The sequence below is a fragment of the Peromyscus maniculatus genome, chromosome 4, assembly GCF_049852395.1.
Source record: "Peromyscus maniculatus bairdii isolate BWxNUB_F1_BW_parent chromosome 4, HU_Pman_BW_mat_3.1, whole genome shotgun sequence".
Lineage (NCBI taxonomy): Eukaryota > Metazoa > Chordata > Mammalia > Rodentia > Cricetidae > Peromyscus > Peromyscus maniculatus.
In genome coordinates, this window is record NC_134855.1 from 7,710,129 (window position 1) to 7,779,459 (window position 69,331).

Below are 69,331 nucleotides of genomic sequence, written 5' to 3' on the forward strand. Positions count from 1 at the left end.
CAAAACACTTATACATATAAAACAAGTAAATCTACAAAAAAATTAAGCTCGGAGTGAATACATGGTGCTGGTTTTAAAGCCCGGTCTTAAGATAGTTTGCTATACAACAAATCCCACTAAAGCATCAGCTTCCAGGAACCCTGTGAAGTAGTCTACCAGTAACTTGCTAACTTGCACATCAGCCTTGGTTAGAGAAGGTATTTCGATGAGTAAGTGGAGGCACAGAGAAATCTTTACTAGGCAATTTAGTAGGCATGCTCAATCAATCAACCCAAATCTTTTTTGTTGTTGTTTGAGAAAGGGTTTCTCTCACTGGCTGGGTGGTGGTGGTGGTGGTGGTGGTGGTGGTGGTGGTGGTGGTGCACGCCTTTAATCCCAGCACTTGGGAGGCAGAGGCAGGCTGATCTCTGTGAGTTCGAGGTCAGAGTGAGTTCCAGGAAAGGTGCAAAGCTACACAGAGAAATCCTGTCTCAGAAAAAAAATTAAAAAGAAAAAAAGAAAGAAAGGGGTCCTCTGTGTAGCCCTGGCTGTCCTGGAACTTGCTCTGTAGACCAGGCTGTCCTCAAACTCAGAGATCTACCTGTTCTGGGATCATAGGTGTGTTCACCACCACTCAGCCAAAGTCTTTTCTTTTATTTTAAAGATAGGGTTTCATGTATCCCAAGATGACCTTGAACTCATTATCTAAGGATAGTGTTGAGCTTCTGGTCTGCTAGAATTCACCTCTCAAGTGCCTCAGTATCCATTACCATGTCCAGTTATTATGCAGCTGGGAATCAAGTTCAGGGCTTCGGGCTTTCTAAGCAAGCACTCTACCACTGAATGACATCCTAGCTTTTCAACCAAAGCCAGAGCCTTCCCACATGTCTGCCAGGACCTCTCAGCCAGATCTGGGGTGGGGTGGGGGACACTTAAAGACTCTGGATCCAGGAGGGGCCAAAGAATTGTTCTGTTTATTTGAGGTTGGGCCTTGCTGTATAGCCCAGGCTGGTCTAGAACTTGTGAGCTTCCTGTCTCTGCCGGCCGAGTGCCAGGAAAACAGGCTCAGGAGATGCTTGGAAAAGCTTTAGGCAGGGAATTGGCATTTTCTACCTCTCCTTACACGTTCTATTTGGTGCTTGAATGCTTGGTTGGTTGCTCAGCAGGCTCCAGTGTGGAGAGCACCAAGCACCTGGCCACCCTTCCCTTCCAAGGCCCCAGGGAGCAGAGCCTCTGGGTGCAGAGCTCCTTCCTAGGCTGACCTCAGTCCCTCTGTCCCGGCCTGCTTCAAGTCCTTCGTCTGCTCTGCAGCCCAGGACCCCACTATTCTTTCGTTCCAGGCCATAGCTCCTCTCTCCCGACTCGAATCACATAAATTCTCATTGTGATGCCAAGACCACACCCACCACTTCCCACTTCGGTTATGCCACCAAACGGTGGTATAGGAGGTTGTCATGGTGAAGTTAGAAGGCTGTATTTATATTGAGCATATGCTGTGTCTGAGGTCACGATAAGTGTTTTACACACATGATCTCGAGAAAGGAGTTCACAGGTGTGCTCGGGGAGACTTCACATAGTAAGTCTCAACACATGGTGGCTGTCATTTCCATTCCAGCAAGTCCTGAAGCCATACCTAAAGCCAGTCTTGTCGGCCTGGGTCCTTCCTACATACAAAGCTTTTTCTTTGAGAGTTCTCTTGTTTATTTGGTTGTTTTGGTTTGGTTTGGTTTTTCCAGACAGGATTTCTCTGTGTAGTTTTGGTTCCTGTCCTGGATCTTGCTCTGTAGACCAGGCTGGCCTTGAACTCACAGAGATCCGCCTGCCTCTGCTTCCCGAGTGCTGGGATTGAAGGCATGCGCCACCACTGCCTGGCACAGTATGCATTCTTAAGCACTGGGCCATCTCTCTAGCCATTGTACTTGAGTATTTTTATTTTATTTTATTTTAGGCAGTCTTGCTATGTAACCTATTCTAGCCTTAAACTCAAGATCATCCCACCTCACGGCCTCTCATGTCCTGATGAGGACCGCTACAACTGAGTCAGAGGACGCGTTTTGAGCTTTTTGAGGGGGTCTGGCTATGCAGACCTGATGCCTTTAATGTGCCATCCTTCTATCTGAGGATCCCAAGGGTTAAGATGACAATTGTGTGTTACTTCACCTGTTAGTGACTCGGAAAATCCTGTTATATAACATTCCAGCCAGGTGAGGTGATATACATCTGTAATTCAGAGGCAGGAGGACCACCATAAATTTAAGACCAGCCTAATCTATATGACCCTGTCTCAAAAACAAACAAGTCATGCCTTTGATCCCAGCACTCTGGAAACAGAGGTAGGTGGATTTCTGTGAGTCAGAGGGCAGCCTGGTCTACATGGCAAGTTCCAAACCAGCCAGAGCTACATAATAATACCTTGTCTCAAGAAATCAAACAAGCTGGGTGGTAGTGGTGCACACAGCTTTTATCTCAGCACTTGGGAGGCAGAGGCAGGTGGATCTCTGAGAGTTTGAGGCCAGTCTGGTCTATAAAGCGAGTTCCAGAACAGGCTCCAAAGCTACACAGAGAAACCCTTCATAGAATTCCTAGCCACTCCCCCAGCTACATGACCGCACATGCACTGTCCAGTAGCCAGGCAAGATGCTTAGTCCTTTTAGGACCTTACATCCCATGTAATCTGTAATCTGTGCACAGCGTGATCACGTAATCTATGTGGCATAGCTCTGTAAACCCACCTACGCCTTAAAGAGCCCACCCTCTCTGTTCTGTTCTCTCTTCCCCCGACCATCTTTCTCTCTGCTCTCTGCACGTGCTCCTTCCCCAGGCCTGGTTCTCTTGTCTCCCACCACCCCTCTTCCTCCTAATAAAGCTCTGATACTGATACTGGGTTTTGTCGTGGCTGTGACCTTTCCACTCAGTAACCAGCACCGGTAACCAGTGCTGGTAACCAGCGCCGCTTATCATTCTTATACTGGGTGTCCTGGAACTTGACAGGACAACACCTACTTCCTTCCACTGCTGAAAGGACTGAGTGACCATAGCTTATAAAGTGAGACTGTCAGCTGTATTCATCTTTAAATAGTGACAAGTAGGAACAGGAGCCTACCCTGGGAAGCCCAGATCCTCTTAAAGACCAGTCTTATTCCACCTCACCTGTTGGGAAGAGACTCCCAAGAGGCAGCCCACTCTGGAGCAGGATCTGGAATCCAGAGTGCAGGTCTGGGAGCCCAAGTTCTCAGCTATCAGGAAATCACGAGGATCACTCTGAAAGCAGGGTATGTTTCTGCCACACCACACAGCCCGAGCACTTTCTCTCCTGGAGTCTATTCTAGGTTCTGGGTAAGACCTGGATAATTTCCCCCACATCAGAAGCCACACACTAATCCAGGTATATACTTCAGGCTTTGTGGTTCAGCTGTTTCTGGTTACAGCTACTCAACTCTGGTATCACAGTATAATTCAGCTAGTTTCTTAAATGAACGTATTTAATGCCTCTGTTCCAGTAAAATTTTATTTACAAAAATAGGTGGCAGGCCAGGCGTGGTGGTTCACACTTTTAATCCCAGCTCTCAAGAGGGAGGGGTGGGTAGGTCTCTGTGAGTTCCAAGGCAGCCTAGTCTGCATAGTCAGTTCCAGGCTGTTAATCCCACTGGGTGAGAATAAGACCACTACCACAATTTTTAAGCTAAATTTGAAGCAAGCTTTATTGAATACTGGTCAGGACAATGGACACTGGCCAGGTCCATACCCAGGATTCCCTGAGTATGGCATCAAATTACATTAGACAGGGACTTATAAAGGCACAACCCTCAAGGCTATGTACTTCCTTCCCACCTTTGTCCAATCAGGGGCAAGCATACATCCTGATGTACTTACTTCCTGCCTATGTACTTCCCACCTATATGTGATCCTGTGCAGTTGGGGCAACCAAGCTTGTTTACAGAAGCAAAAAATGTGTAGCTTATTATCTTACATGAACAACAGTCCCCAGCATTCCAGGAAGTTTTGTGTCCTTGGGCAAGTGTTTGTTTTGTTTTAAATATATATCTCTCTCTTCCTCCCTCTGTGTCTCTCTTTTTTTTAATTATTTATTTTATTTTGTGTGCATTGGTGTTTTGCCTGCATGTATGTGTGAAGGTGTCAGATCTTGGAGTTACAGACAGTTGTTAGCTGCCATGTGGGTGCTGGGAATTGGACCCAGGTCATCTGGAAGAACAGTCAGTGTTCTCAACCACTGAGCCATCTCTCCAGCCCCTCTTTCTTGTTTTTTTGAGATTGGGTTTCTTTATGTATCCTTGGCTGTCCTAGAACTAGCTCTGTAGACCAGGCTGGCCTTGAATTCACAGAGATCCACCTGCCTGGAATCTAATAGCCATCAGATCAATGGCCCCCAGATGGTAATTTATGTATCTAGTTAAGGTATCAGTGAATCAAGGGCCAATAGTAATTAGCAGAAACAGCAGGGTCAAAGAAACAGCGATGGCTGACGTCAGAGTTACTGTCTAGGAGGAATCCAAAAATGAGAATGGGGACCAGTTTTTTATTTCATCTCAGGTCCCCTTTTTTTGCAATATTTTTGTTTTGAGTGTAGCTAGATTATCTCTAATGATTCCCAAATGGTTTGTATAGAAACAACAATTTTCTCTTAAAGCCACACAATAACCTCCTTGTTCTACATAGAGCAGGTTGAGTGCCCTATCATATTGTAGAACTACTTCAGCTAAAGAATCTGCCTGTTGATGAATCTTGGTCTACTTGGTTTTAACAGATACCTTTCCTGGTATGCCAACAGGTACTGTGCCCGGGAGTCTCCTTTTGACCTACTCTTCCAGCCCTGTGTTGAGAATAAGGTGACATCGTCTCCTCTGTAACTACTTCCTGCTGAAATTAGGATGCTGTTGTCAGGGCCCAGGAAGGCTGGAATGTTAGCCAAAGGCCAGGTGGGGATTCAGGCAATGGGGCATTCATCAGAAGCATCTGGTTCACTGACCCAGCTGAAGAGAATGGGAGCAATCATATCTGCTGGATCAGTTTACATCAGCTTTTCAACAAGTCCAGGGCTCACAGCTGTTTGGAGCAGTTTGTAGTCAGTAGTCAGCAACTGATTCCTTGATGGTGTCTGTCAGCCTAGTAGAAATCTGCTAGGACATACATATACATACATCTAGGACAAAAGTTAAAGTTTAGGAACTTAAAGAAATATTACATTTGGAATTTCCAGGCCCATGGTTCTGGTAGTTGGGGGAGGGGAGGAGTCCTAAGACCAGAGGAGAGAGAGAGAGAGAGAGAGAGAGAGAGAGAGAGAGAGAGAGAGAGAGAGAGAGAGAGAGATCCCACCCTCAGGAATAGGCAGGTGGGGAAACTTTACTGGTCCTCTGGCATCTTGTTTCTTAGGCAGCTGGTTAAAGTCTCCCTCGACTCTGCCCCTCTTCATCCGAATCCTCAGTGTGATTGTTCTGCCTAACCTTATCCTGCCTTGCCATAGGCCAGACAGCTTTATTATCAACCAATGGGAATAATACATATTCACAGCATACAGGAGGATCATCCCACAGCATAGTTCTGAACACATTAAAGAATTTGATCATTTATAAGGTGACTGACAATGGATTTGTATATCTTAATAATCTTTAACAGTTTACTATTAAGTTTGTAGCTTTTATAAGATTAGAATTTGCATTTTTGTTCCTGTTTAGTCTTAAAAAAAAATAACAATTTTTGAATTGAAGCTTGTTCAGTATCAAAATAAAACTTTATTTATTTATTTTGGTTTTTCGAGACAGGGTTTCTCTGTGTAGCATTGAAGCCTGTCCTGGAACTCACTCTGTAGCCCAGGCTAGCCTCAAACTCACAGAGATCCGCCTGCCTCTGCCTCCCGAATGTTGGTATTAAAGGTGTGCACCACCATTGCCCGGCCAAAATAAAACTTTAAATCATATATACAGTCCAGGGGAGACTAGAAACTTTATTTTCCTAGTCCTTTCATAGTATACCATTACAAAAATTAATCACAGTTTCTTTAATGACTCAGTTTATCAAAATAGCTAAAGTTTAACAAAGTTAGAGAAGGAGGTTAGAAATGCTGCTTAAGTCAGTCTCTGTTAGCCTGAACAGAGCTTAGGTAAGGAGGGACTTTCTATAAGCCTTTGCCAGACTGCTGAGGTCATTGTCTTGAAGCATCATAAGATAGGAATATTCCAGTTTCTGGTGTTCATAGCTATGGCCCCAACTTTTCAGTCTTTTATTTATTTATTTTTATTATTTTTTGTTTGTTTATTTTTTGAGACAGAGTTTCTCTATGCAGCTCTGGTTGTCCTGGAACTCACTCTGTAGACCTGGCTGGCCTGGAACTCACAGATATCCCCCTGCCTCTGCCTCCTAAATGCTGGGATTAAAGGCATGCACCACAACCTCCCATCCAATTTAATTAAAAAAACAAACAAACAAAAAAAACCCCAAAAAAACTCCAAGATTTCCTTTTAAAGAAATTCGAAAATTTCTAAACTGTGGGTTCCTGCAATATCAAAAATAAAGTGCCCTTTTTAAAATGCCCTTTTTCACTTCAAGAGGGAAGCAGCAGTACCCAGCCATAGTCTGGACAAGGCAAAACCAAAGTCTGACCGTGCAAACAGCTCAAAACAGCTCAATGATCAACATCTGGGATTTGCTCAGGATCCTCTGAGCTTCCACCCAGGGTGGGGGTGTGTGTGTGTGGGAGCCCGTTTTCAGGTTCCTCGTGGCTTTACTCAGCAGATCTGCATAGAGAGGATGATTAGGCCCAGGGGAGTGAGTGCAGGTGTCTGAGATGGTCTGCACTTGGCTGTGCTGGGGGAGGAGGTCTTTTGCTCCACCCCTTGGCATCTCTATAAATATCCTGGGGCAGAGACAGTCGGGGTTGGTTGGAATAGGTTCCAGGCCCTTTCCAGGCCATCTTTTATTTTCTATCTGTTCATCTCCACAATCTAAATCCTTCTATTTAATATTTCCTGCTGCTCGCACTCAAGAAAACTCGGGGGGACTGTGGGGTTGGTGGATAAACGCCCTGCACACAACCCACAAGCCTACATATTTCGCACCTTTATCCAATCAGGGGCAAGCGTACATCCTGATATACTTCCTGTCTTCATGTCTCTCCCACCTATGTGTGGTGTGAGCGAACACATTCTGTACTGTTGGGGCAACCAAACTTGTTTATAGAAGCAGAAAACATGTGGTTTGTTATCCTAATGAACAACAGTCCCCAGCATTCCAGGAAGTCATCTGTCCTTAAGCAAGTGGGGCGTACAGGTTAGAGACATTTCTGTTTTATAGATCTCTTAAGCACAGTAATTTAAACTTAAAACATAACTTTAGCCATCACAAGGCCAGCCAGGGAGACATAGTGAGACTGTCTCAAAAACACAAAAACAAAACAAAACAAACAAAAAATAGGTGGTGGACCAGATTTAGCCTGGAGGCCATAGTTTATTTCTGTGTGTGATCAATAAAGACACAGAGAAGTGTGTATAAAAAAGTGATATTTCTTTAATTTAAAGTTGTGACCCGGAAAGAACAAGTTAGCTTCAGTAACCTAGGCTTCCTTTTTATACACAAACGGAACAGATACAACATTGGCTCAGATTTCCAACCCCAGAGTAGAACCAAACTGGGTCACACATCTTTTGGAAGCTCCCGCAGGAACCCTGCTGGAGCCAAGAGGCTCCACTTGGGGGAAGGGGCCCCACCTCACTCCCCTCTCCCTAGCTGGCACTACACATGCCTCCTTGGAGAACGGGACAGCCGGTAGCCACCTCCTGTCTCCAGGGGGCCTCCCTTGGACCACAGAATGGCGCTAAGCATCTGTGTACGCATATGCCTGGAAGGGCAGCTTGGCTAAGATCTGGAACTTTGCTGTAGCCACTGGTCACGAGAGGCCCAGTTATGGTGCAAAATGGCAAACGCGATGGTGATGTGAGGAGACTGAGAGTGGTACCCACAAACCCCGCCTGGCCGAGGCTTTTGTAAGTGCCTCAGAGAAGGTGGAAATCAGACACGTCCTTCAGCCTTCTGAGGCTGTGCCCCATTGGAGCACAGAAGGGCACACTTTGCTTCACTCGTCCCGCCTCTTACATTCAAGGACAGTCCTTGCTTTGGATTCACTTAGCCGGTGGGGGTGGGGCATCTGCAGCACACCAGGCACTGAGTAAGGAGCACGAGAGGGAGGACTAGGTGGGACGCTGAGCAGGGCTCTAATGTGCCCTGTGTTTCAGATGTGTGGTCCAGCAGAGAGGAAAGAAGGGGGGCCGCAGAGCCTGCAGCCCTCCCAGAAAGGGTTCAGCTGTAGAATAAATATGACTGGCTAGAAAACAGAGTAAAAGTTAGAGGTTGACCTCGAGTGCACTGCAGCAGGAAACAGGACTCCACAGTGTTTACCTCCTAACCCTGACAGCACCTGAAGCCCACTGTGTCACAGTCGGGGGTGGGGCAAGCTACGGAACAGCCGCCCGGGGGGTCATGGAAGACTAGAGATGGCCAACCCAGTCCCACCACACAGCACTCCTGAGCCAAGCTGGCTGCATGCATCTCAGGGCATTTCCAAGAGCTGGGCTGTGCCTGGATGGGTGTGGCACACAGCAGGAAGGCGAGTCCCCTGAGAACGGAGGCACAGTGCGAGGAGGATGAAAGGGCTAGGCCCTCCCAGTGGCGCCGGGAGACATTCTCACGTGGGTGTTATTGCATTTCTGGACAGCACCACTGGCAGGATGGCACTAACAAAGGTGGCACACCTGAGGTGGGGCAGCCCATGGAAGATCCAGTGAGAACCAGTCTGTCTTTACAGTTGTCCTAGACTGAGTCGGGGGATGTCTCAAGCCTTAGATCACGACAACATTTGTCCCATCACCAGACACACTCCCAGCTAGATCTTCCAGATTTCAACAAGGCAGTTCCGGAGGTTGAACTAAAGAGACTGGGCCCCAGGAGCCCAGTGATTTCCTTTTCCCAGTCAGTCTCCTTCATTACTCTCAGACTAATAAGCCCCAAATATCTGTCCGAGAGGGAGCTATCCACATGGCCCCCTCAAAGCCACTCACAGAAACCACTTACAATTCCACAGAAGTTTCCCTCAATCACCGCAGAGCACTGGTTTGACCCCTGACCTCACTGGATGATGCTGTCCGGCTGCCCATTCTGGGCCACCTGTCCAGGGTCAGGGGCCGGGGCTGGGGTGGGTGTGTTACTCTGCAGGTAGCGTCGGAAATCTTTAATCATGGGCCGGAGGACCTGGATGAGGACACTCAGGGCTGCCTGGGTGCCCTCCATGGCCTGGGCCTGCCGCTCCTGGGCACAGGCCTGCACCTCCTGGGAACGCCGGATCATCTGTAGCAGGTCATTCTGCTGCTCCAGGTGCTGGGCGATTTCCTTTATGTGGAGGTTGGTGACCCGCTGCTCCTGGATCAGCTTGGCCGAATTGAGGGCAATGCGGCTCTTAAGTGCCTGCGGTTTGACGGACGTGTCTGTGTGCTGGGCCAGCATCTCCACAGGCGCCTCGGTGGGCAGGGGCTCCTCCTGAGGAGCCTCGGCTGTGCAGTACTCCACCACGCCCTCCTCCAGTGTGTGATAGGTGGTCTCGGTGGGGACTGCCGAGAAGAAAGAACAAAGGCGGAAGAACGTCATCTTTCGGAAGGAACGGAGCTGGCCCTGCAACACTGGTAGGGGCAATTAAACCCTGTGCAGCAGGGAGGCAAAGGGGAATTCAGGCCTCCCTGGCTGTAGAGACAGAAAAACAGTCTCTGAGAGGTTCAGCTCTTTGTTCCTCAAGGCTGGGATGGAACCCAGGACTATTATATGCTAAGCATGTGCTCTATCATCGAGATACTTCTCCAACCAGGTTTCAGGATTTTGCTCTATTGGTAGCCAGTGAGAAGCCCCCAGATCTGACAAATGCAGAGATGCCAACAATAATGCCAGCAAAATCTTAGAATACTCATGTACCACTCTGTACTCATTAGCTCAAGAAATCCTCCAAATGACAAGAGATGGACGCGTCTTCAATTTCAGAAATGATGAAATAGAACCACTTCTTTGGGCTGCTTTGAGCTAAGTCTATCCCTTCTGTGTGGCCAGTTAAAGAAGGAAGGGCCACTGCAGCTCACATGTCCAGAAAATGCTTCCTTGTCTCTTTAATCACTTTGGTTCTTAAGATAACTAAACATCCAACCAGGTGGTGGTGGCACACACCTTTAATCCCAGCACTCAGAAGGCAGAGGCAGGTGAATTTCTTAGTTAGAAGTCAGCCTAGTCTACAGAGTGCATTCCAGGACAGTCAGGGCTACACGGAGAAACCCTGACTCAAAAAACAAAACAAAACTAACATCTCCCCGCCCCCCCCAAAAAAAACCCCAAAACCAAACAAAAACAAAACCATAAACATTCTAGAAGATGCTGCTCCAGAACAGTACCTGACTTGGACCAGCATTTTTCTTCCTCTTCCCACCTCATACGGACTAGAGAAAGACGCAGGGGAGAGCATACACCCACACACCCACACATCATTGAGAATCTGGTGGATACAGTTCAAAGCTATCATGACTGAGCAGAGTTCACAGTTGTGGGCACACATCCTTATCTCGAACACAAAACCTAACCAAAGTCAGCCCTGTTATCACTCATTGACTAGAACCTTAGAAGGGACGTTAGGTATTTGGGCCTTTATGTATGTGGGAGGTGTCAATCTTGTTTCTCTTTTTAAAGACTGTGTCTATTTGTTCATAATATGTAGGTACACACATGTGTACACACATGTGTATTTGTGCACATATGGAGAGTGATCAGAAGACAACCTCAGGTGTCATTCCTCAGGTGCTGCCCACATCCTTTCTTTTTTCTTTCCTGAGACGGAGTCCCTTCACTGGTCTGGACCTCTCCAAATAGGCTGGCTGGCTATTGGGCCCTAGGGATCCATCTCTTGAATGCTAGGATTATGAGTGTGTATCTCCATCTCCTATTTCCCCTACCTTGGAATGCCATCAACTGTATGTTCCCCTCACACCACGAAATCCCTCTCCTCTTGTGAGTCCTTGGGTTTTCTCATGGTAAAGATATTCATACACACACACATTATACCTCATCTGTCCTAGTAGAATATAATTGGCTTATATATTTAATTTTCACAGTGGTAAGCAAGTACTCTACCATTGAGGTATCTCCCCAGCCTTCAGGGAATGTTAAATACTTTGGTATTTCTTGTGCCCAGCATAAATTTCTTGATGGATAGACGAACAGATAAGAATCATGAAGATCCTGAGAAGTGCCTGGTGAATGTTTGTGTATTGAAAATACAGAATATTTTTGTGCAGAATGGATGTCTCACTTGGGCAATATTATTCCTAGTTAGATATTCAACAAGTATATCCTGGCTGCCTACTGATACAGCAGCTCCTAAGTCCTGTGGGGCTACAGACAGTCTCTGTCTTCAAGACTACATAGGTCAGGTCAGCAAGCGGAAGTCATGGGTAACCAGCTATCCACATGCTGAGGAAGTCCCCAAAAGAACAAGATCACCTCTGTCTGGAGAGTTCTTGGAAGGCCTCATGGTCTTTCAAGATCACCATCTGACTTTTGACCCTTGGCAGCCAATGTGCCCCAGGCTGCCCCAGCACTAGCTGGCCCTTCCCATTACTGCAGCTGAACTGAGCAGGAGAGGTCACTCACTCTGTGTCAGGGTGACCGTGGCTGCAGCTGCCGTGGCTGTGGGTCCGAGGGCCACGGGATGGATCTCAGTGGTACTGGGCAGGCTGATGATGGTGGCCTCACCCAGCAAGTTACAGATGCGCTGTTGCATAGGGGTCAGCAGTACAGGAGCTATGGCCGTGGCACTGCCACCGCCTGGCCCAGGTCCACCAGCCCCATCCTCTTCCTTGGGCCCTGGGGCCTCGCCACCTTCGACAGCAGCTCGGACTTGGGCAACCTTGCGACGGACCTCGGTCTTGAGGTCAGACCACTTCTTCTTGACTTCGGGCAGCTCCCTTCGGCAGGTGGCCACAGCGTTGACTCTTCTCAGGATGCCATGCCAGGCTGCACTCTTGGCAGCCAGAGGGACCCCAGCATTGAAGTGGTTCACCAGCAGGTGCTTCTTCAGCTCTAGCTCTTCCACGATGATCTCCACCTCCCGCTCTGAAAAGTTCATCTTCCTCTTCTTGGCTGGGACAGCCATGGCCTCCCCTTTTCTCTTTTTAAAGAAATTATAATGTCCTTAACAACCCCAATTACCCTTCTCTTCTTTTTCAGCCTCGCCTCTCCCCGCCCCCCCAAAAAAAGGGGGACAGGCAAGGCTTGCTCTAGGCCAAGCACCAGGCCTTAAGTAATCCCCCTCGCTACGCAAAGTGCGTAGGGCCCAGCCCTGACCGGCCCGACCGCCGCCAGCCAGCTGCGTAATGGCTTCCTGAATCTGCCTCTTCCGCTGGGGTGTGCGGAGGTCCGCCCACTTCCCTTCTTCCCGCCCCGCGACCATGCCTGGGAAGCCCCGCCCTCCAGGTCGGCGTGGCTCAAATGCCTCGCCGATCACTGGCTCTCCAGGCCTGCCATTTCTCCCAAGGACACACCTATTTGCTAGAACTGGCTTGGTCATTGGTCTAAAGGCATGTCTGTCGCTTCAGGGCGTCCGCCCACATGGCCTTTATTCACTTCCATTGGGAAGTCAGTCTGTCGTTCAATTGTTTGTATTGCGACTATTACGTTGTTAAATTCAGCTATTTTATTGGCAGTTTAGGAGACTACTAGAAACCAGCCTCCTGATTTTGATTCATGTTTTCGGTCTTGAGTCGTCCACCCATTAACTTTTTATTTTATTCAGTGGTGCTAAGTGTCTTCTACCTTCAGTCCACAGTTGCTCTCATACAAATCTCATTTCCACGGATAGGTACGATCTCTCTCCATACACGACCGCTCCCCCCAGCCTCATCATCCCGCAGTCTAGACAGGGCTTCTGAATGGGAACTGGGCACGGGACCTTCTGCTTGCGTATCACCCCGCTTCGGCTAATCCCCGCCTCTCTCAGTTTGAATCGACTCAGAGCCAGCGTGGTGGCCACGCCCCCTCATTGATCCCGGAGCCGCCGTCCCGGCCTGCGATTGGCCGGCGGTGGGCCAGGGGGCGCGGCCAGAGCCGCGGCGCGCGGCGGGGCGGGGTTCCCGGAAGCGGCCCCTCCCTCCAGCCTGCCGGCTTCTCGGAGCCCGCGCTCGCCGTCTGAGGAAAGCCGGCGTGCTTCCGCGCTCCGGTTTCTGCCTGCCGCCCTCAGCCCCGCGTCCGGCGCCCCCGCCTCGCCCCCGATGGTGAGCAGTGTGTTGTGCCGCTGCGTGGCCTCCCCGCCGCCGGACGCCGCCGCCGCCACCTCGTCGCCCGCCTCGTCGCCGGCTTCTGTAGGGGATCCGTGCGGCGGCGCCGTCTGCGGCGGCCCGGACCACCGGCTGCGCCTGTGGAGCCTCTTCCAGACCCTCGACGTCAACCGCGACGGCGGCCTCTGTGTCAACGACCTGGCGGTGGGGCTGCGGCGCCTGGGACTGCACCGCACGGAGGGCGAGCTCCGGGTACGATTGCGTGCGCCGTCCGCGCGGGCTGGGAGGATCCGGGAGGGCCTGGAGAGCGCCCCGCGCCGCGGGGGACGGGCCGGGGCCCCAGGGCCTCTCGGGCAGTCCTCTGGAGCTTGTCAGGCTTGGGGGGGCGCGGCTGGAGCTAAGCGGGACCCCTGGTGTTGGGAGGTAGTGTCCCTTGACTGACAGATGGGAAGGACACTCTCACCGTGTTGAGCGTAGGGCTCCTCAAGTGGGTGCCAGGCCGCGAGAAAAGCTCGTCGTGGATGCAAGTGGGCACCCTTGGCTCTCTTTATGAGCAGAAAGCCCCTTCTTGCTCCCACTTCCTTAGCGCACAAGGACAAATCTCAAGACTGCCTTCTGGACCTCAAGGCCAAGTTGGTGCCAACCCTGCCCCCACACCCAGGTTCCTATCCATCCATTCTCATCGTCACCCCACCCTCTTCTCCCCCTCTCGTTTCCATGCCACCGGGGCCCCTCATCTGGTTGCTCGCAGAAACATGTGGGTGTTGTGGGGAAGGAAAAATGGGAACTGGGGTTCTAGGCAGATCTGCGTGGATGTGGGTGGTGAGGACAGAACTGTTCTTTCTTATGACTTAGCCCCCCCCCCCACTGCTGTTCCAGAACCCTGGGTCAGGATCCCTTTGCGGAGCTGGAGTGTGGATACGTTAAAGAATCTGAAGGAAGATTCTGTTTTGTTTTGTTTTGGAGAAAGGGTTTCTCTGCGTAGCGCTGGCTGTCCAGGAAGTAGCTCTGTAGACCAGGCTGGCCTCGAACTGACAGAAGCGTGTCTGCCTCTGCCTCCTGACTGCTGGGATTAAAGGCGTGGGCCACCGCCTCTGGGCTGGAACATTTTTCAAAAAGTGAAAGTGTACTTCTAAGGGTAAAGTTGGCTGAGGTGGGGTGGGCCAAATCGGGGAGACAGGGGCGGAGAAATGGCCATCTGTCTGTGCGTCTGCACGGAAGAGAAGTGCTGTCTGTCCTTCCTGCACACAAGAGGCCCTTGAGCAGTGGCTTTTTCTTCCCTTTGTTTCGTGACTGGTTTTTCAGTTTGGCTTTAGCTGTGAGTGCCCTTAGCCGTCATTATGGTGGCCTAGCCCGGCATACAATCTGTGTGGTTCTACTGAGCAGTTTGCCTAGTAACTTGTTTCTTCCCAAGATCCTGTTTGGTTCCTTTATATGTACAGTCACTAAGAATTTCATAGCCAAGTACGAAAACCTGGTAAGGTGGCAGTGAATCATGACAGCTTGTTGCTTGGGTGGCCACACATAAGGTGTCATATCCAAGGTAATCTTGGATGAATATCCAAGATATTTAACCTACTTAGGATCAGCGTAGGAAGCCCAAGGACGGCACTGTGTAATGTAGAATCCTTGGGTTAAGCCCAAGAGATTTAAAGATAAGATTTCTCTATGTAACCAGGTTGGCCTTGAACTCACAATACTCCTAGCATTAAAAACAAAACCAAGAAACTTATTTTAAGAAGTTAGTTTTAGGGGCTGGAGAGATGTCTTGCCAGTTAAGAGCACTGACTGCTCTTGCAGAGGTCCTGAGTTCAATTCCCAGCACCCACATGGTGGCTCATGACCATCTGTAACTGGATCTGATGTCCTCTTCTGTCGTGCAAATAGAGCACTCACATGCATAAGTAAATCTTAAAAAAGGAAACCAATTTTTAAAAAGGTTAGTTTTATACAGAATAGTGTTCTGAGCTGGCTGTTTCCCCACATACATCTAATGGATCATCTTTCTTTTTTTGTTTTTTTGTTTTTTTGGATTTTTGAGTCAGGGTCTTGCTATGTAGCCCTGGCTGTCCTGGAATTCACTATGTAGACCAGGCTGGCCTTGAACTCAGAGATACGACTGCCTCTGCCTCCCAAGTGCTAGGATTAAAGGTCATCTTTTGAAGATAGGATAGCTAAACTCAGAGAATCTGAAGCCCACATGGCCTTTATTCACATCCATTGGGAAATCAGTCTATCGTTCAATTGTTGGTATTGTGAATATTACGTTGTTAAATTTAGCTATCTTATTGGTAGTTTAGGAGACTACTAGAAACCAGCCTCCTGATTTTGATACGCGTTTTCGGTCTTGAGTTGGTCTTGAGAGAATCTGAGTTTGGCTGGAGGGGTTAGTGCAGCCTGGGCTCCCAGTGATCCTTCTTGCTCTTCCGACCCTATGCAGTTGTCTGTGGTAGTAGGCACACTGAGGACAGCTGGCTGTGGGATGGGGGCCATGTTTACGCCAAGCTTTGTGACTCTACAGGAATCACAGTGTTCTGGAATTCATGGCACATCTGATATTGGTCCTAATCCATTTTTTTGGCATTGATTTTGGAGTAAAGGCAAATAAGGAGAAAGTGACGATTCTCCAGTGCTAAGAGAAAGCTTCTTTGTTTGAGACATTTTCTTGCTCTGGTAGCTCAGGCTCAGAACTCAGTATAGAGCCCAGGCCAGCCTCAAATCTCAAATGTACAGCCATCTTCCTACTCAGTGTCCCTGTCTGTCTGCCCTGCCCCTCTGTCTTGGATTGTGGTTATGAGCCACCACTCAGGTAAAAGAGAACCTTTTGGTTAACCTAAAGAGCTTAACTCTCTGTGGTTACTTTGACTCCACACTATTTGACTCTTTGACTGACCTAAGTTGTGTGACTTGAAACTTTTTTTAAGCAGATTGAACATAGATTATTATTATTATTATTATTTTTATTTTTATTTTTTTTGGTTTTTCGAGACAGGGTTTCTCTGTATGGCTTTGCACCTTTCCTGGAAGTCACTTTGTAGACCAGGCTGGCCTTGAACTCACAGAGATCCACCTGGCTCTGTCTCCTGAGTGCTGGGATTAAAGGCATGCGCCACCACCGCCCGGTGAACATAGATTATTAAGAAGTCAGAGTGGGATATCCTAAAAATTTTTTGTTTGTTTGAGACAGGGTTCTCTGTGTAGCCATGGCTGTCCTGGAACCCAACTCCGGGTTGGCTTCAAACCTGCCTCTGCCTCCGGAGTGCTGGAATTAAAAGTGTGTGACACTACCACCTGGTTCTAAAAGGATTTAAAATATATATATATTTTAATATATATATATTAAAATATATATATAAATTTGAGGTATTGATTTAATATTAACTCCGAGCTCTTATAGTTTTTAAAAAAATTTTAAGTTAGCATACCAAGTAATGTGTGTCATTGGGGCATCTTCATATGCACTTCATTAATACTTCCTTTTATTCCTCTCCCTACCTCTCTTCTGGTTTTGAACAACTTAAATTGTTGTATGGCTTGAGAAAGATTAGAATTGATTCACTTTATTAGTTTATTGCCTTTGGGGAAGCATTTTAGCATTGGAAAGAAAAAGATGTTCCTTCTGTAAATAACTAGGCCGTAGCAAGACACCCCACCTCATGCACACCCCACCACTTCCTGTTGAGTTCATTACTGTTAGCTGCCTAAAGAAAAAGCCAGCGCTGTTGTTTTTACAGAATTGGTAAGAGCCAAAGAACTTGGGGGCCCTCTGGGTAGAAATGGGTGCCTGCTGTGGGATAAGCCTTGACAAACAGTGCAGTTGGAAGCTGCTTCCCGTGGCCCCTGGGAAACTAGTCTGAGGTGGAGGTTTTCACAGGAATCAGAGGTGAGCTGTTATCAGCAGATGCAGTGAACTGGGGTCATGTGACTCCACAAAGCTTCCTAGCTTATAACAGCTTGAAGTGAAGTTTTCTTTTAAAAATAAACCAGCAAGTTTTGCCTTCTGCCTTTGTTCCAGAAAAGACTGAGACAGAAAAATTACTTAAAATGGAAATGGGCAGAGAAATTCATGGCAGTCAGCCAGGGAAATTTTCTTTGTAAGGGGCATGTGAGGAAGAAGCCTGTCTTGGGACAAAAGGAAGGGAAGGTTTATTAAAGAGAATAAAAGATGATGTCACCGGTAGTGACTTTGGGAGATGACACTCAGCCTGAGCTAATTATAGCATTGACTATTTCAGGCATTTTCATGTGACCAAACAAAATTTATGTCTTAAAACAAGTTTAAAACAGGTTAGGTGGCTGTGTGGCAGTGGCACATGCCTTTAATCCCAGCACTCAGGAGGCAGAGCCAGGCAGATCTCTGAGTTCAAGGCCAGCCTGGTCTACAGAGTGAGATCCAGGACAGGCACCAAAACTACACAGAGAAACTCTGTCTCAAAAAAACCAAAACCAAAACCAAAACACCAAACAAAACATACATTAGGACTTGGCAGCCAAGTAGAGGAAGAAAGCAGTTTGTTTTACCTGTAAACAGTTGTGCTTCTCTCTAGATAACATTTGTGGGCTCTCACAGGCAAGGATTTCATTCAGGAGAACATTCCAGATGCCATGTTGTTTGCTGATCTAAAGACTTGTATGTACAGCTTGAGTCCTACAGAACAAACATGATAGTAACATGATTTTACATCATTTTACAAGGGAACAAAAGCCATCCAGAATGATGATGCCTTTAGTGGTAGCATGGTTTCAGGTTAGAGTGGCTGGGCAGGAAGATCACTTGAGTTTAAGAGTTTAATGCCAGCTTGCCACATACTGCAAGGCATGCTCCTCTCATCTTTAATGAAGTGAGATCCAAACCTGGCCTTTGGGGAGAAAATGAGAAAGGGGAGGTCAAACCCACAGTCTTATGTAACCTAAACAAGTGACGTACCACTGAGCCACATCCCCAGCCCAAGATACCCATTCAGAACCAACCAGGTGCTTCCAAAGTGCAGCTTTCAAGGTTATCCCAAGCATCCCCTGTCAAAGAGCAAGAGCCCACCCTGCCCTGTCTCTTTCCCTGACCTGAGTAGTATGCATAGGAGGCAATCTCTGGTGACTTAAATCATCAAATGAAAGGTTGTTACTGTTGATCTGGTATTGTTTAACCAGACAGCATCCCTAAACTTCCTACCTTCTTCAGGTTGGCCCAAACTGGACAGATTTAGATAAGATAGTCTTGCCTATAGAAGAAAGGGCTTATTTTTTTGAGACAGGATCTCACTTACTCCAGGCTAGGCTTGAACTTGCTACGTTTCTGAGACTAACTTTAGAACTTCTAATCCTTGAGTGCTGGGATCACAGGTACGTGCCACCATGCCTGGTACAGGGCTTTGTACACGTTAGGCAAGCACTCTGCCAATTGAGATACTCCTAGTCTCCTCCCACCCCCTTTGGGTGGAGACAGGGTTTTTTGTAGCCCTTACTGGCTTGGAGCTTGTTTCTATTCTTCCGACTCAACCTCAGAGTGCTAGGGTTACAGGTGTGAGCTTTAAGCCCAGCTAAGGAAGAGCCTTTGTCTTGGGAAGGGCACAGGCATCCTTGGGAATAATGTAATGGCCTATTTGGAAAAGATTAGACTGAGTGTATTTATCAAATCGATTGTGCTACATTGTTGCCAAATTGGTTATTGGCTCAAATTCATGATGATGGGGCCAATTTGAAAAGTGGGTATATATTTGAAACTGGACATAGTGGCACTCAGGAGGCTAATGGAAAAGAGTTGAGAGTTCAAGGCTAGCCTGAGGTACATAGTGAATCCTTGCCTCCAAAGTAATACCCCTAAAAGCTGATACACAGAAACATGTACCAAAGTAATGTGGAGGAATACTCCCTAGTCTGTCTGAAAAGTGGAGCTTCACAGATGCATTCCTTTGTTCAGAGAATCACTAATTGCTGAGCTCTCCCAGAAACCACATGGGAATGGAGCAAACAGAGCCTCTTCTGGACTTCATTTATAGTCCAGCTAAATACAGTTGTGGGGTAAAACCAGTGGACAAAACTGTATTGGTATAAAGCTGATCTGTTACACTAAGTGCATAGAATTTACCCATTTCCTTTTAGAATTGGGTTTCCTTTTCTTTTTCCTTTTCTTTTTTCTTCATTTCAAGACATGGTTTCTCTCTGTAGCCCTGGTGATGCTGGAACTCATGTAGACCAGGCTGGCCTTGAACTCACAGAGCTCTACCTGCCTCTGAGTGCTGGGATTAAAGGCGTGTGCCACCACACCTGGCTTAGAATTTAGGGGTTTGAAAGAGTCACTGACCACCAAAGTCATGCATGCAGTTACTCTTCAGCTTTCCACTTGAAGGAGGATCCTCCTTGTGGCATCCTTCAAGGATGGTCATCTAATCTGTGACCTGGATCATGCTCTTTGTTATGAGACCTATGGTCTTATATCACTTATTCACATGCTAAAAAGTACCTTCAAGAACAGAAGAGCAGTCATGCAGGAGTCTTTGAGGAATCTAGAAGTTAATGTCCTTATATGAAAATGTCAAAATGAAACCCATTATTTTGTACCCTGAAAAAAAAATACGTAAAAAGAAAAAAAAATTTAATAAAATTTTGAAAACCACCAATAGTGGTGGGTACACCTGTAATCCCAGAGTTTAGGAGGCTGAAGCAGGAATATTGAAACCAGCTTAGGGTACACAGTGTGAGACCTTGTTGACCTCCACTCCCAACACACATACAAAGGTTGGGAGACATGTTCTCTTCCCGTGATATCTGCTGATCCTACTAAAGCTGTAGGTGTTAGCATGCACATCTCACATGAGACACCTGGCATACATTTTATGGCTTCCTGGGAGTTATAGTACAGTATTTGCCAAGACTCAGCCAAGACAAAAGTCAGTCAAGAGAAGAGCATGCATTTTATGGCCTGTCTATATAAAATCCTGAATAGGGTTATCCATAGAGACAGAAAGTAGAGTTCTGGTGTCCTAATCCAGGCGAAGTAGAAATGCAGTAAGGAAGGATGGTAGGGTTTCTTCTTGAATGATAAAATGTCTTCAGGTAAAAAATGACTGTGAACACACCTACAGAGATACTGAAAACCACTTTATTTCAGAGGGTTCTCTTGTATACCCCAGGCTGGCCTTGAATTTAGTCTATAGCTGGTGATGATGACCTTAAGCTCCTGAACTTCTGCTTCACTGGGCTAGGAGGGCAGAAGTAGGCCACCACACCCAGTTTATTCAGTGCTGGGAATTAAACCCAGGGCTGTGTGCATCATTGGTAAACACTCTTAACAGCTGAGCCAAATCTCTAGCTCCCAGTTGTGCACTTTAAATAGTCGATCTGTGTGGTTATGATCTGGACTCAGATGTTTCTATAGCTTATTTTTTAGCTGCAGGACCATGGCCAGGAGGTCCCTTTTTCCCAGAATCACTATATCAGCATGGCAGTTTGAATCTCCCATTTCAGATGCTGGTTGTATGTCTCTCTCCCTCCCTCCCTCCCTCCCTCCCTCTCTCTCTCTCTCTCTCTCTCTCTCTACACACACACACACACACACACACACACACACAAGTGTATTTTTTCCAGATTTTGTTCACTTTTGATAATGTGGAAATTTTTCTTTTAGATGTTTCTGTTCTAGTTACTTTCTCTTGCTATGAAAACACTAAAACCAACTCAGGGGAAGAAAAGATTTACTTGGCTCATGCTTCTATGGTACAGTCCATCATTCAGGGAAGTCAAGTCAGGACCCTAGAGGCAAGAACTGAAGCAGAGACCACAGAGGCTTACTGGCCTTCTTCCCCTGGCTTGCTCAGCTGCTTTTTTTTTTGTTTTGTTTTTTGTTTTTTGTTTTTCGAGACAGGGTTTCTCTGTGTAGCTTTGCGCCTTTCCTGGGACTCACTTGGTAGCCCAGGCTGGCCTCGAACTCACAGAGATCCACCTGGCTCTGCCTCCCAAGTGCTGGGATTAAAGGAGTGCGCCACCACCGCCTGGCTTCAGCTGCTTAATATACAGCCCAGGCCCACCTGCCTAGGAATGGCACTGCCCCTGGTGGGCTGTCCTTCCCTGTATAAATTAGCAATTAAGAAAAACCCCATGATGGACCAATCAGACGGAGGCAATTCCTCAGTTGAGGTTCCCTATTCCCAGGTAACTCTAGTTTGTGTCAAAAGTTCCAATATTCCAAACAGCAGTCAGGTTTTCTCTCTTCACCTAGATTTGCCATGGTTCCATTTCATTCTTGCCACCAGGACGCTTGCAAACGAGTCATGCTGTGACCCCGTTGTCTTGCATGTTAAGAAGTCCAGGAGATAAAGGAAATGTCCCTCCTTATACCAGCAAGTTTCGAGTTCTTTTTTTTTTTTTTTTTTTTTTTTAAAGATTTATTTATTATGTATACAGAAGAGGGCGCCAGATCTCATTACAGATGGTTGTGAGCCACCATGTGGTTGCTGGGAACTGAACTCAGGACCTCTGGAAGAGCAGTAGGTGCTCTTAACCTCTGAGCCATCTCTCCAGCCCCCAAGTTTCGAGTTCTTGAACGTTACCTTTGTTCCTGTCCGGCCCCAAGCGCTGTACTTCATGGAACAGTGTTAGTGCTGCATGGCATGCTGGGAAGAGTTTGGGGAATTCTCTTAGCCTCCAGTTTTTTTTGAGACAGGGTTGGTTTCTCTGTGTAGCCCTCACCGCCCTGGAACGCTCTGTAGACCGGGCTGGCCTCGATCTCGGAGATCCGCTGCCTCTGCCACTGCCTCTGAAGTACTAGGATTAAAGGCATGTGCCACCACTACCTTGCTTGCCTCCAATTTTTATGTTAAGAATTATAATCTTTTTCAAATTTATTTTTATTTTATGTGTATGAGTGTTTGCATGTATGTATATATGCGTGTGCATGCACCATGTGCCTGTCTGGTGCCGGTGCAGGACAGAAGAAGGTATCAGATTGGGTTCTACTAAGTTCCCATACTGGCCTTGAGTTTACTCTGTAGCCTAGGCAATGGTCCTCTGCCTTCCAAATACCAGGGACTGTAGATGTGAGCCACCATACTGGGTCTGACCCATACCAGGTGGCTTTCCTCCTATTGATTGTTGAAAACATAATGCCCAGATGGGTTAAATGTGCTTCTGCCTGCAGTTTGCTCAGGTGCAGAGTGGAAAGTGCAGGCTGGATATGAGTGGGGAAGAGAGTGTGGCAGTGGAGAGCAGGCTCATCCACATGCTAAAGCAGTTTGGAAGAGGGTGTGGGTTCTGAGAAGCCTGGGCTTGTGAACTTTGGGAAGATTAAAATGAAATTTGTTTGTTTGTTTGTTTGTTTGTTTTTTGTTGTTGTTGTTTGTTTTTGAGACAGGGTTTCTTCGTGTAGTTTTGGAGCCTGGCCTGGATCTCACTCTGTAGATCAGGCTGGCCTTGAACTCACAGAGATCTGCCTGGCTCTGCCTCCCAAGTGCTGGGATTAAAGGCGCGCCGCCGCCGCCGCCGCCGCCGCCGCCGCCGCCGCCGCCTAGCGAAATGAAGAGATTCTGAAGGACTAGAGTTACTGTTTATTAACGTGGGTGTGTGGGTGTTCAGTGCCAACGTTTCTTGGGACCCAGATGCTCATAACACTGACCCTGCAAGCCTTTGGCTCTCTGACTAGCCTTTGGTAGTCCTGTCTCAATTTCAGTCTCCTCCTCCTGTGGAATAGGAGCTTCCCCTTAAAGATTTCACAGTACTGCACTAGGTGTACATTCCAGTGACCCCAGCACTCAGGAAGAGGCCGAATTGCAAGTTCAAGGCCGCTATGTATGAAAAACTCACACTGTCCTTTCAGTTTATGACGTTGACACATCTGTGCATAATCCAGTTCAGCATGGTAAGGCCCTTGGTCATGTTGAGGAATCACCTCAAAAGGTAAGCACTGCTCCAATGTGTGGAACAGAAAAGACCTGAACAGAAAAGACACTGAAGAAAAACAAAACAAAAGGTGTCTTTCTAAAGATGCCTTTTCCTTTAAAGCAAACAAATACATGAATAAGGCCGGCCGGCCTGCAGGAGCTGCCTGATGCCCTCTCCCTTTTGTCTGGGTTTCCAGGAAGCAGGAGGTGGTGAGTCATGGCTCATTCTCTGCTGGAGCAGTGGAGGAGGAGGCTGTTGTCCCTGTTCCTGCTGGTCCCTGAGCTTTCCTCATGATTCCATCCACCCCTGGGCTTAGCTTCTTCCAGCCTCCCTCCACCCCGAGTTAGAATTCTTTCTTATTTTTTTAAGATTTATTTATTTTAGGGCTGGAGAGATGGCTCAGGGGTTAAGAGCACTGGCTGTTCTTCCAGAGGTTCTGAGTTCAATTCCCAGCAACCACATGGTCACGAAGAAACCATCTGTAATAAGATCTGGTGCCCTCTTCTGGCCTGTAGACATACATGCTGACAGAACATTATGTATATAATTAAATAAATAAATAAATAACAAATAACAAAATGCTGTGCAGGCCGGCAGTGGTGGTGCACGCCTTTAATCCCAGCACTCGGGAGGCAGAGCCAGGTGGATCTCTGTGAGTTCAAGGTCAGCCTGGGCTAAGAGTGAGTGTGAGTTCCAGAACAAAGCTACACAGAGAAACCCTGTCTCAAAAAACCAAAAAAAAAAAAAAAAAAAAAAAAAAAAAAAGAAAGAAAAGAAGAAAGAAAGAAAATAAAGAAAAGAAGAAAGAAAGAAAATAAATTAATTTTGGAGGCTGGAGCGATGGCTCATAGGTTAAGAGCACTGGCTACTCTTCCAGAGGTCCTGAGTTCAATTCCCAGCAAGCACGTTGTGGCTCTCAACCATCTACAATGAGATATCGCCCTTTGCTGGCCTGCAGGCATACATGCATACAGAACACTGTATACATAATAAATAAATCTTAAGAAAGAAAGAAAGAAAGAAAGAAAGAAAGAAAGAAAGAAAGAAAGAAAGAAAGGAAGGAAGAAAGGAAGGAAGAAAGGAAGAAAGGAAGAAAAGAAACTGCTAAGATAACTGCTCCATCATCAGGGAGAAGGTTCTTAAAAAAAAAAAACCAGGGGGTGGTGGCACATGCTTTTAGTCCCAGCACTTGGGAGGCAGAGGCAGGCAGATCTCTGTGAGTTTGAGGCCAGCCTGGGCTACAGAGTGAGTTCCAGGACAGGCTCCAAAGCTACACAGAGAAATCCTGTCTTGAAAAACCAAAAAAGAAAAAAAAAATTTTTTTATGTGCATTGGGGTTTTGCATTCATGTATGTCTGTGTGAAGGTGCCAGACTCCCTGGAACTGGAGTTACAGACAGATGTGAGCTGCCATGTGGGTGCTGGGATTGAACCTGGGTCCTCTGGAAAAGCTGCCAGTGCTCTTAACCACTGAGCCATCTCTCCAGCCCCAGAGTTAGAATTTTTTTTTTTAACTTTATTTTTTCCCTGTTTTACAGGGAATACTGAGGGCGGTATTTCTTTCTTTCTTTCTTTCTTTCTTTCTTTCTTTCTTTCTTTCTTTCTTTCTTTCTTTCTTTCTTTCTTTTTTTAAAGATTTATTATATAGCCGGGAGGTGGTGGCGCACGCCTTTAATCCCAAGCCCACGGGTGGCAGAGCCAGGCCAGCCTGGTCTCCAAAGCGAGTTCCAGGAAAGGCGCAAAGCATACAGAGAAACCCTGTCTCGAAAAACAAAAAAAAAAAAAAAAAAATACCAAAAAAAAAAAAAAGATTTATTATGTATACAGTGTTCTGCCTGCAGGCCAGAAGAGGGTGCCAGATCTCATTACAGATGGTGTGAGCCACCATGTGGTTGCTGGGAATTGAACTCAGGACCTCTGGAAGAACAAGCAGTGCTCTTAATCACTGAGCCATCTCTCCAGCCCCAGAGTTAGAATTCTTACTAAAATCACTGAAATGCCAGTGGTGGAAAACGGCAGAGGACGCTAACTTTGGGTTTTGTGTCTTTCTGGGGCTCAAACCCTGGGTCTTATATATGCCCCTGGGTCTTTTTTTTTTTTTTTTTAAGATTGATTTATTATGCACACAGAAGAGGGCACCAGATCTCATTACAGATGGTTGTGAGCCACCATGTGGGTGCTGGGAATTGAACTCAGGACCTCTGGAAGAGCAGTCGGTGCTCTTAACCTCTGAGCCATCTCTCCAGCCCGCCCCTGGGTCTTGTATATACCAGGCAAGTGTTCTTACACTGAGCCATACTCCTAGCCTGAGAGAGTAGTTTAGGTCACCAAGAATTGAGGAAACTGTGTGCTAACCCTTCCCCTTCAGTTAGTTGTGTGACATAGTTGAATCATCATGTTTGATAAAACTAGTGACAGTGGCCACCTTAGCCAGTTCTTTTGGCCTTTGCGCATCTCCACATGCTGAGACACTGCTCTTGCCTTTGGTTAGTGTCATGTATATTTATTTGTTGTTAGGTATTTAGAGTATTTAGATTTTATTTTATTTTATTTTATTTTAAATTGAGATGGTCTTACTATGTGACCCAGGCTGGCTGGAACTCAGGATCCTCCTGTCTCCACCTCCACTAAGCATGGGGATTGTAGTTGTTCACAGCCATCTGTGCTGGCCAGTAATGTTGTCCTCAGGTGGACTTTGAACCCATAGGATGTTAGATCTGGAACACATTCAGGTGTGCAGTTCAGCCTCCACACTTACCAAGGAGGTTAAATGGCTTGTCCAGGGCTCTACAGAGGCGTTGGAGAGAGACATTCCTGTAGCGCCCCATAGAACACCCTGGGACGCAGCTCACCTTTTTCTATTTTTCATTCACATTGTAGGTGTATTTTGTTTGCCAGTTTCTTGTCTCTAACCTATAGGAAAAGGAAAACAGGACCAGAGAAGTAAATAGTCCACAATTAAATCTACTTCTGAATTGTTTCCAGGAGCTGGTGGTTCAAACCAGTCATTCTTTGTTAGACTTCTCCCAACTACCCTTAATAGCTCTGCTGCCTGTAGAAGGTAGTCTCTGAGTAGATTCCTCTTCCTGCTATTTGTTTATTTAGTCTTGAGACAGATTCTCACAATTTACCCTGCCTGGCCTTGAGCACACACATCTCTGTCTGCCTTTGTCCCCCAGTGCTGTCCCAACATGCTGGGCTCTTCCTGTGCTCTTGAGCCTGCAGTCTGGAACAGTGCCAGCACGTGATCTTGGGACGTTAAGGTGGTACTGCACCCCTGATCTGTTTTGACTCTGCTGGGTTCTCCTTGTTGGCTGTAAATTCCTGGGCTCCAATAATCCTACCCCTGGTTTCTGTGTGCTGCAGGTGGCGCTACCTGATCTAGCCTGATGCCAGGCTTTGCTCTTAAGTCAGTTTCTGAGAAACCAAAAACACTGTTTCTGGCAGCAGTGGGGATCAAATCCCAGGGCCTGGGCAAACCGGACAAGCGCTGTCCTCCCACTGACTCTGCAGGTTTACCTCTCAACAGAAACAGGAAGGGTGTGCATGGGGAGGTCTGATCCTTTAGGCACGAGGATTTTACATGCGGGCGGGCTCAGTTAACAGCCACATTCTCTTCAGAAACTTGATAGATAACAGGGTGTGTTTCAGTGAGGACTGGCTTCATTCTTGTCCTAAGGCTCAAGAGGCCTGTGCTTAAAATTGCTTAATTTTGTGCACTTTTTCTTTTAGAGATGAGAAAAAGACACCTTTGTTAAAAAGACATTCACCTTGAACGATGGGGGCTGGCTTTTCACCAGCAGGAACAAGCCATTCAGGAGATTAATATGTAGACCTCTTGTTCTCTGCCACAGTCAGATTTCTACATTTACTTCTAAAATGCAGATTAGGGGATTCCATGCTTTGCATCACTACCACCTTTACTGACTGAGCAGTGCCAGGGGGACAAGGGCTGGCTCTTCCTCATTCTCTAATTGAGGGCTGAGTCACTGGCAGGAGGGTCTAGTCTGTTCACCCAGCCTTACATCCTGAACCTCTGGCTCCCCAGGGTAGCTTACTCAATTGAATTAGCTGGTTGATTCATTTTAGCCTAGACAGTCTCACCTGCCAGAGTTGTGCCTCGGAAATCGTAAATTGTGAACACGTGGCTTTGAACTCCTGTGTCTCTCTCCTTGCACATTTTGTATCTTTTGTGTTTTTGGTTTCAGTTCTGGCTTTGGTAAAAACATTAGAACAGTGACTCTCTTCCTGTGGGTCTCGACCACTTGAGGGGAGTGTCTGACAGCCTTTTCACAGGGCCATGTATCCCATATCCTGCACATCAGATGTTTACATTATGTTCATAACAGCAGCAGAGTTTCAGTTATAAAGTAGCAACGAAAATAATTTTTTGTTTTTTTTTTCGAGACAGGGTTTCTCTGTCCTGGAGCTCACTCTGTAGACCAGGCTGGCCTTGAACTCACAGAGATCCGCCTGCCTCTGCCTCTCAAGTGCTGGCATTAAAGATGTGCACCACCACTGCCCGGCGCAATGAAAATAAATTTATGGTTGGGTGTCACCACAACATGAGAACTGCATTAAAGGGTCGTAGCATTAGAAAGGTTGAACCACTGCCCTACAGCTTCTGACTTGACCCATTTAGCTGGTGGACAGGGACCTCCCCATGACCTCATTGGCATAATCAGTCCTCATTATGAAATCAGTCAGCCAAATCAACCTGACTTTCTGTCGAATGAAGTCTGGCTTCGTTTTTTCATTAAAAAACAGGTGTTCCCTCTGACAACACCTGTCCTGAACATTATGCAAAGAGGAAAGGAATGCAAAGATGAGCAGTAGGTAGACAATGGAGACTGAGGTGGGCATTGTCAGCACGGGCGCAGGCTCTCCTTTCAGTTTTGGTAGGAAACTTCCACAGCCCTCTGCAGTTGGCCTTCTGTGTACTGTGCGAGGCACTCTACTGTGGACAGTTCCTCGGGTGATTAGAGATAAGCCATTTGACTGTGCCACGAGCTCCATTCCCTTGGAATCTCTTCCTCAGACAGGCTTTTGTCCACTCAGTCTGTTTTCTAGGTTCTTGAAGTGTGGGTTACTCCTGCAGATGACCACCCTCACCTCACGAGCTGCTGATGTGCACAGGCTGCAGGTGGAGGAAGCTGCCTGTGCCAGCCCTGCTTTGGAGTTGGGTAGTCTCAAACTCAGGAAGCTGAGCGAAGTAGAATTAGAGTCCTGATAACTGACAGATACCCAAAAGAAACCAGTCATCTCCTCGGTGCTCTGATTTAGAGGCAGAGGCGGCGGCGGCACACGAAATGGACTGTATTAACCACTGGGAAAGGAGATAGGCAACAAAGATCGAAGTGTTTTAACAAAGTACTGGTGAAGCACATGGTAAACCAGAGCTGGTCCTGCTCTGTGCAGGTGAAGGCAAAGTGTGTGATAAAATACCCGCCAGCTTTGACCTGGGTGTGGTTATTGGAAGCAGATGGAACGTCGGAGGGCTTGCTTTGATAGATGCCGGCTAATGGCTTTGCCCGCGTTGGAAGCCACACCCTCGAGTGTTTTTCCTTAAACTTGGACTATGAGGTTTTCACTCTGGCTGGTAGATCAGACATCATTTCTGTGAGTCTAGTGGTGTATTGTGACTCCAAGGGGACCCTTGTAGCTCTGGTACCCCAAATACTCAGACTACTCTGATAATAGCCTCATCCCTTTAATGTTGGGAGATTGCCCAGCTCCATTCAAGCCTTTCCTCTGCATGAGAGTCCGGAAACTCCAGGCAGGGGGCTGCGGCAGTGTAGCAATTACCTCACCTCTGCACATTCCTCAGGAAGCATTGTCCTTTGTGCCTGGTCAATGGCTTGAAACCATTGCTTCATACATTCCTAGTCTTTTCTTGTTATAGGCAGGAAGGTATGAATCAGTTCCTGGTCCTCCTTCCTGGCTGGAAGCCCTGGTGTAACTCAGCTCCATGATGTGGATAAATCCATTCGGTTAGAAGCCAGTACCTACTACATAAAGGAATTTTGTAGTATTTTGTAGGAACATCACTATCTCCTTCATTTCTTCTGCCTTCTGTGCCTAAACAGGGTTCAGGTTTATGAAAGGATTAACTTGTTAGGCTAGGGATGTGCCTGGGTAGGTAGAGCACTTGCCTTGCATGGACAAATGGACAAGGGCCTAAATTATTTAATCCCCAGTATCGTGTGTGTGTGTGTGTGTGTGTGTGTGTGTGTGTGTGTGTGTGTGTGTGTGTGTGTGTGTGTGTGTGATTTTGTGTTTATTTTGGGGTCTTGGCTCTAGACTGGCCCAAAGTAACAAAACAGTTCTATTAACTGTCCCCATTTTGCACATAAGAATATTGAATCAGAGATAGGCCTGGTTGCAAAGGCCTATAAATCCAACTTCTTTGTGGGTACAGCAGGAGCATCAGTAGTTCAAGGCCTGACTGGATATAGAATGGGTTCAAGGGCAGCCTGAACAACTTAGAGACCCCGTCTGAAAATGAAAAGACGTTTTCTTAAAGTGTTGCGATATAATTTAGTGATAGAGCCCTTGCCAGCAGAGGCTCTAGATTCAGTCCTGGTGTGTGTGGTGAGGACCGAAGAACAAAAGAAAGACTAATGAATCAACAATAGAGATTTTTGATCGCTTTTATTTTTATTTCTTTGGTTTTTTGAAACGGGGTTTTTCTGTAGCCCTGCCTGTCCTGGAACTCTAGACCAGGCTGGCCTTGAACTCATAGAGATCTGCCTGCATCCCAGCCACAGCTCTTTTAAGAGAATAGGCTCCAGGTGGTGGTGGCACACGCCTTTAATCCCAGCACTCCGAAGGCAGAGGCAGGCGGATCTCTGAGTTTGAGGCCAGCCTGGTCTGCATAGCTAGTTCCAGGACAACCAGGGCTACACAAAGAAACCTGTGTGGAAAAAAAAGAGAGTCAGCTGTTGAGCCGGCAAGATGGCTCAGAAGCCATCAAGCCTATGACTTGAACTTAGTTCCTCAGGATTCACATGGTGGAAGAAGAGAACCAACTTGTGCAAGTTGTCCTCTGACCTCCACGTATGCCCTGGCGCATGCCTGCCCACACAGATACATACACTTATACACAAAACAAAATGCGGGAAAATTTAGCCGGTGTGGTAATGAATACCTTTAGTTCCAGTACTCGGAAGGCAGAGGCAGGTGGATTGCCGTGATTTGAGGCCAGCCTGGGCTACATTAGAGAGATCCAGGCTAGCCAGGGTGACATAGTAAGACTCTGTCTCAGAAAAAAAAAAGGGCTGGAGAGATGGCTGAGCAATTAAAAGCACTGCTTGCTCTCTCTCTCTCTCTCTCTCTCTCTCTCTCTCTCTCTCTCTCTCTCTCTCTCTCTCTCTCTCTCTCTCTCAGACAGGTTTCTCAGTGTAAGAACTCTGTCTGTCCTGGAACTTGCTTTATAGATCAGTCTGGCCTCGAACTCACAGAGATCCACCTGCTCTGCCTCCCAAGTGCTGGGATCAAAGGCCTGCGCCACCACACCTGGCTTGCACTGGCTGCTCTTAGACTTGGATTCAATTGTCAGCACCCACATGGTGGATCTCAAACATCTGAAACTCTAGTTTTTAGGGATCTGACACTCTTTTCTAGCCTCTGTAGGTGTCAGACATGTGTGTGGCATACACACATAGTGCAGGCAATGCACCCATACAGTTTAAAAGAGCCCAAGGCCCTCTGTGCCCGCCCGGCTAGCTTTTGTGACATCTTGACCTAGGCTAAAGACATTTGGGGTGAGGGACTCAGCTGAGAAAATACCCCCACAAAGTGGGCCTGTGGGCCTGTGGTACATTCTCTTGATTGATGATTGATGGGCCTGCTCATTGTCACCTGTGGGCTGGTGGTCCTGGGTGCTATGAGAAAGCCGGCTGAACAAACAATAAGGAGGAAGCCAGTGAGTAGAACTCCATGGCCTTTGTACCAGCTCCTGCCTCCAGGCTCCTGTCCTGATTTCCTTAGATGGACTGTGATTGGGACATATAAGCTGAAATAAAGCCTTTCCTTCCCAGGTTGCTTTGGTCATGGTGTTTTATCACAGCTATAGAAACCCTAATTGACACACTCTGTCTCAGTTGAAAAGGAATTGGGGATGTTTGTAGCTCATTGGTAGGGATTTACTTAGTGTTTCTAAGACCTTGGCAGTCCCCAGTATGCTTAAAAAGAAAAAAAAAAGTCCTTCTGGGCGGTGGTGGCGCACACCTTTAGTCCCAACACTCGGGAGGCAGAGCCAGGTGGATTCGAGGCCAGCCTGGGCTACAGAGTGAGTTCCAGGAAAAGCACAAAGCTACACAGAGAAACCCTGTCTCGAAAAAGAAAAATCCTTAGCCCAGGGTGGGGTACTGGTACACACCTTTTATCTTAGCACTTAGGAGGATGAGGCAGGTGGATCTGAGTTCAAGGCCAGCCTGGACTACAGAATGAGTTCCAGGACAGCCAGGGCTACACAGACCCTGTCTTGAAAAAAAAAGTCCTTCACCTAGTTTGGAACACCAGCAGATCTGGCTGGTCTCATCCTTGGTTAGAGAAGCTTCTTTTTATAGTGGACAGCAGTCAGTCAGAGTGCTGAGAAAGAGACTGAGTGCCCAGCCCTCAACAGGGTAACTATATTAACCACCACCACTACCTGTGCTCAGGGGACATCTTAGAGGAGGAGGTAGAAAATGTAAGAGCTGGAGAATGGGGTGGAGTGTTGTGACATGGGACTTCTTCACACACCTGCCTATGAGGATCAAACCCTTGCAGCAGCCAAGGTTGTCTGCCAAGACCAAACAAGATCAAGCCAGCCAAAATCCTGGTATAGTCTTGAGGCCCCACCCCACACTGAGGCACTACTGGCAGTGGATGGTTGCTGGGAAGGGACAATCACTTTTTATAGTTTCCCATGCTCCAGCTGGATGACCTGTGCATCTGGAGTTAGTGGGTTATTTAAGGAAAGAAAAAAAAGGATAAGGTTGGGGGGCATGAGGGAAGTTGGGGAAATGAGTAGATATTTCTTTGGATACATTTATGGAATTCTACAAAATAAAGGAAAATTTACAAGCAAAGTTTAAAAATCATTTAAAGCAAAGATAGTATATGTATGTGAATGTTTATGGGTTTGTGTGTATGAGTACTTCTCACATACAGAAGCAGGTTTACAGAGAAAGCTGAAAGTGGAACTGCAGTGCAGAGGGCTGGAGGTGAGGAGGGCAGGAGCTTTTGAAAAGCTGGTATCTAACTAGGGTTCTTTCTGGGCCTTGTAGCAGTGGGCGGAGCTGTAGGTTCCCCCATCCTCTCCTGAGAATGCGGGGCTTGCATCCTTTAATGTGATTTTTATGTATGTATATATGTGCACGTATATATTTGTGGGCACACATGTGGAGGTCAGAGGGCAACTTGAGGGAGTAGATTCTCCGCTCCCACTATGGATCCGAGATCATACTCAGATCAGCAGGCCGTGGCAAATGCCCTTACCAGCTGAGCCGTCTCCTGGTCTTGGGCTTGTACCTTTAAAACAGAATGATTATGAACATTTTGAGTCACCTTTGTGAGGGATGATAGTTGGTCACTATTTGTCTGCTATTAAACTAAAAACAACTGAAGATTAATCATGGTCATTTGCTCAGCGAAGTGGACAGATGTTAAGTCCAGGGCCTGGTTCCAGGGATGGGGGTGGGGTAGGTAGAAGGATTTGCGTTCTGATGTGATCTCGGGAAACAACTGCCATGTAGGCTTGCTTTCTGCTAGGCTTGGGTTGGAGAAAATTGAATAATGGGAGAAGAGAGTGATGCTAGGTGACTTAGGAGGTGTTGCCAAGGACCCTGGATCACACTGAATGTGGTGAGTGGCATTCGGGAAGCTTCCCTGGGGGAGAGTGGGAAGTTATCTCCGGAGATGAGCCTGTTCAGATTCTGCAAAATGAACCTGGTCTGTACCTCCCTGCGGACTAGCTGGGCTGCAGGCAGGAAATACTCCGCCTGTGATTGGAGGGTTAGTGGTCGGGATAATGAACCCGGTAGTGTCGGCAGAGGTGATTGGCCAGGCCCTGCTGCAGTGAGAATGCAGACTAGATGCTCTGTCCTGGGTTTGCGGAATGAGCGAGGACGGCTGAATGACTGGGAGCCCCGAGTTGTTCCCATCTCCAAGAGAGGTCTGTCTGGATATCATTTTTTTTTTTTTTTGCATTAAAAAGGAAAAAAAGAGCCAAGCCTTTGATCGTCCACCATCTGACAGAAGTGAGTTTTGATTGAAGTAGCCCAGCTGCTCTCCATATTGCTAGCAGCCGGAGAGGCTCCCTAAGTGAGCTACTTCTCAGGCTAGGCACGAGCAAATTTGAAAAAGCAGGAAACAGCCCCTGCAGTAGCGCTTCAGCCCGGGAACTCCCCAGGCTAGTATTCCAGACAGCTGAGTAGCTAGAGACTTGGTATTGTGGTCACATCCCTAAGAAGTGAACAGTCTTCAGCAGTGGCCTTTGGAGGAAGCCGGGATGCTACAGATGCTGTGGCATTTTCTGTCTAGCTTTTTCCCTAGAGCTGGGTGCCAAGACTCCAGAGAGGGCATCGATCATGGAGTCAAAGGCACCCAGGCCCCTGCTCGGGGAGACCAGATGTCCACCTTTTTGGGGAAACCAAACGGAAGGGCTGAGGCCACGGAAAAGAGACCCACCATCTTGCTGGTGGTCGGACCTGCAGAACAGTTTCCTAAGGTAACACAGCACCTTCAAGAGGACTTTCTAGTTTAGGGGCTGGGCTGGGTTCATTTTCCCCAAAAAGAAAAAAATGGGCGTGGGAGGGAGAAGTTAAAAAAAAAGTTTGGTATTGGAGAAATGTTGGGTGATGACGAAGGCCACAAGATTTGGTCTAAACTGCCTGTCCCCACTGTAAACTTCCTCATCCATTGTGACGGCCCTGCCTGGTTGTTGAGCAAAGGTTTGCTTCAGTAGATTAACCCGGTTTATCTGTTTCACGAACCAGCCGTTAGAAAGGAAGGGATGGCGAGCTGCTAAAGTCTGTTGTCTTCATTATCTAGATGTGAGAGGACAGTTGAAAGGGAAGGTTCCTTGAAAGGGGACAGGGCTGACAAGGTCTCATCATCTAGCTCTGGCTGCCTGGATCTCACTCTGTAGACCAGGCTGGCCTCGGCTCAAAGATCCGCCTGTCTCTGCCTCCTAGGTGCTGGGACTAAAGGTGTGAGCCACTGTGCCCGGCTAGAGGGGGCCGATCTTGTCAGCTTTATGAAGGTCACTTTCCCCTTGTTTGGTGGGTCGTGATTTGTTTACCTGAGGTCCTAGAGGAAGTTCAGGGGTGGGACTGGGTCCTAGGAGAGCCTGGAGTCAGGAAGAGTACAGGCTAGTGACTTGACTTGACCACAACCCCCAGGGTCAGCCAAGTGTCAGGGCCTTTCTTCTTTGCATCCAGTGCTCCCAGGAGCCAAGGTAAGAGACAGCACTCCCCGGTTGGAGGCTGGAAAAGTAAAGTGCAGAAGAGTTCAGTAATTTGCCAAATCACTTCCGGAGAGGAATTGCTGAGACTTAACCCCAGTCTTTCTGGAACCTTGTTTACATCCCTTCAGAAAGCTTTTTAACAGGGCTGGTCGAGCTCTCCCTTAAAACAGACCAGGACTGTCTGCAGCAGGTGCAGCCTTATTCAACCACTGAGTTTCATTCCTGAATCTTCTTCTCAGTTAGAGGGCAAGGAGAGTCTACCCAGTGTTTGGCATATAACAGATGTGCCCAAAATGTCACATTGACTCTCCCTGGAAATGCTTGTCTCGCTTGCACCAGTACTTTACCAGGGACTTGACTGTGACATATTTTGTAGTAGTTGAGTAGTGACATCAAAGGGAGTCTATAGACTGTGAGGAGCTCCCCACAGTCAGGGTCTCACAGACTGTCCTGCCCGAGGCATTGGAGCTTACTGTCCGGCAAGAGAGTGCCGCTCTCTACCTCAGACCCGGAGTGGTGGGATGCTCATTTTGTGAGAAACTCATGCTGAGCCCTGTTCGTCTTCAGTCCTGAATTAGCTGGCTGCCTTTTAAAAAAGATGACTTTTTTTTTAAACTTTAATAATAACTGCTCTACTTCCTAGTTTCGTACGGGTACCCCTTGCCAAGTTTGCCTCTAGGGGCTTGCTTTGGGACTTTCTAGCCTGGCCTCAGAGACCCACACCATTTACTGGCTCTGTTTTGGGGAGGGGGGATGGGTTGGTGGGCTTCATGGGGAGGGCAAGAGGGAGCACCTCTGAGCAGCGTAGCCTCTTTGAAAGTCGGTAATGAGGAATGGAAACAGTGAGCATTTACACTGCCCAGAGTACCTGAGATGGCTCAGCCTCTGCCTTTCTCAGCAAGCTTGGGGGACAGTCTGGAGAACCTTCAGTTCTCAGGCTTCTCTTGTCCACTGCACTCCTGTTTCATTCTCACCCCACCCCACCCCAGAAAATCCGTGTCTGGGAGTCGGGTTCCTGCAGGCTCTTATTGTAGGAGCTGCTCCTGTTTCCCTTTGTCTTTGTCTCACGGTTAATCCCAAAGTTGGGAAAGAAAACCATTTGTCTGGAGTGGGAGGTGCCCTTGCACCACAGTGGAGCTTAGATCCTGAGGGGCGGTCAGGATTGTTCTCATTGTGTGTGTAATTACCAAGTGTAGGCAGGTTTCATTGGAAACCTGCTACACTGGGCTGTCATGGCAACCTGATCATAAAATGACAGAGCAGCCAATGAGATTTGAGAGCCTTGAGGGGTGGGGCTTGCCAGGCTCCTTCACATAATACTTCTGGCTTGGTCTGAGTCATTGCAGAGGAGCTGGGAGTTACTTTCAGACTCAGTGCTACCTCCCACTGTACCTGCCCTCTTCGTGTGTTCCAGTCCTTACCGGAAGTTCCTGTTGAGGGATTGGGCACGTGATAGAGGGGCAGGATGAGAAAAGCTGACAGTGGTCCTGGAAAGATGCTCATGAAAGGACCTGCTCCTTTACTTAGTACATGAAATCTGTTTTCATACGTTAGTCACAGGAATGGGAAACAGATCTGGGTCACCGAACTATAGAGTCAGGAAAGAGCAGAGAAGTGCATGGTTTGCTGTGATCAGGTCCCAAGGGCCATGAACTGCCTTGGGATGCCAGGAGTGGGACCTGAGTCTTCCACTGCTATGCCTCATGTGTGGCTCCTGTTGCAGTGTGATATGTTGATCACAGGGGTCTATGCGTTGGGCTTTCAGATGTTTCCTAGAAACTGGACTTGAAATCTCCCTCCTGTGGAATCGACTTTGGGCACTATTGTAAGTGGCTGTTGTAACAGAAACCCAGCCTTGGTTGTGAGCCTGAGTCTTGTCACCCATGACTTGGGCAAGCCAGGCAGAGAGGACTGAGATGGCTGCAGAAGCCTCTAGTGGCCTACAGTCTGAAGTCCCAGGACACAGCAGTTGCCTCAGACATCAGGTACCTAGAGATGGACTCTGGAAGAGTCTGTGTCTGTGTTGAAAACGGAGTTCTGAGCCAGGTGGTGGTGGCACACGCCTTTAATCCCAGCACTTGGGAGGCAGAGCCAGGCGGATCTCTGTGAGGCCAGCCTGGGCTACAGAGCGAGTTCCAGGAAAGGCACAAAGCTACACAGAAACCCTGTCTCAAAAAAACCAAAAATAAAATAAAATAAAATGGAGTTCTGGATTAGAAGATGGGTGTTTACCTAAGTACCTCTGCTTTGCTTTGCTTTCTTCCAGGGAATAGCAAAGTCTGCTGGTGTAGCCCAGGCTGGTCTTCAACTCAGTCTCCTGGGGATATAGATTTAGATAAGCGCCACCATGCCTGGCCTCTACTGAACACAATCTGTGTTCAAAAGAAAAATGTTCCAAATTTCCTTAAACTAATGGTGATGGTTCATGTCTGTAATTCTGCACTTGGAAGGCCAAGGTAGAAAGTTCTGAGTTCAAGGTTAGCCTGGTTTACATTCAGGGCCCTCCCTAGGTTCAGTCCCCATCACCACAGAAAATGAAATAACACTAATGTTGGAATAGAATTGATATAACACTGTAAAATAGTATGTTGACAGTCACTTGCAGAACATTTCAGAGAACATTCCTTGCCTCTCCAAAACTATTGGTCTATGTAGGATAATGACCTTTGTTATAGTCAAGGAAATTCCATATATATATATAGGCATTTTGACTGTATGCATGTCCATGGACTATGTGCATGCCTGATGCCCTTGGAGGCTACAAGAGGGTGTTAGATCCTCAGAACTACAGTTACAGATGGCTGTGTGAGCCACCATGTGAGTGCTGAGAATTGAACCTGGGTCCTCTCGAAGAACAGCAAGTGCTCTAACTGCTGAGCCATCTCTCTAGCCCCCCTCCCTGTTTTTTGTTTGTTTGGAGACACGGTTTCTCTGTCTCCCAAGTGCTGGGATTAAAGTCGTGTCGTGTGTCACCACCGCCTGGCTTTTTTTTTTTTTTTGCATTTGTGCATGTGTGTGAGTGAAGGATGGAGTGACAGGCAGCTTTACCTGTTGAGCCATTTCATCAGCCTTCACCCAAAAACTTCTGGCAAAGCCCTTTTGTGAGTCAAGCAAGAGGTGAAGACTAGGGCATGCAAAGTCTGAAGCGATAGCCTTCTGTCTTTAGGACCCCAGCAGTGGACTTCAGATGTCTGTTAAAATAGCTCAAAAGCAGAATGTTTTGGATTGGGCAGTTTCAGAGATGGCTGAATCTGAGCAGGGCTCCTCCTAGAGAACGCCTCCTCATCAGATCGAGTGTACGCCAAGGCCTGGGTTTACAAACTCAAGTCTCGGGGAACCCAAATGCCTTTTCCTTTGTTAGATTCTGTTTCAGTGTTATACACGATTGTACAACAGTGTTTTATTCTAGAATCTTCTTAGCAGTTTTATTCTGTGTAGACCAGGCTGCCTTTGAACTCAGAGACCCACCTGCCTATCTCCTGAGTGCTGGGATTAAAGGTGTGTGTCTTCACAGATTCTTAAAATACTTTGGAGTCGAAATCCTTTTGTTTTTGCTGATCCCCAAATGGCAAGTATCCATTTCAGTCCATCCCAGGAGTGACAAGGCTTAGTCTCTATTAGGAAGGGATGAAGGAATAGGGATACACCATAGAAGGAATGGGGCGGGACTGACCCTGTCCTGTCAGAGTGACGTGTTCTCGCCCGGAGAGACTCCTCTGGAGGAAGGAAGGAATGGAAAGAGTGCAGGCTGGCGTGTAAAGAATGATGTGTCTGGGGGCTGGAGAGACGGCTCAGCAGCTAAGAGCACGCGCTGCTTTTGCAGAGGATCTGAGCGCCTGTCACCAACCCCAGGCTTCGTGCTACCACCTGTAAATCTAGCTCCAGGGAATCCAGTGCCTCTGGCCTCTGAGGACAGACAGCTGTATGTCCACGGCTTGCGCATGGCAACACACACACACACACACACAGAGTTAAAAATAATACAATTTAAAAATAAAATAAAAAAATCAGATCCTCCCAGGTCTTCTGTCTTCTGAAAGTTTGTATGTAGAGCTGGGCTGCCAGTGGACACGGTGATAATGGGAATGCCCACGACCACGTGACAAGTGTTCGCAGTGAAAAAAGCGTAGGTGAGGGTCCAGTTAATTCCATTCTCCCCCTCTTCTTGCTGGTAAGTAAGCCTTTGCTAGTCATTTTATTAGCTCTTGGGTTAGTTTTGAATCTTACTCTGTAGCCCATGTTGACTTTGAACTCTCCACAGTCCTCCTGCTTCGTTCAGCCTTCTGAGTGCTAGGATTACAGGCCTGAGTCACCATGCCCAGCAACTGGTCAGATTTGTGTTACTGTGAGGACAGTTTAGGGAGGAAGGACTTGTTTTAGCTCCTGTGTTAAGGCCATCATGATGGCCAGGAGGCAGAGAGGAGAGAGCAAGTCTACAGTAGCCAGCTTTCTGCTTTCACCCTTTATTCCAGCTGCAGCCCCATCTTGCTCTCGGGTAGGACCTCTCCGCTTAGCTAGTCTTCTCTGGAATTACACTGACGCACCCAGAGGTGTGCTTTACTAATCTCTCAAGCACCTCCCAATCAGTCTAGATAAACCCTGAGCCTTCAGTGTGGCCCACAAGCATTCTACCCCTGGGCCTCCATCCCACCCCATTTTTGAGATAATATGTAGCTTAGAGCCTCAAACTGGAGATCCTCCTTCAGCCCCCAAAATGCCGGGACTGTAGTCTGAGCCACTATGCCTGGCTCGTTTAATCGTGGTTAATTTTAAAAGGCTTCAGGATGGCGCAGCAGAATTCTTAGAGCTGTGATCAGACCAAGATTTCAAGTACTCTGAGTGGGCATGGGCTTTGAGGACTATGAGTCTCACCCTTGGCTAACCCCAGTGATTGATGGAAGCAGTTCCCAGGTACTGCATTCTTGTGGATTGTGGGTTCTGTGTTCCAGGACAGCTGGGGATGTGGCTCTCCGATTCCTCTTTCACAGTAGCCTGGGTCAGTTTTCAATGGGCTCTGATTCAGTCTTTAGTTCCACTGAATTTTCAGTTGGGAATTATTTACTAAGAGGAGAAAGGTGCATAGTGTGACGCATTTGGGGACCTTGTTTGAAACAGAATGTTGGCTGTTTGTTGATTTTCGGGGATTGAGAGCCAGGGGTGAAGGTTTGTTTGGACATGGGACTGCATCCCTAGCCAGTGCCTGTGCCTGGGCTCCAAGAGTTAACTGCTGCAAGCAGTGACGTTTGTCCTGATCTTTGCTCCTCTGCTCTTGAGCAACCTGATACTGCCGCTGCTGGGGCCTGTGCTCATTGGCTGCTGGCTGCACTTAGAGTGGGCGGGTTTTTCTATTAAGTAAAAGGGCAGGACTTAAGCAGCCAGTGTCAGCTGAGGCAAGACATATCTTGTGCCACTTTCCTGGGAACCCCGGCATTTCCCACTCTTGACTTCTGCCGGCACTTGCTCACAGTGGTGCCTGAGCCCCCGGTTTCACCAGCATGCTCTGCCTGTGCTTGTATGTGCCGATCATTGGGGAGGCGCAGACAGAATTCCAGTACTTTGAATCCAAGGGACTTCCCGCAGAGCTGAAGTCCATCTTCAAACTCAGTGTCTTTATTCCCTCGCAGGAGTTCTCCACCTACCGCCAATGGAAGCAGGTCTGTATGCTGAGCCAGTGCGGCGAGGGGCAGCAGGCGGGGACTAGTTTTGAGTGAAGAGATGAATGGTACCTAGGCACGACTTCCTGCCTAGAGGAAAGAATGTCTGAAATGTAGGTGTTTCCCCAGCCCTCTGGGGCTGTAGCCAGCATGTTATGTCATTGCCATGGGAATGACTGGTCTTCGTGTAATTTCCAAGAAAGGCTGGACCGAGAGAGAAGGCGCTTGTGGGAGATGGAATCTTTGGCTGAGGTGGAATCTCCTAAAATGCACAGGGTGTCAGCGAGGTCCAGGGCTGTCTCACTACTTGGGCAGTTTCTATGACTCTGGGGCTGAGGCTAGAAACACACTGGAGGAGGAGAGACTATGATATGGAGGGCAGCATTCCTTCCTGGACTTTTAAATGTTTAAGTACCCCAGGAAACAGGATGGCAGCCGTGATCCTGGCCCTTGCGTGATGGGAAACTGAACCATGGCTTGGGGGTTTTCTTTGAGTCTAAATTCCATGCTGCCCCCCAGTGCTGATGTGTTGATTTGTGGATCGCAGAATGGAGACCCAAAGCAGGTGTGAGTGGTTGTAAAAGGGGGGGGGAGCAAGTCTGCCTGTCCGCCCTCCCTCCCTCCCTTTATTTTATTTTAAGACAAGGTCTCTATGCGGCCCAGAGTGACCTAGTATTCATAGAGATCTGTCTCTGGCTCCCTAGAGCCGGAACTAAAACCTTCTGCCACCACACTTGGCAGTTCTTTCTTCAGACAGGGTCTTGGTGTGTAGTTCAGAATGGCCTCAAACTCTCAGCGGTCCTCCTGCCTCAGTCCCTCTAGTGCTAGGATTATAGGTGTACACCACTGTGCCCACAGATACAGAGCAAGCTCTTTGAGAATATTTTAAAATAGGGTACAGTTAGCACAGTCGTAGGTGGTCTGTGTCACAGAACATCACCCCAGGACAGGTTACTTTGGTCTCTGGGGACCAGAGAGAGTGTTCTGTATGCCTCCTCCCTAAGTGACATACACTTTTTCCTTCCTATTTGAAATCTGGGGTGGTGGCCCTTAACTAAGAGCACAGATGTTGGCAAGAACTTACATAATCCCAGCTAGCAGATAAGACATGTGCTCTGTCAGTCCCACGCGCCAACTTACCCTCACATTGTTAGGTCCTAGGGATCTGTGTCTGCCCTCCCCGAAATCAATGGCTAGAGTGCTAAGTAAGAGGGAAACCATGAGGGCCACCTTTGGGAGTGTGAGCCAGCCAGTGGTCCATCAGTTCTTAAACCCTAGCTGGCTTAAAACACTTGGACTTAGCATGATGATTTTTGACGAGTGAATGGATTTGTCCATAAGAGTACCAAGGAATATTTTCCTTGGGATATTCTCTTGTTTTTGATTCAAAGTGCCTTCTCCAAATAATTAAATAATGTAATTAAAAAGCTCCCCCCACCCACCCCAGTGACAGGGTCTCATTCTATAGCTCTGGCTGGCCTAGAACTCCCTATGTAGACCATCCTGGCTTTGAATTCACAGAGGTCCACCTGCCTCTGTCTCTGGAATGCTGGAATTAAAGGCACATACCACTACTCTTGGCTAAATGTAATTAAAACAAAACAAAACAAAAAACAAAGTGCCACTGAGATGGAATGCATATGACATGACAGCCCTGGCCATGGCTTCCTGTGAATGCCATCTCTAACTGCTGTTTCTTTCTTTGTAACATGTGGGAAAGGATAGGCTGTACCTCTTAGAGCAAGCTGCTGGAGAGACCTCAGTAAAACCTTTCACATACCCCATGCCCTGTCCTGGGGGGAGAAGCGCCCAGCTGCTTTGCATCCAGCTGCTGTTACAGCTGCCGAGCAAAGCTCACCTAAGACAGGTGCTACCAAGGATCAGGGCCACTTAAAGCCTTAGTTCACTGAACTAGTAAAGCTGCCCTGGCCTTCAGCGCCTGGTTGGGAATCTGGAGTTGGCTATATCTGATGTGTCTGAGATCAAGGACTGGACTTGCAGTGCCATCGTGAGCCCAAGAATAGTTAAGTCGCCCTTGGCTCCTCCTGTCTCTGCAGCCTCCAGAGTATTCCCTGGCAACGTTTCTGCCAAGTAGGCATTGTTTGCACTTTTACCCTGGTCACCAAATTGTTCCTGGACTCGTGCCACCACAGGGGATAGGGAAGTAGTAGAGCTCCTAAGGGGATCTGTCCCAGGGACAGTCCTGCAGGGGAGCCAAGTGCTGATCCTGGCTGTATAACAAGCTGGACTTGGGGATGCTTGGAAAGAACAAGCACCAGGCTGCCCTGCTGGCCTCTCTGAAGGCTTCCTCAAGGGAGCACTTCTCTACACCCAAGCAGGGTGGGCACTTGCTTGGTTTCTGAATAGGAACCTAAGCAGTGACTCTGCTGTGTGGGTAAAATTGATATGATGGGGTTCCCATGGGCTGGTATATCCTTAGCAACAGGACATCTTGGGTCCCTGTGGAGAGCAGTTATTTCCCCATTGTGACAAGAGGCTAGGGAGCCAAAACTCAAGTTTTTACATTGGTTTTCTAGAAAATTGTGCAAGCAGGTGACAAGGACCTTGATGGGCAACTGGACTTTGAAGAGTTCGTACATTACCTCCAAGATCACGAGAAAAAGCTGAGGCTGGTGTTCAAGAGTCTAGACAGAAAGAATGATGGTGAGTTTGGCTTGTAGCTCCCCTGCTGGGCAGGCCTCTGACTTACAAAATGCCAGACCCCACTCATGGCCCTTGTTGTTACAGGACGAATCGATGCTCAAGAGATCATGCAGTCCCTGCGGGACCTGGGTGTCAAGATCTCTGAACAGCAGGCAGAGAAGATTCTTAAGAGGTGAGTGTGGGTGAGCTCCGTTCTCTGGGATGTTTTAGTGGCTTTTGGTCTAATCCACGTGCTGTCCATGTTAACCTGCTGCCCTGAAACTGGTCCTGTGATTTGGAAGGATGAATAAGCCCCTTCCAAAGCAAGCTTCTCCTGAGGTTTGCAGCCCTACTCTAAGACTCACAAATCTGGAATTAGCCCATTTGCCAGTGACCCTTAAAGTGACAAGCTGAGTTGTAGGCATTTCACGTTGGTGAGAAGTGTCCCTGGAACGCTTTCTCAGCCTGTCCTTGAGTTGGATTGCTGCTAGTGGCTTGTTCTTCACTCTGTAGCCACATATGCTGGCCAGAAAGATGGCTCACTCATGGGCAGAGGGCTTCCGGAAAGCTCTTCGAATAGCACAGTTTACCTGGCTGTACTTAGCCGGCTGGCCACAGGGACAGCAGCCCCTGGAGCCTGCTTCTGCCCCTCACTAAAGGTTTTGTCCTCATGCTGTGCTGGCCCCTGGTGTCCTTGGGAGTGTGCTTGCTTTACTAACCTGCTCACAGCATTTATTTGTGTTGTTTCTCCTCTCTCCTCTGCATCCCCTCTGTCTGTCTGTCAGAATACGAACGGGCCACTTCTGGGGCCCTGTCACCTAGTAAGTACCTGTGTCACCCTGTGACTGCCTCCCTCCCTCATCAGAATGGGGTTCTTGTGGGCCAGCGTATCTCCGTTTTGTAGAAAATGGGGTATCGAGCCACCTTACCCTTTCTCATGGGCACATGGTGCCTTTGTTTCCTCAGTGGCCACGGCACCTACCTTCATCCCGTGGTGGGGCACACATCTGGCAGACGGGGTGGGATACACGGGAGTAACCATGCTTCTGCCTTACAGCATGGATAAGAACGGCACGATGACCATCGACTGGAATGAGTGGAGGGACTACCATCTCCTGCACCCTGTGGAGAACATCCCGGAGATCATCCTGTACTGGAAGCACTCAACGGTGAGGCCACACACCCCACCGTCCACTCAGGCAGCCATCTTTGACTGGCGTCAGTGATTCCTTCCCCAGCCAGGCCTGAGCCAGGAGATGTTGTCCCCCTTTGCCCAAATATGGCTGTATGTTCCTCTCTTTCCATACTGACCAGCCTGAACAGCATGACTGTTCCCTTGGCCCTTCACTGGGAGCACCTTCCTATCCCCATGTACTTCACGGTCCATTCCACAGATCTTTTCCCAGTGCCGCTGCTTCTCCCAGAAGCATACAGTCTGTCCTCCTTGGGGCTATAGATACCTCCGCCTTCCCTGGGTTTCTTTTTTAGTATCATTTCTCTCTTTGGCAAAAATAGCATGTCCTAGCTGAGACAGAGAAGCCTCATGAGGTAAAGGGCAGCCTGGGCTACAGAGTTAGACTCTGGCTTTTTGGGTTTTGTTTTTAATAAGCATGCCCTATAGGGGCCTACATACTGCTTTTTTTTTTTTTTTTCCCCACTCAGTTAGCAAGGTTCCACATTCAGGACTGCAGATGTGGTTCCACAGTTAGAAATGTCATTCTGACTTAACCCCCTACTCCTGCTTTATCCACCCTGCTCCCACAGGGCCAGGTCAGGGCTTCTTGGGTGACAGGAAGTGGCTGATTCTACAGCTTACAGCAGCTGGCCTGTCTCTGGCCTGCAGCCCAGAGGTCAGCAGAGCTGGCCGGGACCAGTTCCAGAGAGACGGTGTTACGCAGGCAGCACAGCAGTTGGCTTGCGGAGGCCTGCGTAACATTCTGTCCTGCCCGCAGTCTGGTTCCGCATCAGGTTACAGGGTTCAGACCCATCCTTGATCCTTGTGGGCCATCCCTGCAGTCCTTGCCGGAAGCTGCAGGAGCCGCCTTAGGAGGGCAACCCAGCAGCTTTGTAAGGCTCTCCCTCCAGTCATTACCTGCTCCTCTCTAGACAAGGTCAAGAGCTGCAGCCACTGTCAGAGCAAAGGGCAAGAGTTCCAGTGAGTTTTCAGTGCCTCTTATCCTCACCGTTTGTGTGGCCACTTGAGAAGGTGGAAGGCAGTGACCATCGCTGGGCTAGCAGCTTGGCCACAGATGTCCTGAGTAAAGTTGACTATGTCTCTGCTTGTCTTTCCCACAGATCTTCGATGTTGGTGAGAATCTGACAGTCCCGGATGAGTTCACAGTGGAAGAGAGGCAGACAGGGATGTGGTGGAGGCACCTGGTGGCCGGAGGTGGGGCGGGGGCAGTTTCCAGAACCTGCACTGCCCCGCTAGACAGGCTGAAGGTGCTTATGCAGGTGAGCAGGAGAGCGGGCAGATTCCTACCCATGCTTCATTGGTGGCTCAGCTTCCCCTCTCTCCCTCAGCTGGGACCCTGCTTTAAAAACCCAAATTTCCCACCCCAGCTAATGGAGTTAATGCTTTGCAGGCACCAGTAGATCCAGGCCTAGGTAACCTTTGCATTTAGCTGGTCTAATTTTATATGAGAAACCTAAGCTGTGCATCACCTTACATGGGCTTGTTACTTGGAGTGTGCCAGGACCTGAATTCCTTAAGCACATCTCAGGATGGATAGGGTACCTCATGGAAGGTAGGGTGAACAGAACCTTTCATGACCCAGAGGCCATCAGGTAGCAGTACCTCTACCTTTCCTGGGCATGCACCTCCACGTCCACAGGGCAGAGATAAGCTTGTCTGATGTCAGGGGAAGCATTGTGAAATGACCCACATGTGGACACTCATGGACTTTGGCGTCTGTCTGCACAGTGACCAGTTACCCCATTTTGCTTCTCTTTGGCACTTCCTGTGCCAGGAGGCCTGCCCAGAGACAGCACATCCCTAGAAGACCCCTGGACAGACCAAAGGTGCTCACGCAGATGAGCAGGAAATTGATTTTTGGTGACGCAGCTTCCCCTGGCTTCCTCAGCCGGGGCCCTGCTTTAAAAGCCCAGACTTCCCATCCCGCTAATGGAGTTGGAGTTAATAATTTGCAGGCACCACCCCATTCCCCTTGGCATAGGTTAAGTGGGATCTCCCCCTGTCTTCCAGAAACAGACGGAGGCAAACGACTTAGAAGAGCTTCAGGCTTAACCTCGCTTGGGCTGGCCCCTCCTCCCAGCTCTGTGGCCTTGAGCAGCCGTTTCTCCTCCCAGAGCCTCTGAGAAAACAGACTTGAACAGTTCCCTCTCACCTATGTTTTTAACAGAATTCCAGGGATGTATATATAGAGGTTGTGAGCTCTCTTGTCTGGGGTGATGGGGCATACCTCTAATACTAGTACTTAAGAAGATTGAAAATTCAAGGCTAGCCTGCACTATATAGTATAAGAGCCTGTCAAAAATAATAATACTAAAACAAAAACATCCAGCCATGCCTGCTGAATCCTCAGGATGCTAAGTTATTCTTCAAATTACTCAGAGGGAAGAGCCTTCCTGTGTTCTGAAAACGCCAGGCTTCTCCCAAGGTGGACAGTGGCGGCCCTCAGCCCTGCTGAGTTCCTCTCTCCTCTTCTACCCCTCAGGTCCATGCCTCCCGCAGCAACAATATGTGCATCATAGGTGGATTCACACAGATGATTCGAGAAGGGGGCACCAAGTCTCTCTGGAGGGGCAATGGTATCAACGTCCTCAAAATTGCCCCTGAGTCAGCCATCAAATTCATGGCTTATGAGCAGGTGAGGACCTGGGAGAGGGTTGCCAGGTAGTAGCTGCTCATGTGGTGTCTGCTGGACTGAGGTCCCTGAAGCTAGAGCCAATACTTGTACCCAAAGGACAGCAAGGTGGGTAGGAGGCTCAGGGGTGACACCAGCTCTTCTAGCACTCCCTTCCATCAGGGTCACAGATTCCATCCATAGCTGACCGGCTGTGAGAGGAAGGGCAGGGCCAGGAGAGGTGCTGTGGGCCCTGGGTCATCCCTTTGTGTTTTCCTGTTCCAGATGAAGCGCCTTGTGGGTAGTGATCAGGAGACACTGAGGATCCATGAAAGGCTTGTGGCAGGCTCCTTGGCTGGAGCCATTGCCCAGAGCAGTATCTACCCAATGGAGGTAAGGGTCACCTGGGTCCTGGAGTGGGCAGTACACATGGGACACAGAGGAATGGAGTATGCTCATGCTTTTTGTCATTCTCATTGTAGGTTCTGAAGACCCGGATGGCCCTGCGGAAGACAGGCCAGTACTCGGGCATGCTGGACTGTGCCAGGAGGATCTTGGCTAAAGAGGGTGTAGCTGCCTTCTACAAAGGCTACATCCCCAACATGTTGGGGATCATTCCCTATGCTGGCATCGACCTAGCTGTCTATGAGGTGAGGCCCTATTGGGCATAGGCCCTGGGACCAGAGAGGGGGTTCAGCACCTGCCCGTACCCACTGCCTCCTGATGGAGAGGCTTAGATGAGAGATAGCAGTCAGCTGTTCACTGCAATGGTCTCCCATCACCCTACACCTCTGGCACAGCGGGTATGAACTCTGTCCCAGGTTCTGTAACCTCTAAGGGTCCAGAGGTTCAGCAGGCAGATCCCAGAATTCAGTGACTATTGGGGGCTAACAGATCTCCTCAGACTCCATACCACAGAGGCCAGGTGCTCTGTATGGGAACATAGTGCTCCCTCTACCCGCTTCCTGATCCCTGTCCTCGCCAAGAACCCCAAGTGACAGCGGGTGCAAAAGGCTCTGGCCAAGTGGATCAGTTCACCTTGGCTTCTCAAACCCCATGTGATAGGAAACAGCTTTCCCGTGGATTCAGTGACTGCCCTACCCCAGCATGTCTCTCCCACACTGGCTCTAAACTCACCTCTGTTTGCCTCTAGACACTGAAAAACACCTGGCTACAGCGCTATGCAGTGAGCAGTGCAGACCCTGGTGTGTTCGTGCTCCTGGCCTGCGGCACTGTTTCCAGTACCTGTGGCCAGCTGGCCAGCTACCCACTGGCCTTGGTCAGGACCCGGATGCAGGCACAAGGTAAGGCTGGTCCTGTGTTGACCTCCGTGTCCCTAGTAGGTGGGATGGCTGACAGGTGGCGTCTGACCAGTGGCCTCTCTCCCACAGCCTCCATTGAGGGCGCACCTGAGGTCACCATGAGCAGCCTCTTCAAACAGATTCTGCGGACTGAGGGGGCCTTTGGGCTCTACCGGGGGCTGGCCCCCAACTTCATGAAGGTGATTCCGGCTGTGAGCATCAGCTACGTGGTGTACGAGAACCTGAAGATCACTCTGGGCGTGCAGTCTCGGTGACGGGAGGGTGGCGGACTTGGTGATCCTGGGCTACAGCCCAGGATGTGCAGCCATCTCATTCTGTGAATGTGCCAACACTAAGCTGACTTACCCAAGCTGTGAAACCCAGGATGCCACAGGGGAGGGGCAGGGACTGGCAAGCTCTAGGCTGGTCCTGCTGACCTGGCAGACCCTTATTCCCTTCCAAGGAAGACCTGTGGACATTCCTTAGAGTCCAGAGGTCAGTAGGATGTGGGCTCCTGCACTTAGAGACAGGACGTTTCCTGCAGTGCCCGCCAGGCAGTGAGCTTGGAGGCCAGCTTAGCTCTTCCATCTCGTCCACGCAGCCAGCCGTCAGCCACCCTCCCTCTGGTCCAAAGAGCATCCCTGTGCCCCTCATGTCTTTCCCATTGGTGTGCTGTGGTGGGAAGTGGGCCTGTCCCTCTTCTTGTCCCTCTCCCTCAGTGCTGCTCCTCCAAACCTGTTTCCCAGGCTACAGCATCCTGTGGGCCTGTGTACGGGAAGCTGAACAAGTACCCTACATCCTGGCCTCTTCTGAGCTCACCAGCAAGGCTGCCTGGATGTGCCCGGGTACTCAGGCACTGGCTGCCTGGCACCATGGTGCATGGCTTTGCTGAAAGCTAGTCTAGGACCTGGATCCCAGAGGGTTTGTGCCGCCTGCATGGGCCTAACGTCCTCCGAGCTGTCCCCGATCCCTGTCAGGACTGGCCCCACACTTACTGTTCCATCCTGTGGTGTGAGGGTGGGGCGGGTATCTGCCCCTTGTGTGCTGTCCTGAGGAGAAGGGAACATGCTGAAGGCCTTGACTATGTCTCACTGGGGAAAGGACTCAGTTCAGAAGACAAGCTGGACACTGCGCATGTGCCGCACTTCAGAGAAAGCAGGAAAGGGGTGCGGAGGGAAGAGGTTTGGCTGCTTTAAAGTCTGTTCAAAGGTCCTGTGGGCCGAGTGGGACCAGCCTCACATTCCACACGGCGTATCACACTGCTTGGAGCCTATTTATTTTGTATTTATTTGAACAGAGTTATGTCCTAACTATTTTTATAGATTTGTTTAATTAATAGCCTGTCATTGTCAAGTTCATTTTTTATTCATATTTATGTTCATGGTTGAGTGTACCTTCCCATTACCACCTGGTGGGGGGTGGGGAGACGAGATGGAAAAGTGGCCACAGAGTGACCTTACCTGCTACCTACACAGACAGAATGTCTGTCCAAAGAATTCCTCTCCCAACTGGAAACGGAAGGAAAGGCACAAGGGACGACCCTTGCTGTGGAGAGTATCCCCTGGCGGGCCGGGTAGGGTAGTGGGAACGGTGGCCTTTACTGTCCTTTCCTGGACTGAGAATGTCTTTGTTTTGCCCTTTGGAATGGCAAGGCAGTGGGTGCTTCACTGGGAACTTGGTACACGGGCGAGGACCAGAGGGCCAGGTGGACTGCCCCCCAACCTCTGACCCGGGCTCCCTCCTGGCCCACGGCTGCCCTTGCTCAGTGAGTGGTCAGCTGGCCACTTGGCAATTGTGCCTCCATTGTCCCAGAACAGCCTGATGAGGAAAATCCAAATAGGATGCAAAGATCAATGCAACAATTACCGTTCTGCATAGTCTATCGCTGTAACTGGAGTTGTCAAAGCCAAGCAGCCTTCTAATAAAGTTGCTTCAATGTGACCGTGCAGCCAGGAATTTTCTGCTCTGGGCTTGGGGGTTGGGGGACATCTACATTTTCCTTACCCATCGCCTACATACTTACACCTCAGCTTCGAGAACACGTGGTCTTTAGTGGGTGTTGGTTAGCTGTGGGATTGCTGCATCTGTGGCATGGCCTCCCCTTCCTCAGGGAGCTTGTTCTTCACATGGTCTCCAGGCACCACAGGCTGCTTTTGCCTAGGCCTCCCGGGTGCTAGAGGCCGGTCAGCTCAGACCTTTCTCTGTCACACCTACTCAGCCTGTCTCCTCAGCTTTGTTAGAGGGCTCGCCCTTGGTGCAAGCTCACCATCCCCACTGGAGCAGTCGACGGGCACTGAAGTGTCACACGTCAAAGGCTGGGTCCTTCCTGGCTTTCCTCCCAGATCTGCTTCTCCCTTAGTTACCCCGGCAAAGGGTGGCTCCGTTCTTCTAGGGACTTAAGTAAAAACCTACTTCCTTCCTTCCCATGCCCTCATTCTAGTCTGGTCCATTGGAGTACGCCATCTACCTTCAGGTCCATCTGGGGCCCCACTGCTCACCACAGCCACCCTGCCGCCTGATCGCTTCTACCTTGATTCTCAACAAAGCTCTTCCGTATGCCTGTCTCCCCTGCTCCCTCCATTTTTTCTGAGTGACCTGCATACCTGAGTGATTCCCAGGCCTAAACCTTCAACTCTGGTTCCTATCGCCCAAAACCTCCCATCAAGGCGACAAGCCACAGGCTGGGAGGAACCAGTGTGGTCCACCCTGTGACTCAAGATGAGGATCCAATTTAAAATGACACTTAGGGTCTGAAGAAACGGCTCAGAGGGCAGACTCAGCAGACAGACTGGGCAGCCATCAAGCCTCGGGACCTGATTTCGGTCCCTAGCATCCACAGGTGGGGGAACCAGCTCCCTCAAGCTGTCCCTGATCTCCACATTCACACCAACACAGAAAGCCGCAGAACAAATTGATGAAAGTGATTACAGCCTAGGGGTGGCTCGGGGCCTGAGAGCACGGTCCGGCACCTGTGTCGGGCAGCACCACTCCCAGAGGGCCGGCTTCCTCTGCCGGTCCTGCACACGGGTGGCATACACGCAGAAACATGCTATATAAATAAAAATCCTTTCCTTTTAAAACTTAAAAATAACAGCTGGGCATGGTGGCACACGCCTTTAGTCCCAGCACTCAGGAGGCAGAGGCAGGTGGATCTCTGAGTTCGAGGCCAGCCTGGTCTACAAATTGGTTGCAGGACAGCCAGAGAGAACCCCTATCTTAGAAAAAAAAGATATCCTACAGGCCGATGAGATGGCTCATTAGGAAAGGCACTTGCTGCCAAGCTTGAGGACCTGAGCCCCACGTGGTAGGAGAGAACTGATGTGCTGATGTTATCCTGTGACCTTCACATGTATACTGTGGTTCACACATGCACCCACACAAATATATTTTCTTTACGGGGTGGGGGGGTGGAAGCATGACAAGGTGACAAAGGGCCCTGTTGTGTGAGTTGTCAGGAAAGACTGGGGTGCCAGCGTGCACTCGAGCATTAAAATGACCATTTGAGCCGGGCGGTGGTGGCACACACCTTTAATCCCAGCACTTGGGAGGCAGAGGCAGGCGGATCTCTGTGAGTTCTAGGCCAGCCTGGGCTACCAAGTGAGTTCCAGGAAAGGCACAAAAGCTACACAGAGAAACCCTGTCTTGAAAAACAAAAAACAAAAAACAAAAAAATGACCATTTGAAGGGACATCCACATTAGCTAAGAATCTGGAGCAGATGCCTCCAGTGGCAAGAAAGGTCAAGTGTAACCATTGGAAGCCTTTTGTTAACAACACTACTAGAGTGAAGTGAATCCGGTATTTCCCTTGTGTATCGGCAGATCTATCCCCAAGTATGTACCTGCTTCCAGCTGAGTGAAAACATATCTACATAACTTGTGCTGGCATGGTGGTGCACACCTTTAATCCCAGCATTCAGGAGGCAGAGACAGGTGGATCTCTGAGTTTCAGGACAGCCAGGGCTACACAGAGAAACCCTGTCTTGAAAAAACAAAGAGACTTGAGACGGCTCTTTGGTTAAGATCATTGACCCCACAGGCAGGGTACCAAGAAGCCATGAAACTTGTCTTCTGTGTCCCCTGGCTCAGCTGGTGCTGGGCCTCTGTGCTAGAGAGGAGACACACAAAGTGTCTTGACTCCAAGGGTCCCTGTGTTGGAGTAGTGCCTAGTTTGTTGTATGTGTGTGTGTGTTGTATTTTTATTTCGTTTGTTTTGTTTGAGACAGTCTTCTATATAGCACAGAGCTGACCTTGAACTCCGAGTCCATCCTCCTTCCTGCTCCCAACTGCTGGGATTGTAAACTTATGCCTCCAGTTTTCTTTTTCCGTAACAAAAGCCTCTGAAATACTCAGTTTCAGTCCCCGTAAAACCTAGCTGGATCCCTTCCTGGTCCCCTGCAGCCCAACTAGCTGCCAGGGCTCCAGCACACACAGGCCTGGAGCTCTCTGCTCAGCCTCCAGCGCCCGAATGTCCCCTGATGGGCGTGGTTTGCGTTCTGTATCTAGGAGAGGCTGCGGCCTTGTGGCAGGGAAAACCTTTGCAGTCTCTGGGGCCAGGTCTTCTGGGCACCCAGTGGCCAGGCCAGGTTACTGTGGAGATGGCAGGAAACGGCACAGGGGCTCTGGCACACACGTGCTGTGGGGTGTGCCCAGGCGTGGAACTGGGATGAACCACCTGTACAGAGTGTCCTTTACCTTTGTGTCCACCAAGGACCTCAGAACATCACCTTATTTAGGGATAGAATCTCTGCAGACGGAATCTTGGGGTGAAGTTGGCACTGCAGTTTGGAGACCATAGAAACAAGTCAGGTATTGAGGGAATCCAAGCGAGAGTTTACTGGGACTTGGGCTCTTGAGAAGGGAGCTAGCGTTTCCCGACAGCAGCCCCAGCTGCTTGGGAAGGAAGGGAGGAGCAGATGCCATGGCTTCCGCAGGCGGGTTAACAGTCGGGTCCCTACGCCTCATCTTGTCAGAAGGACTTCAGGTGCTCAAGCTGCGTCAGCTTCAGCAAGCCAAGGGCTCTGGAGCGCCTTTGCCTTCTGTCCTCTGTGGTGGTTCCCAGTGTGCCGAGCCTGGTCTAGATTAGGAGGGGGCCCCAAATCCAGTGATTAGTGATTATCCTTACAAGAATAAAAAGTGGCATGGTGTAATCCCAGCATTTGAGAGGTCAAGTTCACAGTGATACATATAGACCTGATTTCAATTTCATTACGTATTTATTTTGTGTGGTGTGTGTGTGTGTGTGTGTGTGTGTGTGTGTGTGTGTGTGTGTGTGTTCAAAAGACAGCTTGTGGCAGCCTGTTCTGTCCTTTCGTCATGCAGGCCCTAGGGGTTAAACTTAGGTCCTCAGGATTAATGGCAAGCACCTTTACCTGCTAAGCCATCTCGATGGCCTTGATTCTCTATAAAGAGGGGCAGTCGTTGGGACAGAGACACTCAAAAGAGGCAGAGGTTCGGGGGTGGGGGGGTGAGGTTCGGGGGCTATGTCTGTAAGCTGAGAAACACCACAGACCCTGCTGGCAGCCACCATTGGAGACTGGGAGCTGGCCCCACCCACATCTACATCTGTGTGAGAATAATATCTGGGTTTTGCCATCCAAGGTTCTGGGAATTGGCTAGGACATCAATACACTACTTATTTCAGGAATTCGTTACCAGGGTAACAGGTGAATAATCTCCTTCCTTTGGGTCCTGGCTGATTGACTTAGCCCCCCAGCCTGCTCTCCCGCCTGTTCAAGCCTTGTCCTCTAAGCCAGCTGGAAGGAGACGCCTTGCCAGCAACTGAACTGGCTTTCAGGCACCGTGAAGGAGTAGTCACCAGGAATATCCCTAGGACTATGGGCGCTCTGCCCCTCTGTCCTGTGTATTTGGGTTTGACCTTTGTGAGACCTCCACTACCTGTCTTAGAATTAGACTGGTCCCCACCTAAGCCGGCCTCTGCTCCCGGCCCTGTTGCCTGGCACATGTCACTCACCCTTTTCATTCCATAGGCTCTTACCACCCACTCCGTGCTGGGGCCTTTTTCCCTGCTGCTGTGCATGCCTAGAGTCTAGAACTGCCAACACTCACATGTGGTTTGGATCCTATTGCCCCTGCATGGCCTTTGCATTAGCTTACAAGGTAAATCAGCACGTCATGGTATGATCTTGGGCGAAGTTTGCATTGCCAAGTCCCTTTCTCCACTAGCTGGGCATGGAACCTTTCTTACAGCCCTGAAGGGACATGTCCCAGTTCATACAAAGGAGAAATTGGCCTTATTCACCATAGTGGCCTGTGCTCTGCTGTCCCCAATCCAGATTTCTCCAGTCTGAGTGGATTGGAATGTAGGGGAAAGGTGGAGGGGAGGAGGAGCCCTCATGCTGGGTCCAGCTGCCCAGGTGGACCTTGCACCTACCAGCCAGCCAGCCCAGTGTGGCCACAGTTGGTCTGGGCTCTATGGAAAGAACTTCAGGAAGTGGAGCAGAAGTAAGTGTGAAACCAGAGACAGCTGGTGATCTTCCAGGTTCTGTGGGGCCATCAACCCGGGGCCAGCCAGGAGAGCAGCCCAGGGAATGAGATCTCCTTGTCTTTTTCTGTCACTGTGAGCCCACCCTATGGGCCTAGAGAGGCTAATGGGGGAGGAAGCTGATCTCATCAGCCCATGGGGTACCTGGCTTTCCCCAACAGATGGGGACGCAGGAGACCTTGGACTTGTCCCGTGTTCCAAGCAAAAGACTCATTTCTCTTTTGACTACCTTCAACGTGTTAGCGTCTCAGGGTCGCTGTTACCAGAAACCACACACTCAGTGACTCAGAACATGCCAGTTTCTGGAGGCCTGAAGTCCAAAGTCAGTTCCACTGACTGGAGTCAAGGTGTCAGCAGGTCTGGTTCCTCCTACAGGCTTCGGGACAGTCTCCTAGCTTCTGGAAGCTTCTGCAGTCCTTGGCTTGTAACCCTTTCTGACTCACTCCTCCAGCTGCCATGCTTCCACAGAGGCACATCCTGACTCTGATCATATCTCCCTCTGTTTGCTGTATTTTTTAATGTAGCCCAGGCTGCCCTCAAACTCACCTTGTAGAGGAGGAAGAGGATGACCTTGAACTCCTGCTCTTCTGCCTATACGTCCTGGTGTTCTGGGATCACAGGCTTGTGACACCCCACCTGACTTTCTGTTTGCCTCTCTTGATTGCTTTTAGTGCCTGCCTAGACAATCTCCCCATCTCAGAATCAGCAGTTTGATCACGCCTGTAAATTCCCTTTACCACATCAAGTGCAACAGGTTCAGGGATGGAGAGTCGAGTCAGCTGGTCGCACTGCTCCCTGCCCCACACACAGCTCCCTGGCTGTGACAGCAGGTTAGCAGGGGTCTCAGTCCAGCCGAGCTACACATTGAGCTCTCGGGTTGCTGGAGTACAGACAGACCGTGTCTCAAAAAGCAAAAAGGCATTCATTCTCCGGTACCATCAAACACCCTCACTGGTCAAAATCCTTCCTATTAGTTAAATACAGCAGAATTGATGCCCAAGGAAAGCAATGCACACTGGAAACTCAGGCAATAGTTGGAACTGGTGAGAAAGAACAGCTTTAACCTAGAATGGTTCTATGGAGAATAAGCATTCATTGTTCACCTAATCCCAAAGAGAATGTAATGGGTGGGGGAGACGGCTCAGTGATGAAGAAGACAAAGTTGCTCTTGCAGAAGACCCAGATTCAGTTCTCAGCACCCATATCGGGCAGCTCACAAAGGCCTCTAATTCTAGCTCCAGGGGTAATGGATGCTTCTTGCCTCCTCATGTGCATGCACACACATATGTACATGCACACATGTACAATACTTTTAAATAATTTTTCAAAACATTTTAAAATGGAAAGTTAACAAAAGCAAAAACAAACAAACAAACAAAACCCTAGAATCCTCCCTGTGGGCTTCCTCCCTAGTTGCCATGGAGAAGACATCTTGGTCTCAGGGTTCTCCAGCCCTACTTCCTAGTGTCCTTGACTCAGTACTAGGAGTCATAGGGACGTCACTCTGAGGTAGACAGCTGACTTCACAGATTACGCACATCACCCCAAGCCTGTACTGTCTTCCAAACACCTCTGGACCCCAACCTCACCAACCCCACAGATGGTCACTGATGCCAGTTCACAGGAGGGATGAGGCTTGCCCAAGGTCATAGCCAAGAGTGGACAAGGGCGCAAACTCCAGCCTCTCCCTCTGCCAAGACCATAGGTGAAGCTGATCAACATGGGGCACATCTGTAATCCCAACATGTAGGAGGTCACAAGTTCGAGGTCAGGTTCCGGCCCAGCCTGAGCAAGAGAGACCTATCTCAAAAACAGACCACAGGAGAATTAGTGTGACCTGAACATGACAAAGGTCAGGCAGTGGTTCTTGGGTTAGGTCTGAGCCCCCATGAAATGTGATTTCAGCCCCCCACCCCCCAAGACAGGGTTTTCTCTGTGTAGTTTTGGTGCCTGTCTGGGATCTTACTCTGTAGACCAGGCTGGCCTCGAACTCACAGAGATCCGCTTGGCTCTGCCTCCCGAGTGCTGGGATTAAAGGCGTGCACCACCTCCGCCCGGCTGTGATTTTTTTCCTACTCACTCATCTCCAGACTCTTAAATGCTAAAGCTCAGATGGGCTATTTGGACAGTGAAGACCACTCTGCTAAACCGAGTCGGCCACGACGTGGCAGCCCCATGCTGTTTCCGTCTCTTGCAGGCTTTGGAGGCTCTCTAGTGCCTCCAGGTGGCATTGGCAAGCGTTGCTGCAGGCTTTGGAGGCTCTCTAGTGCCTCCTGGTGTCGAAGGAAGCTTTGCTGCAGGCTTTGGACGCTCTCTGTGGGAAGCACACTGAAAGAAGAATTCTAGGGAAAAAGAAGCTGGGCCTAGGTGGCGTTTGTGGCCACTTCAGCCATTCTCCAGGGCAGCCACGGGAAGCCAGTCTGGCTAGCACAGTCCTTGGGGTTCTCTTTTTTTTTTTTTTTGGTTTTTTGAGACAGGGTTTCTCTGTGTAGCTTTGCGCCTTTCCTGGAACTCACTTGGTAGCCCAGGCTGGCCTCGAACTCACAAAGATCCGCCTGGCTCTGCCTCCCGAGTGCTGGGATTAAAGGCGTGCGCCACCACCGCCCGGCCGTCCTTGGGGTTCTCATCAGCTGCCGCATCAGTGCAGGCTTTCCCTACCTACAGCAACCCCTGGCGAAAGCCCTCAGGATCACCCCGAGTCCCTGACGCCCTGCCAGCCCCACTGCTTCCTGTGGAATGCAGACAGAAGGAAACTTCATGTCTGTGAAGGGGAGAGGGTATGTCTGACAGCTGAGACACAACCTGTCTGTCACGCCTCCTGAGTCAGACGTCCTCAAGGGGGCGCTAAGACTAGACACAAGTGCAGGACCAGCAAGAGCACAGGCTACAGGGAATCGCCAGGCTCTGGTGTCCTAGTGAGAAGGTGGACATTTCACCACAATATGGGGGAACAGGGACTGAGAGAAGTGAGTCAGCCTCTCTGGGACTCCAAGGACCAACAGTGGACGGAGTCTTGAGAAGGGCACATGGAGGCTGGAAGCAGGAATGCAAGGATGGTAGATGAAGGCACAGAGAAGTAGATGCAGGGATGGAGGTGTGAAGGCATGAAGAGATCAGAGGGACACAGGGGTAAGGGGATGGAGGGATGAAGGCACAGATGGGGTGGAGGATGGAGAAATGCAGCAGTGGGAAGATAGAGGACAGAGAGATGAAGGACTGTCACACTCCTGTCACCCATAGCATCACTGCCTAAGTTTATGTTTGCTGTGGTGCTGGGGGTCCACAGGCCTAATCTGGATCAAGGCTCCTCGGACTTCAGATGTGACCAATAACTGGAAACAGTGTGGCTCTCGGGCCTCCACCACATCCAGAGATGACTTCCATGTCGTCTTGGGCCAGGCACACTGCCTCAAGCCCAAGTCCTCACTTCTTCCCACAGCCCCAAACGCTGACATCTGATACCCCAAAGGGCAAGTGCTAGTAAGTGGGCCATGGTGTATCTGAACAGGTGCCCTGCATAGAGGAGCAGTATGCACATATTAACAAAGACAGAGTTCCAGGGCTGGAGGGCACAGAGGCAGAATGGCCTGTATGGGCCAGTGCCCCACACCTCATGGACTTACATGATATTAAGAGCATGGATTGGGCCATACCACTCTTGAGCATATACCCAAGGAATGCTCAATCATACCACAAAGATACATGCTCAACTATGTTCATAGCAGCACTATTCCTAATAGCCAGAACCTGGAAACAACCTAGATGCCTGTCAACTGAAGAATGGATTAAGAAAATATGGTACATATACACAATGGAGTACTACTCAGCAGAGAAAAACAATAACAGCATGAAATTTGCAGGCAAGTGGATGGAACTAGAAAATATCATCCTGAGTGAGGTAATCCAAACCCAGAAGGACAAACATGGTATGTACTCACTCATAAATGGATTCTAGATATAAAGCAAAGAACAATCAGACTGCAACCCACAGATCCAGGGAGGCTATACAGTAGGGGGGGACCCTAGGACGACTGTGGCTTATAATTAAATTTTGGTCTTACTCAATTACTGGGTAAGCCTCAGTGAAACATTTCACTATTAGGGTAATAATTTATACTGTATCAAGCTGAAAATAGAAAGAAAAAAAAGAATAGGAAACTGGATGGATTAGCATGGAAGGGAAATAAAGATGTAAAAAAAAAAAAAAGAGCATGGATTGGGGGGACTCCAGGTGACTCCAGTGGCTGCTTTTCCAGAGGACCCAGGTTCCCAGCACCCACACTAGGTGGCTCACAACATCTGTAGCTTCAGTCCCAGGGGCTCCAATGGCCTCCTCTGGCCTTTGCAGGCAATAGGCATACACATGGTGCCAAATAGGCAAGCAAACATTCATACACATTAAAAGCCAAACGAGAGCCTGTAGACCGCCCTAGCCACGGTGTCCTGACGTGCACTTGACCTGCACCCATCTCCCCACCCCATGGCAACTTTGTTGGGTTTTGTTTTTGTTTTGAGGCTGTCTCATGTAATCCAGGCTGGCCTCAAGCTCACTGTATATGAAGGTGACTTTGAACTGATCTTCATGTCTCCTGCCGGGATTATTGTGCATTATCACACCCTGCCTATGTGACAACACAGATGGACCCCAGGGCTTTGTATGTGTTGAGTAAGCACTACCCACTGAGCTCCATCTCCACACCTGTCCTTTCTTTTCTTGGAGACAGGGTCTCACCATGCAGCCTAGGCTAAACTCTTGGTACTCCTTCCTCCGCCTTTTGTTTGCTGGCGTTATGGCTGTGTGCTACCATACCCAATTTCCCCACAGCTTTCTCCGAAGCAGGACTATCAATCAGTTTAATAGATGGATGTCGTGGGTAGCCATTCCAGCTTTGGTCTGGAAGTTCCAACCCCCATTGAGGTTTTGGTAACTATGACGCCCACAAGGCAGGGCCAAGGGAGGGCCTGAAGACCCGAGATTGGGCCGTGCTGTGCTCTCTTGCGGCTGGGAGCCCGGACGCTAGAGGTGGACGGAGGAGAGTTCTCCAGAGAACACCACCGGACTACTGCTGCGTCTTTCCCAGAACCCTCAACCTACCTATTCCTTCATTTGTAAGTCACGCCATTAAATAAATCTCCTTTTAACTACGTGGAGTGGCCTTAATAATTTCACCAATAGATGGAGGCTTGGAGTGTCACTGCCCGAAGCTCCATGGTCAGTGAGGGTCATTGTCCCAGATTCTGGTGATATTCAGTGGGTACCAGCTGCACAGCAGAGGCACCAGAGTTAATGCAGCCTGCCCTGGCTTCCTTGATTGACAACAGCCCCTCCCACACAGACAGACCTCAGAACACTGGCTGCCAGAGGGGCGCAGCAGACCTCTCCTTTATTGCAAATACAATAGTCCCAGGAGTACCTGGGAAGAGCTGGAACCAGGAGACATGGGGACAGGGCCTTCCCGAATGCAGACTGCCCTCCCCTTGTCCAGGGTGGGAGCCAGTCTGATCCTTGCCAACAAGAGGCCACTGAGCCCTGGGAGAGCTGAAAAGGAATCCCCGTTGGGAGAGCAGGCTTCTGGAGCTGGGGTTAGAGGGTTGTCCTCTGTGGCCCCTGACCCATTACCCTCAGAATAGCTGTGAGCCTGGGCCTTGTCCCCAGTGTCAAGGTCCCTAGAAATGTCCAGTAGAGCGCCAGGGGGCTGGGTGGACCAAAGACAAAATGACTCTGGCCCCTACCAGCATGGCCAGGGGCTGGCTGGTCAGGAGGTCTGAGCCCCTCAGTAGCTAGCCTCTGCAGCTCAGTGCACTGAGGGGGCTTCCTCAATGGCCTGCTCCATCCGGAGGTACCAAGGCCGGATCCGTGAGTGTCGCATCAGGTCCTCGAAGGCCTCCAGGCCCTCCATCACTCGCAGCACGCCATACACTGCCTAGGGAAGGATCAAGAACAGCCACTGCACTGGGGCCATCGGGCACCAAGGCCTCAGACGGGGCCTCTGCCTGTCTGCTGCCAGCTGTGGAAGATCGGAGATCTCAGCTCCTGGTCAGACCCAGGCTACCCGGTTACAGGGCTGCCCGAGGCCAGGGCTGAAAGCCAGGGCAGTGAGATTGCCAGGTAGAAGCCTGGAGCCCATGCATGCCACAACCGAGTCAGGAATCAGAGGGAGGGCTGAGGCCATGCCGCTGCCATTCAGGCCCCTGGATCCTGCCCGGCCTGAAATGGGCCCCTCCCTGAGCCTTTCAGGTACAAGAACCATGAAAGCTCCATTTGTTTTTCTCCCTGGTGATACACACAAGGAAGAACACAGTCCCTCTGGGGAGCCGGGAGCTGCAGAGGGTAGGCCTGGACTGTGCTGTCCCTCCCTAAGGGCAGGCCACTCCATCTACCACCATCATACCCACCAGGTCAGCCAGGTTAGGCTTCTGACCCCCCATGAACGGCCGGTCCGTGCCCACGGCTGTCACCCACTTGTTGGCTGCCTCATAGAGGTCTACACGTACGTCATCCTGCAGGTGGTGCCTGGGGATAGATAATCAGGAAGGTGGGTCAGGGAACTCCTTCCCCAGCCCACGGGGACACAGCTTCCTTTGCATAAAGCAGAAAGGCTGGGTGACTGGGGTAGCCGGGAGTGGGGGGGTGGGGGGGTGGGGGTGGGTGGTGAGGGGATGGTACCTACATCACTGAGCACCTGCCCCCAGTGAGTGATGGTGTGTGGCTCAGGATGAGGAAGGGACCCTGACAAGGAGGCAGAAGTAGAGGGCACAGGACAGGGCCATGACTTCTGACCCCAAAGCCTGAGACAGGAACTGATGAGAAGTACTGGGTCCCAGGCCTGGCTCGTCTTCTCTAGGCCGGTTTCTCTCTTTCCTCCTGAAGGGTTTGATGCCCTGACTGTGGGACAGCAGCCCCCCCCCCATCCCACATGTGCATATATTTGCACAAGCCATCACCTGCTTTTGAGGCGCTTGCTGATGAGGTACATGGCAGCTGCACCCACATACTTGGCCATGGTGGCCTCCACAACTCCAAACTTGCCCTCACGGACAATGTAGTCGAAGGAAGCCAGGGCCTCCGTGGGTGTGCGGTACACATTGGGGGAGATGAGATGTACCAGCCAGTCATCCGCCCATTGCCGCCACTTCATCTCCTCCCTGCAGATACAGGACATCGAGGGCCCCTGAGCCAGCTCAGTCTCCCACAAGACTCCCCCAGAGCAGTGGTTCTCAGCTTTCCCAATGCTGTGGCCCTTTAATACAGTTCTCATGTGCTGACCCAACCATAAATTACTTCATTGCTACTTCATATCTGTAGTTTTGCTACTGTTACAGATCATAATATAAATATCTGATATGCAGGATGTTTGACCCCCAAAGGGCTCACTTCCCGCAGGCTGAGAACCCACTGCACCAGAGCATGCAGCTTAACCTGGTCCTTATCACCACCCCACCCGCCCCGCAGCCGCAGCTCCACTCACGTCCTGGCTTCCTTCCCGCCGTACATCTGCTGGGCCTCCTTCTCGCCCAGCATGAGCCAGTACTTGTTGCAGAACTCGGTCACCTCCTTGCCCTGGTCATTCATGGCCTTCATGGGTGGGTAATAGGTGATGATCTCTTCCAGGGGCTGCCTTCAGGGGAAGGCTAGAGCTTCAGCCTGACTCCGTCCTCCTGCCCCCTTGGCCTACCAACCCAGACCACCCCAGCCTGGCTCAGCCACTCAGGGACTCAGCCCCGGGCTGGAGCCATGATCGGCCTCACTTGCAGCAAAAGGGATTAGGTTAGAGACGAGAAGCACTTTCTGGCCAGAAGGAGGAAGGCAGGTCTCAGAGTACCTTGGTCTATTCTAGAAACATGTACAGAGCCCCACTCTTAGACAAGGCCCTGCTGGGCCTCCCAGGAGCAACTTACCCTGAAACTAGGTAGGTCTTGAGGGCGCTGATGATGACTGAGGAATCATTCAACTGTTGCTGGAAGAGAAGAAACAACCGTTGTGTGGCTGGGGATGGAGCCCAGGGCCTCGGGCAGGAGGGACAAGCGCCGTGGAACTGAGCCACACCCCTTGCCCCAGAGGCTCTGGGCCTCCTAAACAACAGCAGCATCAAAAACAACCAAACAACATTACAATAGCAGCACCCGAAGTATCTGGCCCTCAAAGCTGGGCACTGCTGATCCATCACTGCTCACCCCAAAACCCATGCCTGAGCTCACTGCTCCCGACCCTTGGACCCTCTTTCTGAGTAGGGTGACCAAGTATGGCTGTTGGGGACGCATGACTGGGAGAGCCTTGGCATTTGACACTAACCCACAACTCACTTGGCCTCTTGGTACTAAGGGCAGGGCAGGACCCAGAGGCTTCCTACAGGATACCAAGCCCAGAGCCAGGATTTTATCCTTTCTGTCCATACAGCCCAGGGTCTGGGCTGCTGTGGACTAATTGAGAAGCCAACCCTGGTAGGTCCTGGGTTTTATAAGAAAGCAGGCTGAGCAAGCCATGGGGAGCAAGCCAGTAAGCAGCACCCCTCCATGGCCTCTGCATGAGCTCCTGCCTCCAGGTTCCTGCCCTCATTACTTTTGGAACTGTGAGTGAAATAAACCCTTTCCTCCCTGTGGAGGGGCCCCAAAATAGCTTGACCACACAGCAGCCATGACAGGCTTAAGGGCCTAGACACAGCTTCTGTGACAGGCTTACTGGCAGGCAACACCCAGATCCAGGAAAAGCCTTAAGCTGATACCACCCAGGGATCCACCCAGGGGTGAGGAAGTACCTGACATCCCAAACATTCCAACCATTAGATAAGGTGGCCAGATGTCCTTGAGTCTAACACACACCTACTTTTTGTTTTACAGATGCCAACCTCTGCTATGATAAAAACTCTGCCCCACCTGAGCTCAGGGCTCTGTGCTCTCACTGTTGTGTCGGACAGACAGAGGGACCAAGCTCTGGAGCTTGAAATAAAGGCTCTTCGCTTTTACATGTGGGATTCAGTCTCCATGGTGGTCTTTTGGGGGTCCCCGAGGTCTAGGCATAACGCTCCCCAACTAGCTTTTTGGTCACGGTGTTTCAGCATAGAGACCCTGACTGAGACAGCCAGTGAGTGGGGGAGCCACGCCTCAGACCCAGACCACGCCAGCTGCAAGCCCAGTTTGACCATCTGTAAGTGCATCCCACCCTGCCCCCCAAGACCTGGCTAACAAGGAAAGAGAGCTCTACATTTAGTTCTGTTGTCGTGACTTCATCCTGCTATGCTGTCCACACCAGCATCGCGGCTCAGGGATCCATTAGAGCAGCCTTGATTTCTTCTCCCTGCTCCCAGTGGAGATCCAGGGAGTCACAAGTTCTTTTAGATTTAGGGGGACCCCTAGACAGCCTGGGACAGAAATGAGGCATGGGATCCCCAAGGCTCACCAAGCTGTCTCCTTCCTGGGCCACCAGGATGGGCACCTTCCTGTAGGAGGAGAATTTGATCTCAGTCCTTCTGACAGGATTCACCTCCACCACCTGATAGGGCAGGGAGTGGAAGTCGAGGAAGGCACGGACTTTGCTGCAGAAGGGACATGTCTTGTACTGGTACAGGGTCAGCTGCAGGTGGCTGGAAGAGGACAGCTGGGGAAGAGAAAAAAGACTGGTAACCCCCGGAGTCCCAGGGCTCCATCCCCCGCCTTCCCAGCAAACCTTTCCCCACGAAGTCACCGTCTAAGGTGACCCTGAAAATGTAAGGGGGCAAGGAGCTCAGGGAGTGAGTGCCCAAGGGCAGGCAAGGAGCTCAGGGAGTGAGTGCCCAGCTGCAAGTGCCCAGCTGGTACACCACTGGCAGGACTTAGCATCTGTGGAGGCTCTGCTGTGCGTGCATACGTGCGGGAATTCATCTTCCTCCTGTCCCAAAGGGGACACTACACAATCCCAGGGTGTGCCTCCCTCCATCGTCATTAGTCCTTAAGGTTCACCCCCATTCCTCCAGTCCTCTCTAGGTAAGCGGCAGAGCTGACCAAGCAGCTAGGCAGCGCTGGCCAGAGGTGAGGTCTACTTCGGATCTCCAAAAGTGGAGGGAAGCTGAATGCGGCTCCCCGCAGTAAAGCCTTCAGGGTGCTTGCTACAGTTGCAGCCCACTCCCCTCGATTTTCAAATGGAAATCGGGAGGGAAGGGAAGAGACCAGCGAGCCACAAGGACTCCATTCTCTTTCCAGATCCTGCATCCAGGAAAAGGCCATGCATGGAAGGCAGGGTGGAGACTATGCAGCTCATGAGTTCTCCACGGGGCGGCCGAGCCACCGTAGGCTGAGGCACACCTCCAGGTCTGGGTCTGGAGTCAGGCTCACTCATTCCAGAAAGACTGCCTGCGGCACCGCGCACGCCCTCAAAGCACAGTACAGACCACGACACGAGACACACACAGCTCTAGATCATGGGCATCAGCACCAACCTCCTCGGACTCCTACGGCCGAGACACTCGCCCAAGGTCACGGGCGGGCGAAAGAGGCCACTCCTGTCCCCGAGGCTTCTTAAAAGTCCCGAGTTCGGGGCTGATCCCCCTCCCCGTCTGCAGCCCGTGCCAACCAAGCCTTACCTGCGCAGCCGAGCGCTCGGCGCGGAGGTCCTGGGCGCGCAGGTGCCACCGCACGGTGTGGTACAGCCCCAGCGCGCCGCCCAGGGCCAGCGCCGCCGCCCCCAACAACCGCGGGCTCCCCTTGCCGACCGCGGGGCCCGGGCTTCCTGCCGCCGCCCTAGTGAAGCCGGCCCAGCTCTGCGCCGAGACTGGCGTCCAGGGTCGTGTGCGCGGCCCCTCCGCCAGGGCACACCGGCTCAAGCCAAGAATCCAAGCAACGCGCGCCGCCCGGGCCATCGTCGCTCTGCCGGCGCTGCGGGCGGGCGCGCGAAACCAAAACGATCAAGGCGCTGGGGTGCCTTAAAGGGACCGGACTCCGGGCGTGTTGCCGAGGGCGACGATGACGCCGATCAGGGACTAGGAGCTGTGCGCGCCTGGGAGTGCACGCCCGTCTGAGAGGCTGGTGAACACTCCAGGGGCTTTAGAAGCGGCTGGACGTCTCTGTCTTTTGGGAGTGCAGTGGTGACCTGTGATTTGCGGTCGGCTGTTGCCACATTGCGCATCTATCCGAAAGAGTTTCAGGGAAAAGGCCGGTCTTCCGACCCATGCTCGCTCCGGAGGAGGCACGACGCTGTCTCCAGTGGGTGGCCGCAGCATCTTGGATTCTCTGTGCCCTCCCGCAACGGTATACCTTCCGCTGTGACCCGAACCATAAACTTTTCTCAAACCCGGCGGGGGCCTTGGAGACCACGTGCCTCGGGAATGGCCCCGGCGGAGGGGCCGGCTCGCCCACCCGAAGGCCTCCGAGGGTCGAGCGGGGCCGAGGGAAGGTCTCGGGACGCCTCAGGCCTTTGCCGAGCTCGCTGGTGCCAACCGAGTGCCAGATCTCCCCCGCTGGGCTTCTCTGCGGGCAGCCCCGGCATGGCCCCGCCCCAGGCCGGAGGAAGGCGGGGCCCTGTGAGCCGGGGCCGGAGCGGGAGGCGGGCTCGCTCGGGGGCCGGTCCCGGGTCCGACCTGGCTCTACCCTCTTCCTCCACGTTTTCCTGGGCCTGGAAGCGCCGGGGTCCACAATATCCAGCCGCAACTTGAGCAGGCCAGGCGGACGGAAAGGCCGAGTGGCCCAAGGTGCTTTGCTTTTCTGTGAAGACCTAGCTAGGAAGAGAATACGGGACGTCAAAGGCGCGGGACCCGGGCTCAAACCCCGCCTCTGGCTGGGGCTGTTGTCCCCGAGCAGTCCGGGGGACGAGACAGAAGGGCATCCCGGAACAGGTCCCTGGAAACTGAACTGGGGAACTTCGAGGATAGCCGCCCCTGAAGGACAACTCAGGAAAGCCGGCGGGGAGTTTGCTGGCGTTCATGGAAGAGTAGGTACTGAACCTGCCCACCACCACCACCACCACCCTCCGCCTCTCTGGTGCTCCTGTCCTGGTGTGACGTGTTTGCAGCGCTGATGCACGAGGGCTGGAGAACCAGCCACCATAGCTGCCTTGTTACTTGGAGGAACCCCAGTTTGCCCGCCTGTGACACAAGAGTTAATGACGGAGATCTCCTGCAAACCCTGCCACCCACCCCACTCTAACTTGTTTCGGAATGAGAGCCTTCGTGTTAAATGGGAGCCTTTAATCCCTGCACTCGGGAGGCTGAGCTAGGTATGAGCTAAGAGGCCAGCCTGCCTAGTCTACATAGCAAGCTTCAGGCCGGTGAGAACCTATCTCCTCCTCCTCCTCCTGCTCCTCATCATCATGAACAAATAAACTGAGAGATGAATCGGGAGAGGCTGATTCCTGGGAGGCCCCAGCGTTTTGCCTAACGGGCAACTGTGCCATCCTAGTATAACATGAGCCAGCCTTTGCCAAGGAAACCCAGTGCTGGGCCGGCGCTCTCTGTGGAGACACTTGGCAGAGTTTCTCTCTTGGCATACCACCCGTGGCACCTCTGGCTACAGACCTTCAAGCTGTAAGAAGCACAGGGCACACAGCCCTGCTCTATGCCCAGAGGACCTCAGGCTGAGGAACCTCACTCACTCCACCAAATGGAGCCTTAGAACCCCCAAACAATGACATTTCAGGGCACAGTATGGAAAGGGAGTCCTCGGCCTAGGCTGAGAGGTCCTCTTCCTGTCCTCTAGGCCCCAAACGGTCTCCCTCTCCTACCCTTTCTCTCTGGTCTTTCGCTGACTTTTGGCCCTCTGGTGCCTCATCCGAGGACTCAGCAAATAAGCACAGCCTCTTCCCTCACGGTCAGGTGAAACCCATCCCAGATGAGGTTTGGATGTCTGTGTCCCTCCAAAGTTCATAAGCTGAAGCTCAAGGCAGGTATAGTCATAATAACAATCAAGTCATTTAGGGGTAGTTAACCAGCTTTCAGGAGTGGATTAGTACTTTTACCAAAGGGCCCAGGGAACAAGCTGGACTGTTCGGTCCTTCTCTCTCTTCTTCCCATGCGCAGGGACACTGGGGGGGTGCCAGCTGTAAGGGACTGGCCAGACACCAAACCCGTTGGCTAGCTTGACCTTGAACTTTCCAGCCTCCAGAGCCGAAAGAAACAAATCTCTTGTCATTTATCCAGCTCTCCATCTGTCCGTCTGTCTGTGCGTCCGTCTGTGCCATCTTGATAGGGTGGCAGGAATGATGAAGCCATGGCTTCAGGCCAGCCCTGTCCTGATTCCAGGCCTGGATTTGCATCTGCCTTTTCCATGTTTGGAACATTGCTCAGAGCCTACCACCCACCTCAGCGTAGGCATCCTAGGTGCCACCCTTCTTCCGGGCCACTTTCTCATCTTCTGCCTCTGCCTTAGTGGCCAAGTAGGAGCCCAGGAGCCCTGCTATTCACTCTGCTCTCTCTGCCCCCACTCTTCATGCTTCCTGAGCTTGGCACCCTGAGATTCCACACTGCTTAACTGAATCCCTCCCACACAGAACCTACCACATCTGATTTGCTAAAGAATTAGGCTGACTGAAAGAAGCCAAGCTATATTATCACTCAAGAGGCAGAGACAAATGAATCTGTGAATTTGGGTCTAGCCTGGGCTACATAGTTCCAGGGCAGCCAAGGCTACATAGTGAGCCCCTACCTCAAAAAAAAATACAAATAAAGAAAAATAAAATAAAGAAGCCAGGCTAGGGGCTGGAGAGATGGCTCAGAGGTTAAGAGCACTGGCTGTTCTTCCAGAGGTTCTGAGTTCAATTCCCAGCAACCACATGATGGCTCAAACCATCTACAATGAGATCTGGTGCCCTCTTCTGGCCTGCAGGCCGAACACTCACTGTATACATAATAAATAAATAAATATTAAAAAAAAAAGAAGCCAGGCTATAAAGACTATTTACTAATTTACTACATGCTTCCATTTGGTTAAAGATTCTCTCTCTCTCTCTCTCTCTCTCTCTCTCTCTCTCTCTCTCTCTCTCTCTCTCATATATATGTATGTATACACACACACACACACACACACACACACACACATATAAGGTTTTTCGAGACAGGGTTTCTCTGTGTAGCTTTGCGCCTTTCCTGGAACTCGCTTTGTAGACCAGGCTGGCCTCAAACTCACAGAGATAAGATCTGTATATTTTTATTTTATGTTTGTGGGTGGTTTTGCTGGCATGAAGGCTGTGTACCATGTACATGCAGTACCTGAAGAGGCCAGAAGAGGGAATCTGATCCCCTGAAACTGAGTTACCAACAGTTAGCCCCCATGCTGGTGCCAGGAATCAAATCTGGATCCTCTGCAAGGGTAGCAAGTGTTCTTAGCTGCTGAGCCACCTCTCCAGCCCTTATTTTTATTTTTGAGAAAGGATTTCTCTATGTAGTTTTGCGTCTTTCCTGGAACTCACTCTGTAGCCCCCGCTGGCCTCGAACTCACAGAGATCTGCCTGGCTCTGCCTCCCGAGTGCTGGGATTAAAGGTGCGCGCCCCCACCGCCCAGCACCTTGTTTTTATTTTAATCATATGTAATGTGTGTGCCTGAGTGTGTTCATGTGTAACATACACCAGGTGCCTAAGGAGGCTAGAAAGAGCCCGTCAGATCTCTCAGAACTAAGTCACAGACAGTGGTGAGCTGCCGTGAGGGTGCTGGGAATCGAACCCAGTCCTCTGCAAGAGCAGCCAGTGCTCCTAGCCATCTTACGGCCATCTCTCCAGCCTCGTTTTTATTTTGTTTTTTGACAGTCTCACTTGGTAGCCCGGGCTGGCCTACTTGTTCCAGCCTCCCAAGGCTAGACTTGCAGGCTCTCTGAAGCCTTTCACATATACACAGTTAAGGCTAAAAATGTCC

At 50.0% G+C, this 69,331-nt stretch overlaps 3 protein-coding genes across 12 annotated transcripts; 1 reads left to right on the plus strand and 2 right to left on the minus strand.

Annotated features, from left to right (window-relative positions):
• Nucleotides 1-7,480: 7,480 nt before the first annotated feature.
• On the minus strand, nt 7,481-13,031 carry Naif1 (nuclear apoptosis inducing factor 1). The gene is made up of 2 exons (XM_006983480.4): nt 11,668-13,031; nt 7,481-9,593 (listed from the first exon to the last, which is right to left on the minus strand). Exons 1-2 carry the CDS (start codon nt 12,167-12,169, stop codon nt 9,115-9,117), a joined length of 981 nt encoding a protein of 326 aa, XP_006983542.1. The 5' UTR covers nt 12,170-13,031; the 3' UTR covers nt 7,481-9,114.
• An 81-nt stretch (nt 13,032-13,112) lies between these two features.
• On the plus strand, nt 13,113-49,958 carry Slc25a25 (solute carrier family 25 member 25). Of its 10 annotated transcripts, none has more exons than XM_016002018.3 (11): nt 13,113-13,541; nt 42,805-42,931; nt 43,016-43,103; nt 43,696-43,731; nt 43,968-44,079; nt 45,206-45,364; nt 46,588-46,740; nt 47,002-47,109; nt 47,199-47,366; nt 47,870-48,020; nt 48,108-49,958. In XM_016002018.3, the coding sequence occupies exons 1-11, from the start codon at nt 13,284-13,286 to the stop codon at nt 48,290-48,292; spliced, it is 1,545 nt and encodes a 514-aa protein (XP_015857504.1). In that variant the 5' UTR covers nt 13,113-13,283; the 3' UTR covers nt 48,293-49,958. The 10 variants fall into 10 exon arrangements, with proteins under 10 accessions (XP_015857504.1, XP_015857505.1, XP_015857506.1 ...); XM_016002020.3 differs by lacking the exon at nt 13,113-13,541 and adding an exon at nt 32,840-33,875; XM_016002023.3 differs by lacking the exon at nt 13,113-13,541 and adding an exon at nt 33,223-33,320.
• Nucleotides 49,959-60,164: 10,206 nt separating this feature from the next.
• Ptges2 (prostaglandin E synthase 2) lies at nt 60,165-65,430 on the minus strand. Its single transcript, XM_006983478.4, has 7 exons — nt 65,077-65,430; nt 63,918-64,115; nt 62,420-62,478; nt 61,990-62,139; nt 61,466-61,666; nt 60,917-61,034; nt 60,165-60,444 (listed from the first exon to the last, which is right to left on the minus strand). Exons 1-7 carry the CDS (start codon nt 65,350-65,352, stop codon nt 60,316-60,318), a joined length of 1,131 nt encoding a protein of 376 aa, XP_006983540.1. The 5' UTR covers nt 65,353-65,430; the 3' UTR covers nt 60,165-60,315.
• Nucleotides 65,431-69,331: the final 3,901 nt, after the last annotated feature.

Bases quoted from the DNA above. Each gene is read 5' to 3' on its own strand.
- Naif1 (XM_006983480.4), bottom strand. From the start codon at position 12,169: ATGGCTGTCCCAGCCAAGAAGAGGAAGATGAACTTTTCAGAGCGGGAG. The intron at 9,594-11,667 runs GTGAGTGACCTC...TCTTCTCGGCAG, and splicing joins CACGGTCACCCTGACACAGA to TCCCCACCGAGACCACCTAT.
- Slc25a25 (XM_016002018.3), top strand. From the start codon at position 13,284: ATGGTGAGCAGTGTGTTGTGCCGCTGCGTGGCCTCCCCGCCGCCGGAC. The intron at 13,542-42,804 runs GTACGATTGCGT...TTGGTTTTCTAG, and splicing joins GCACGGAGGGCGAGCTCCGG to AAAATTGTGCAAGCAGGTGA. The intron at 45,365-46,587 runs GTGAGCAGGAGA...TCTACCCCTCAG, and splicing joins GGCTGAAGGTGCTTATGCAG to GTCCATGCCTCCCGCAGCAA.
- Ptges2 (XM_006983478.4), bottom strand. From the start codon at position 65,352: ATGGCCCGGGCGGCGCGCGTTGCTTGGATTCTTGGCTTGAGCCGGTGT. The intron at 62,479-63,917 runs GTGAGCCTTGGG...CTTCTCTTCCAG, and splicing joins CCCAGGAAGGAGACAGCTTG to CAACAGTTGAATGATTCCTC. The intron at 61,035-61,465 runs GTGATGGCTTGT...ATCTATCCCCAG, and splicing joins AGCAAGCGCCTCAAAAGCAG to GCACCACCTGCAGGATGACG.